This window comes from Coenobita brevimanus, chromosome 112 (assembly GCF_032717465.1).
Source record: "Coenobita brevimanus isolate Jiangsu-jjx chromosome 112, ASM3271746v2, whole genome shotgun sequence".
In the NCBI taxonomy this organism is placed as follows: Eukaryota; Metazoa; Arthropoda; class Malacostraca; order Decapoda; family Coenobitidae; genus Coenobita; species Coenobita brevimanus.
In genome coordinates this window covers 4,945,505-5,017,593 of record NC_137065.1, presented here as the reverse complement: position 1 = coordinate 5,017,593, position 72,089 = coordinate 4,945,505, and the positions used below count along the sequence as shown (strand labels likewise).

At 41.3% G+C, this 72,089-nt stretch overlaps 3 protein-coding genes across 3 annotated transcripts; 2 read left to right on the top strand and 1 right to left on the bottom strand.

Annotated features, from left to right (window-relative positions):
• The first annotated feature begins 12,052 nt into the window (after positions 1 to 12,052).
• Positions 12,053 to 19,107, top strand: LOC145418057 (serine protease 30-like). The gene is made up of 3 exons (XM_080286591.1): positions 12,053 to 12,080; positions 13,971 to 14,104; positions 18,937 to 19,107. The coding sequence occupies exons 1-3, from the start codon at positions 12,053 to 12,055 to the stop codon at positions 19,105 to 19,107; spliced, it is 333 nt and encodes a 110-aa protein (XP_080142717.1).
• Positions 19,108 to 40,332: 21,225 nt separating this feature from the next.
• On the top strand, positions 40,333 to 51,238 carry LOC145418056 (chymotrypsin-like elastase family member 2A). The gene is made up of 5 exons (XM_080286589.1): positions 40,333 to 40,398; positions 41,633 to 41,800; positions 46,886 to 47,027; positions 48,959 to 49,104; positions 51,077 to 51,238. Exons 1-5 carry the CDS (start codon positions 40,333 to 40,335, stop codon positions 51,236 to 51,238), a joined length of 684 nt encoding a protein of 227 aa, XP_080142715.1.
• Positions 51,239 to 65,087: 13,849 nt separating this feature from the next.
• LOC145418055 (transmembrane protease serine 11G-like) lies at positions 65,088 to 69,010 on the bottom strand. The gene is made up of 6 exons (XM_080286588.1): positions 68,942 to 69,010; positions 68,224 to 68,356; positions 67,492 to 67,637; positions 66,680 to 66,808; positions 65,731 to 65,841; positions 65,088 to 65,120 (listed from the first exon to the last, which is right to left on the bottom strand). Exons 1-6 carry the CDS (start codon positions 69,008 to 69,010, stop codon positions 65,088 to 65,090), a joined length of 621 nt encoding a protein of 206 aa, XP_080142714.1.
• Positions 69,011 to 72,089: the final 3,079 nt, after the last annotated feature.

Below are 72,089 nucleotides of genomic sequence, written 5' to 3'. Positions count from 1 at the left end.
CATCGGTATTAAAACACTCGGGGAACTACAGTTCAAGGACCCCACAAAGCGGGAACCCAAGTTCCACAAAATGTATTTGTAAAAGCGTAAGATATAACAAGACAAGTAACCTGATATATATTGTTGGTATGAACGAGATAGTTGGACATTAAACCTTTTCAAAAACTTTTCTTACAATGAACGCAGGCAATACACTGCTAGATGATTAGGGTGATCCGCCGAATTATAGTTTCCCCGAAACATCATTGTAACCATCTCCTCGCATGTACTGTACACTTAGTATTGATGGGTAGGGTGGTAGTTATTGTCTTATGGTGAGCGATGATTTTCGTTGGTATATTATCGAAGAAAAATAAAAAAAATTTATGGTATGGTAAGAGTTGTACACAAAAATTAGTACCCGCACCCTTAATTCATCTCATCTCATCAGCCGTTTGAGTGTCCACTGCAGGACCGGCCTATCCCGACCGAAGTGGGGACGATACAGCCAATGTATCTCTACCAAGTGGCTCAGGCTGTCTGGTAGAGATTGTATGTAGGATAAGAAATGCTTGTAGGTGTAAATGTAGTGTTGGAGTGGTTTTGGATGTGTGTGTAGTCTGTGAACCAGGGGTAATCGGCCCGCGCAAGCCGACTGGGTGCAAGCATACTTTATAGTATGCGACACTGGTTCAACCATAGCACCCCTTGAGTCCGCCAATGCAGTACGTGGCCAGAAGAACGCACCCAAAGTTTATTACCCTGGCGGGGAGCAAACCCCTGCTCTTCAGTGTACGAAAACGCACACATTACTACTGTACCACAGAGGCTCCCACCCTTAACTACGTATATATATATATATATATATATATATATATATATATATATATATATATATATATATATATATATATATATATATATATATATATATATATATATATATATATATATTTCGGGGCAGTTTCCAAAGTGCTCATCCTCAACATTAAAGGGAAGAATCCTACGACAGCAATCACCGAAAAGTACAGAATAAAATTTTAATAATGTACCGAGAAGATAAAAGATTTTTCTTCGTTCTGATCTGTCACTGACTTTCGTAATAGCTTTTCTTTTCTTGTTAATTTGTATTTTAATTTCTCGTTCATTCCTAAGTCTTATCCAGTGAGAGGTGCGGCATCCTGTCCCCTTCTCTCTCTCTCTCTCTCTCTCTCTCTCTCTCTCTCTCTCTCTCTCTCTCTCTCTCTCTCTCTCTCTCTCTCTCGCAACCCTCACTGCTCCATCTCTCCTCCCGACTCCATACTCTCCCTCTACGTCTCCCTTTCCCATCACACCCCTACATCTCCTTCCATTCACTTTTTCTCCACACAAGTTTTCTCACATCTTGGGCCCTTCCAACCTCCTCTCCATCAAGGCCTAAGTATCTTTCGACCTTGCTTTCCATCTCTTCTGTTACCAGTCCCTCCCTCTGCTCTTACCCCTCACCTCCATCCCTCTCATTCCTTTTTTCCTCCATCCCTCCTCTCCCAGCAAGACGACATCGCTCTGATCGAACTTGTGAACGAACTGAGCTACGAAAACGACCCCCTTATCCAGCCCATCTGTCTCGGCCTAAACTCAGACTACGCTCCAGGGACAAAGGTGGTCGTCACTGGCTGGGGCACTCTTGACCCTGATGGTGAGTGTATTATTACCAACCGTGATAGAGAAACTGGTATTGTTTTCAATTTGCGCGCTCGCGCTTGCGTGCGTGCGTGCGTGCGTGCGTACGTGTGTGTGTGTGTGTGTGTGTGTGTGTGTGTGTGTGTGTGTGTGTGTGTGTGTGTGTGTGTGTGTGTGTGATAACTTCGCAACCGCTCAAGATATCATCACAAAATTTTACAGGTGTATAGTAGGGACGAAAATCTCTTACGAGTTCGAAATTGGCGAAAGTAGGCCAAGGTCAAAGTCATATTCCGAGCCGTGCTAGATACGTATCGGCTCGCGGCTAAAGTGATTCCCCTCTTGGGGGGCACTCTAGTTAATATCATTATTATTATTATTATTATTATTATTATTATTATTATTGTTATTGTTATCTAGGGAGGGCAGTGGATGTTGGAGCGGCCCTAATGGGAGAGGGCAGTGTTTGGAAACTCCCTGTACTGTTGTTTGCAGATGATACTGTGCTGTTAGGTAAAGACGAAGGGGAGCTGCAAGGCTTGGTGGATGAGTTTGGGAGAGTGTGTAAGAAACGGAATATAAAGGTGAATGTAGGGAAGAGTAAAATTATGATCTTCGAGAGAAATGAAATCAGTAAATGTACAGTGAGGTTGGATGAGGAGGAAATGGAAAACGTGAGTGCGTTTAAGCACTTGGGTAGTGCGATGAGTAAGGATGGAAATTTAAAGGATGAAATGCTTGAAAGAGTACAACAAGGAAGAAAGGTTGCTGATTCCTTGAATGCAGTGATAAGAAATAGGGAAGTGAGCATGGAAGTGAAAAAGTTACTGTATGACAGTACTGTGATGCCAGCTCTAACGTATGGAAGTGAAGCTTGGACCTTGTTGGAGGGACAGAAGTCAAAAGTGAGAGCAGTGGAAATGAGTTATCTGAAAGGAGCATGTGGAGTCAGATGGAGAGAGAGAGACTGACAAATGAGGAAGTGAAGGAGCGTTATGGTGTGGATGTGGATTTGATAGGATGAGTTAGGAGAAACACACTGAGGTAGTTTGGCCATGTGGAGGGATGGAGAGTGAGAGGCTGACGAGGAACGTGTATGTGAGTGAGGTGGAAGGGGGGAGAGGTAGTGGGAGGCCAAGGATGAGATAGAAAGATAGAGTGGAGAGGTATGTGAGGGTGGGGGAGTGTGAGCTGGGACCAGGGCAGTGAAATGGCGGAGGGCAGGGCGACATGGAGGAGATTTGTTTGTGGCTATCCCTTACGGGATTAAGGCGTCTGGCAGTAGATAGATAGGTAGATTATTTCCATTATTATTATTATTAATCATTATCATCATTATCATGATCTTGATCGTCATGATCAACATCAGCATGACTTTTGATGAAATACACACACACACACACACACACACACACACACACACACACACACACACACACACACACACACACACACACACACACACACACACACACACACACACACACACACACACACACACACACACACACACACACACACACACACACACACACACACACACACACACACACACACACACACACACACACACACACACACACACACACACACCGCTGAAACCATAGCACCCACTTTCCCTCCGAGAATGAGTGTTCATACACATCACCAAACTGAAAGAGTTAACTATAGTTACTACAACAGCTGTTCCTATAATCCTCATTTAACCCACTGGATTCATGTGCTTCCTGCCGAGACCCGGACTGTCTGGCCGAGTAGACCTGTCGACCACAGGTAAGCATCTGCGTATGTAGGGCTGCCCTACGGGTATAACAGGTTTGACACTGTAGAGATCCATCGCCCCATTAGGTAGACAGAGCCTCACTAGGGACTTTCCCAGACCGACGGTGTCTGAATAAACACTACGTTAATTAAAACCATGGCAGAAACCTGAAATCCCAGATGACGCTTAAAAACCGATGATGTGGAACTTAACTGGAACTTTAAATATGGTGCCAGACTCGTACCTCTAGATCACTTAGATTAAGGCGAGAGGCGTGTATCATCTCTTCACGACTACACTCTTACTCTAACTTGGTCTAAAATTGCCATCTCCCTATCTTCAATGTTGAACTGCAGTAATAGATTAACACTGGACTAAAAAGTTGGTCATGAGTAGTGCTATGGAAACCATGTAGCACTGTAGAATTTTCTCTCTCGGCCACTGAGGTACGTGAAGTATGCTGGAAAAGGGCGTTAATCTAGGCAGAGTTTAGGTAAATGGGATAAATTTATGTGCCTTGATTGTTGTTTAAACAATGGCACATCCATAATCTGTTTTTAAATCGATATGCAAAGCCTCAAATATACTTACATCCTGGGAATATTTAGAGCAGACTTTCAGCAAAACCACTCTCCAAACCTCCTTTCGTGACACCGACGCGTCGAATTTTCTAGAAGGATGGCGTTCAATTTAAAACCCATGAGAAATTGAAGTATTCACTTCCAGAACCAAAATCCTTTCAAATTGACGGCTTATAATAATTAGCTTCATTAATAATATTGTTTTTTGCAAGAGAATGGGATCTGGATACGTAAAAATTATACACTTATCTACGCACGCACTCCACACTTTTTTTTTTTTCAACTCTATCACAATGAAAGTAATACAAGAACTGGATATACTTGTAAAAATTATAATTTTATGATGTGGAGTAGCCAATTATAAACGATAAGTACTGTTACAACTTTAGGGGTTTGTTGATACGTCGGGAAAGACATGTAGACTGGCCAGGTGTTCATCAAATGCCGATGGATGCTTCTAGGTTTTATCCCTTCTAGGCACAGCTACGGTACAGTTGCAAAATACTGACTTTTCTCTCTCTCATATTAACTCTGTCCTTCACTCACTACTACTCGTTCACTGGCTGACTAATTCTCACTTACTGACCCTGAATACTTCATCCTTCACTGATTACACTCACTATTTGACTCATGAACTCTTTCATTGATTCACTGAATGTTCACTGACGAAAAATTGACTTCCAGTACACACAACTCGCTCCGTCTCTTTCACATGGTCAGCTCACTGTTTAGTAAACGTCCATTACTGTCTCTGACTCTCACTGTCAGATTGGTTCTGACTCATTGTCACACACCAACTAATCGTCCACCATTCCTTGGCTCCCTCAAATGAACTGGCACACTGCCTAAACCGAACTGAACTCCTGGATAAGGGATGGTCTCTTTAAATACTTGCAACTCCACCTACCAGTGCAACCCAGATTATTCTAGTAGATAATTCACATTTTCCGATGCAATAATGAACGTTAATTAACAGTGTACAATAACAATAATGACAAGAACTAATATCCTTGGTGAGAGAGAGTAAACAGACAGACATGCTGAAATCTTTAGAATGTTCCTCACATCTCCAGATACAAAAATTAAGCTGATCCTATGACGACACTTAATTTTTAGAATATTTCTCACATTTCCATATATAAAACAAAACCCCAATCCTACCGGCATAACACTGTCCCTTCCTTAAAACTGTATCGTTTGTGACACAACAACCTAATCCTACCTATACGCAAGTGTATACAGCATAAACTAACTGGAGGAGTGGGTCATCTGTTGCCTCTGCTGTCTAGGTCCCATGGCGTGAAGAACTGGATCTTCAGTGCTGTCAATTCCGTCGTTCTCCTGTACCCTCCATTCATTTCCGGTGTCCAGCAGGTCCTTGGCTTCACACCAAGTGCACCTCCCAGGTCCCGATCTCCTGTGGAAAGTACTTCAGCATGCCTCACCAACAGCCCCTCCAGCTGCTTCATCAGTGACTTCTCCAGACATTGGCCATTGTTGGCAAATCGGTCACGCAGTTCTTCCTGGGTCTTAACCATAATCCTCTTGCATTCACTGTTTGATGGCTCCTGATCGACTTATCGGCACTACCCTACAACTGTGCCCTGGTGTATATTCTTAGGACGAAATGAAAAGTTGGCTATGATGATGAGAACTTCTTCTGCCACGGGGTCAGCTAATTTCCTGCCCACCATCACTCTCTCTTCCATCATACCACGGCTCCTGTGCTCCACCGATCCCAGGGAAGTGTGCAGCTTGCCATAGATCTTGCAAGGCAGCAGCATCTCAGAGTCAGTGGGAATAATTGTAGTCCATCTGGTCGTCTCTAGTAAATTTCCATGTTTCACATGCTTCAGCAGAACACTCCTTTCCCCTAGCTACATACGCACAGAATGGAAGTCAAGCAGGTAGCATCGTGACACCAGGCAGTTCAAACCCAAGATCCAGGGATCCCTAGTGTCTGCAACACACACAGCCAGGGTCTCTTCTTTACATTTCTGCCATATTCCGACACCCCCCGGTCCAAACCGAGTTCAGCAACATGTAACTTTACAACCACTGCATAGTCCCAAAGTCCCTGAAAGCTGGCTATGACCAGCCACTTCCAGTTCTCTCTCTGCGTATCTCAAAATGACCATTGGGCATACTACCGCCTCAGTCTCACCATCCCTCTTCGTGCACCTGTCACTGGCACCTAAGGGATGTGCTGGATGCTGGCCCTCAACTAGACACTGTTCTAAGAACTTTAACCCTGTTACTCACTTCCTGTATTGCACTTTTCACTTTATCCTCCAATATACATGAATTCTATTTCCTCACTTCTCTTACCTGGTCGCTTATTCTTTCTACCTTGCTGTATGCCACCTCTCCTTGTTGCTTCGGTTTCTTGGTCCCATCGCAGCTCCTCTCGTAGCTGGCAAAGCTCCTGCCTGTTCTCAGTTAGCAGTTCCTTTAGTCTTGTGTGGTGTTGTGCTTGGGTTTCTTTTTGTTCTTCTTGCTTTGTTCTCAACCCTGCCAGTGTATCTTTTTATTCTTCGTGCTGTGTTTTTCAGTTTATTTTGTTCTTCATGCACATCTCACAACGCTATCAGTATGGCTGCCGAAGACACTTCCACCGTTTTGTCAACTTGTCCATGCATCTTCATCTCTCAAAACGTATTTCACTTCTGACATCAACTTTTACAAGCTTATAGGTTCACTGATACGTCAAAACGACATGTAGACAGGCCAGACGGGTAATCAAAGGCAGACGAATGCTTCTGGGTTTTATTCCTTGTAGGCACAGCTACGGTGCAGTTGCAAAACGATGGTTTTTGCCTCTCTCACGTTAACTCTGTTCTTCACTTACTACTACTCACTCACTAGCAGACTAACTCTCCATTACTGACTCGCTGTCTGACTACTCCATCCTTATTACTCTCACTGTTTGACTATGTCACTGACTCACTGACTGTTCACTGACGAAAAACTTATCTCCAGCTGACACAACTCACTCCGTCTCATACACTTGGCTAACTCACTGTTCACTGAATGTCCGTTACTTACTCCGACCCTAACTGTCTGACTGATTCTGACTCGCTGTCACAGCCAGACTAGTGGTCCACTGCTCCTTGGCTTGTTCAGCTTAGCTGGCACTCTGCCTGAACCAACTGAAATTCTCCTAGATGCGGGATGGTTTCTTTAAATACTTGTGACTCCACCTACCAGTGCCGCCAGAATGTTCTAGTATATAACTCAAATTTTCTAATGCAATGATGTCCGTAAATTAAGAATGTGTAATAACAATAATGAGACGAACTAATTCCTTAGGTAAATGAGAGAGAGTAAACACACAGACATGCCGAAATCTCCAGAAAGTTCCTCCCATCTCCAGAAACGGTATAACACTTATTTTCCCTGCATCTTCAGATACAAAACACTACCCTAATCCTGGCGGCATAGCAATACCTTAGATGATTGAATGAAGACTTTTTTACCATACATTGACCCAGATGTTCGTCCTTTTGCAGCTTACTGCATGTACCTTGACAGAAGAAGACAGTGCCATCATTCTACATCCTTTCCATAGGTTTCATTATGACTGTCACTATATCCTTGTGTTAATCTATAGATCCATGTGAGCATTCAAGTTGCAGAAATAATTTGAAACAAAGAGTAATTATAGAATAGGAAGTTGAAGAGGAAAAATAAGAGCTTCATGATAGAAACAGCAGCAGCAGCAGTTGTAGTAGTAGTAGTAGTAGTTGTTGTTGTTGTTGTTGTATGTTCATTTGAAACGTGATCTCAGTGAACTGCAGGCTTCAGCTAATGTCCTGCAGTCCACCATCCTCATCAAGAGGGATAGGGAAGTAGCTGAAGGATATTTGTATGACCAAGTTGATCCACCACCCAGTTATATCTGTGCCACCACATGAAGGACACCCTCTTCGGCACAAGCTTGAATACAGTTCGGAAACTCTCCTCTGCTGAATAAATCATCCAAAGATAGTAAAATAAATACGATGTCCTAAATCTGGACGAATATTGAAACTATAGTCCTTTTATCTTAAGTTGGTGTTGATTTTTATCCTTTTTCATTTTATTTCTTGTCGTTCAATGAGAGAGAGCAACAATGCTTCAGCTTTATATTCTTTTCATAGCACTTCTTCGTTACTAACATCATCTTCTAGTTTCAGTCCAATTCTAAAAGTCAGTATTCAAGATGGTGGAATGATGATAATTTTAGGCCAAGTTAAAGTAAAAAAGGGTATAGTATGATACTGTTAAGGACCGAGATTTCCAGTTAGGTAGGTGAGATGTTTCTCGACGTTTCCCATACCGTAGGTTTCGGTACAAGTCAGAGTTGCCAGTTTGCCTGCTGTCCGTGAGCGTAGTTGTTTCGTAAGTTATGCAACAATTTTTATGCTCTTTTTTCAGTAATGTGTTATTTTTGTGACTGTTTGTTAATTTATGTAATTGAAATTAAGTTTTATGGTAAATAATTTACAGTGTTAAGTAATGTATGAATACGCTTGTATGTTTTGGTTGTCTCTGAGTTGGTGACTGTGCTCTCTCTCTGGAATACACCAGAACTGGGAAAACTGTAGATAATTCTAGAGCAATGCAAGCTTATATATGGATGGGGAGGAGACTAGAGCAAGTTTAGTCGGTTTTCAGTTCAGTTTGAGTGTAGTGCAGTTTCAGAGCAGTGAAGTTTGTATATTTTCGGTACTTGTGAAAACAGTGAAGTGTTGGCAAACAGTGAAGTGTTAGTGAAGTTTGTTTATCAACAGTACCTATGAAAATAATGAAGCGTTGTCAAGCATTAAGTGTAATTGCAGTTTGTAAAGTTTGTATAGCTCCAGTGCTTGTGAGAAAAGTGAAGTGAAGTTGGAAAGCATTAAGTGCAATTATTTGGAAAGTAAAGACAGTGAAATTAAGAAGCCAGTATTTATTTACAACGCCTGAGCTGATCTTATGTGCTGTGCACCTAAAGGCTGACCATAGGAAGAACAACTCGCTGGGCAACGTCCTTCGTATCCTGGACTACTGCTGTTGGAGCCTGTGGCAGTGTGGGAATGCATATGTAACACTGGTGTCAGGAATGGGATTATTCAGGGCTGCAGTGAGGCTAACCTTCGACATGGAAGCAGGAGGTGTGCAGACAAGGTCTCAACCTGGGCAGGAGGAGGAAACGACCCTGGCGATAATTGTGAAGCTATTACAGGCACAGAAGATAGAACTCAAAGAATAATTTCAAGCACAAAATGCCCAGCTACAGGCACAGAATGAAGGACAGAGAGAACTCCAAGCACAATTACAGCCCCAAAGTGAAGAACAGAAAGAGCTCAGGAATGAAATCAAAGAACAACTACAGGCACAGCTTGAAGGACAGAAAGAACTCCAAGAACAATTACAGGCCCAAAGTGAAGATAAGAAAGAGCTCAGGAACGAAATAAAAGAACAAGCGCAAGCACAGAGTGAACAACTTCAAGAGGCATTACAGGAGCAACAGAGGGAATTACAACGGAGGATGCAAGGACAGCTAGATGCTTTCATGGGGGAAATGAGGGAAGAACAGGAATAATTGAAGGAGGAGGAGGTATACGCTGAGCTACGGCAGCAGAAGTATGAGGTAAGCAATAATGTGACTGAGTGCGAACAGCATGTAGACGACCAGTTGAAGTCAGTTAGTGAGGAAATAGTGACGGAGTGCAGACAGCATGTAGATAACCAGTTGAAGCATGTTATTGACCATGTGAAGATAATTAGTGAGAAAGTGGAGGCTGTAGAGAAATATTGCACTGCTGAGCCTCAGGTTAGTGTACAGAGGGCATGTGAAAGGAATGGACAGTGTATGGTGAATCTTGACGGATCCCAGGCATCTAAATGTAGCATTACAGGGTTGAGTAATCAGAATGCAGAAGTTTTAAGTCCTGGCCTTAATTATGATGCCCCAGTTTTTAGGCGCCAAACCAGTGAAGTGCATGGTTACAATGGGGGTCCAATTAAAAACAAACCTCAGGAATATGATGGTAGAGTATCTTGGGAAGCTTACCATGCACAGTTTGAGTTATTTGCCAATCAGAATGGTTGGAACGATAGGCAGAGGGCAGTGTACCTTGCTACTAGCCTTAAGGGTGACACAATCGAAATTCTGGACCAGATGTCAGTGATGGAGAGGAGCAGATATCAGTTCCTAGTAGAAGTGCTGGAGTGCAGATATGGAACCATGTACCAAACTGAGGTTTAAGAGAAAGATTCCACAGCCGTGTACGGGCTCGAGGAGAATCCCTACAGCGGCTTGCTCATGACCTGGAGAGTATGGCATATAAGGTGTACCCTGGAGCTGCACATAACCTGTTGGCTATTCTTCTGAGGAACCAGTTCATCGATGTTCTTGATAGTGCAGAGCTGAAAGTGCAAGTAAGCAGGCACAACCAAGAAGCATGCAAGAAGCACTAGCCAGGGCTCTAGAATTTGAGTCCTACATCAGTTCCAGTACATCCACCTTTCAGGCAGGTCATAGTGCAGGATTCAAGGCAAGAAAGGGGCAGGTATGTGAAATGGAAATTTTTGAAGGACGGTGCTGGTACTGTGAAAAGACGGGGCATCACAAAAGTGGGTTACAACAAGTGGAAGAGAGAACAGAAGATCAGAGGAGGTTGCTAGTTCTGTGGGAAGCTGGGACACAAGAAGGTGGATTGTTACCAATCGATGAAGGAGCAAGACTGGAGCAGTGCAAGGAAACCCACGACTGTAACAAACGGGTGTTGAACATGTGGTGAGGTGGGACACTTCAGCTATGACTGTCCAAATAAGAAGGATGAGGATAAATTAATGAAGGCTGGTGACGAGAGGCAACAACCAGCCAGTTTTTCCCAAGAAGTCCCACCACTGAGGAAATGCAGGAGAGCCCTGATGACGAGTGTGTGAGAAGGTGAAAGAACAGACAGCAAGCAGTGTTATAGGAATGGGAATCTTGGCAAGGAATGCCACTGTACTGTTGTGACACGGCCAGCGTCAGATGAAGAAGACCTGTAGCGGATGCAAATGGAGGATGCAGATTTACAACCAGTGCTTGAGTGGCTGTAGCAGAAAACAGCGTGACCATCTTGGGAAGAAATTTCCAGGTTAACCCCATTGACCAAGAGATACTGGAGTGAGTGGGACCTTCTTCGTTTGAAAAAGGACAACTGGAGCATCAGTGGGAGACACCTGATGGCCTCAGCAAGTATTGGCAACTGGTGGTTCCGAAGAAGATGAGGTCCGAGATCTTGGATGAGTCCCATAACCAAATCACCAGTGGGCACCTGGGAGTGAAGAAAACTCTAAGCTGTCTGCAACAGAGGTTCTACTGGATTGGCATGCGTAAGGATGTTAGAGAGTGGTGTCGGGCCTGTGGTGTGTGTTGTGCCAAGAAGGGACCCAAGAAACGTGGTTGTGCCCCTCTTCGGCTGTACCAAGTGGGTGCACAGATGGAAAGAGTCGCGGTGGACATTGCTGGACCTTTGCCACTCACTGCAAGAGGACACTGGTATATATGTGTCGCCATGGACTACTTCATAAAGTGGCCAGAAGCCTATGACATCCCTGATCAAGAGGCTGCAACTGTTGCTCAGGCTTTGGTTGATCAATTTCTCTGTCGTTTTGGGATGCCACAAAAGCTACATTCAGACCAGGGTAGAAACTTCGAGTCTGCTGTGTTCCGTGAGTGCTGCAAGTTACTGGGGATCAAGAAGACCAGGACGACCCCTTTAAGGCCACAGTCATATGGAGTGCTGGAGAAATTCAACTGGACCCTGGGGCAAGAAATGGCCAAGTACAGCGTAGAGGGATAAAACGAATGGGACCAGAAATAACCTGCATTGCTGATGGCATACTGGTCTGCATCCCATGAGTCTACCGGCTACACACCTGCAAAACTTATGTTGGGCCACGAGTTACGCTTACCCATTGACTTGTTAATGGGAAGACCACCTGGTGAAGAGCTGCCTACAGACACCTCCAGCTATGCAAAGCATCTTCAGGAAAGGCTGGTTGAGGTACATCATCAAGTGCGAGGAGCCCTCAATTTTCAGGAGAGGTGATGAAGTGCAAGTATGGTGCCAAGACAAGTGAGGTGGGCTTTTAGGATGGTGACCAAGTTTGGTTATACAATCCTCAGCGAAAGAAGGGACAGTCACCGAAGCTGCAGAGCCTGTGGGAAAGGTTTACACTGTGTTGGACCGCCTATCAGACATAATGTATCGGATTCGGGGAGGCAGGAAGTTTTGCCCAATGGTGATACATGTGAATCGTCTGTGGCAGTACCATGGGCCAGGACAGTACAGCTGGGATGTCTCCGAGGAATCGTGCTCTCCCACAGCCGAGGATGTTGAGGAGGACCAAGGATGTGAGGAGCAAGAGGATGGAGACAGTTTCCCAAGAGAAGAAGCAAATCGAGAGGAGGACCAAGACCTTCCATGGGGAGTGAACATATGGAGGAGCAAGGACGTCGTCAGAAGTGGCATAGAAGAAGACCTGATAAGTTGGAGGATTATTCTGTGTATAGTTGGATGTTTCATTAGGATTAAGGTTTATGTTTGTATATACTGTGTAGTTTTGTCGGGACAACAAAGAACTAGGGAAGGGGTAGTGTTAAGAAGCAAGATTTGCTAGTTAGGTAGCTAAGATGTTTCTCGAAGTTTCCCATACCTAAGGTTTCGGTACGAGTCAGAGTTGCCAGTTTGCCTGCTGTCTGTGAGCGTAGTTGTTTCGTAAGTTATGCATTAATTTTTATGCTCTTTTTCTCAATAATGTGTTCTTTATGTGATTGTTTAATTATGTAATTGAAATTAAGTTTTATGGTAAATAATTTACAGTGTTATGTAATGTACGAATACTTTTGCATGTCTTGGTTGTCTCTGAGTTGGTAACTGTGCTCTCTCTCTCTCTCTCTCTCTCTGGAATACACCAGAACTGGGAAAACTGTAGATAATTCTAGAGCAATGCAAGCTTAAATAAGTATGGGGAAGAAACTAGAGCAAGTTTAGTCGGTTTTCAGTTCAGTTTGAGTGTAGTGCAGTTTCAGAGCAGTGAAGTTTGTATATTTTCGGTACTTGTGAAAACAGTGAAGTGTTGGCAAACAATGAAGTGTTAGTGAAGTTTGTTTATCAACAGTACCTATGAAAATAATGAAGTGTTGTCAAGCATTAAGTGTAATTGCAGTTAGTAAAGTTTGTATAGCTCCAGTGCTTGTGAGAAAAGTGAAGTTGCAAAGCATTAAGTGTAATTTTCTGGAAAATAAAGACAGTGAAATTAAGAAGCCAGTGTTTATTTACAATGCCTGAGCTGATCTTATGTGCTGTACACCTAAAGGCTGACCACAGGAAGAACAACTCGCTGGTCAATGTCCTTCGTGTACTGGACTACTGTTGTTGGAGCCTGTGGCAGTGTGGGGACGCGGACGTAACAATACTCAGCAAGAAAGAAAACTGCCAGACAGTAGAGAAGTGTTGAAAGGGGTGACTAGACTGAGTAGTAATGGTGTTGCATACTGTATAATGAAAGGACCGAGGAGTGCAATGAGTAACTAGACTATAACAGGGGGACATGTCCAAAGGGGTGACAACAGTTAAGGGGTGACAACAATTAAGGGGTGACTACATTTAAGGGGATACTACTTTAATGTGTGACTAGTCTTAAGGGATGACTAGACAAAAGGGGTAACGACATGAAGGGGTGAGCAGACAAAACGGGTGACGAGAGATAGGTAATGACTAGAATAAAGAGATAAATAACTAAAAGGATGACTAGGCTGTTTACCCGCATGAAAAGGGTGAAAAGGAATGAGTACGAAAATTTCATGGTTTCAGAATTGGACTGATAAATAATGAGAGTGTTATAAAAAGCATATTAAATGACTTTGTGTTGCAAGTTTGATAAGAAAAAGTATATTAAATGAACTAGTGCTGCAGAATGTATGATTAAGTACAAAACTAAAATAAATTCTGATGGTGTTGCAGACGCTATCATACCCAACAACCTACAGGAGGTGGTGCTGGACGTAATCAGCCTTCAGCAGTGTGCACCCCTGATACAGCTGCCCGACAACAACAACGTCATCTGTGCCCTCACGCCCTTCAAGGACTCGTGTCAGGTGGGGTACTAACACTCTCAGGCTCCTATGATTCATATCTCTGCTGAATATTTTCGTCCATCTTTAGCTGGAAGAAAATCCTAGAGTTGTCCCTGTCATGAGAAAGGTCTCTCGCTCACTACGATGATGCCTTTGGTTTTCTTTCTTTTTTCTGTTCTTTCTGTCTTGTCTTTTTTTCTTTCGTTTTACTGTATACATGATTTTTTTTTTTTCGCTTCGGGATAGGCCTGCTTTACTGAAATGGCAAATGGAAGCAGATTTTATTCCCCCAAGTTCAAGAAGTATATCTTAATTTGAACAAAGGCGTCTGGAGATGAGAGAGAGAGAGAGAGAGAGAGAGAGAGAGAGAGAGAGAGTTACTGGATTGAAGATGATTAAAGATAATGCCTCCGGACATGTCTAACTGAGTAGATGTTGATTTATTATTGATTTTGATTTACTTCTGAAGACTTAATTCTTACAGTTTCAACCTCTGAAAAATTCTCGACATTTTTAACAAAGCTTGGCTTATGCCAGGCGGAAAATTACGTCAGGTAGGGAAAGACGCCAGGTGCTGAACTTATCCAGATGGGGATCTAAGCCAGGTGCGGAAGTAAACCAGGTAGGTTGCTAAAACAGTTATGGAACTAAACCAGGTGAGGAACTTAGTCAGGTGCAGATCTAAGCCGGATGGGGAACTAAGCCTGGTGGAAAACAAAGACAAATGGGGAACTAAGCCAGGTGCAAAACTAAGCAAGGTGGTAAACTAAGCCATGTGGTGAACTTAGCCAGAGTGCAGGGGACGGGGGGGTTGAACAATATTCAAAACGATCATTACAGCCAGAGTCATTAATTAACATGAAAAAAGAACATCTGAGAAAATGCCCTTGCATCACGAGGTCTATAGACAGTTTTTATTTATTCATTCTAATTGGATGTACTCTCTAGACTGTAGCACCAGTCGAGCAGGGCGGTACTTCCAAGATACATGGAAAACTGATGTCAGGGACCGCTGGAGCTCCCTTTTCATCAGCCCTCGGGACTAGCTTCTGATCATCCTCCTCTGCTGAACTTTTTCAATGCTTCAGTAACACAGAGAGTAAGCCTGCATGCTCTCCGATACAGGTTCCTCTAACTGTCAACACCAAACTACATGCACAGTAGGCACTACACTTCCTATTCAAAATCCTGTTAAAAATGGCATCTCAGCTCCGTCTTGGAGTCCCTGGGGAAGGGGGGGGGGAGAAATGTCCCTAACTTCTTCTCCTCTCCCGGTGACGATCAAACGAGATGTCTGGAACCACTGTCTGACACGCTTCTTCTTCATTTCTGAGCTATTTGAGGCCTTTCCTCTAACATTCTCTCTGTTGAACACCATCTCTCCTCCTCTAAACCTCATCTCTGCCTCACTGGGAGTCAGCTGTCTGAGACAAATGATAGCAAACCCGTCTGAGTAGTCTCTCCTTTATACTCATTTCAAAGCCAAAAGTGGCTGTTGTGTATATGTATGCAACAGCATAGCTTGCTCTCATGTTCCTGAACTTGAATCTTCTGAATTTTCTACTTTCTGATTTCGGCTCTCCTGTCATTCTCTAAATTGATATATCTGTGCTGCTTACTTAACCCCTAATTCTAGTGACTATGAAAAATTCTTTGACTATCTTACTTCTAATATGAAACATATCCTGTCATTTTCTTCCTCTGAAATCTCAATTCTACAGTAGGTGATTTCAATGTTCACCACCACATTTGGCTTTCCACTCCTTTCACTGATCCACCAGGTGAACAAGCCAACATCTTTTCTATCCTTAATGACCTAGTGCAGCTTCTACAGCACCCTACCCATATCCCTGACCGTCTTAGAGAGAGTTCTACAATATTTGACCTCATCCTTACAACTAATCCTTACGCTGTTAATTTTTTCTCTCCGTTGGGCTCCTCCAATCACAACTCTATCACCTAAACCTGGGCTATCACTCCAGCAAGGCCAGTGGACCCTCCCAGGAAGCAGTGGCTATGGCACTTTGGAGCTGCTGATCGGGAGGCCCTCAGGCAGTGGTTCTTTGATTTTCCCCAGAATGGTCATAGCTTCCATGGCCGAGAGCCATCTGGGTTTGCCTCGCACGTTATGAAGGTTATTCTCTCAGGCATGGAAGCATACATTCCTTTCTCTTATCCTGTGACTAATGCAAAATAAACTTGGTTTAATCACGCTTGTTCTAATGCTCACCACAACTAAGACAAGGCCTACAAAAGGTACCTTAGCTAACCCGCCCCTGAATCTAATCTTTTATGTTTCTGCCCTGAATCGTGCTAAGTCTGGTCTTCTCTCTGCTAAAAATAATTTCATTCTTACTAAATGCTCTGAACTCTGCAAAGCAAATTTCTCCCTCTCCTTTCGGCACCTTGCCAGAAACCTTTCTAACAACTTTGAATCATCATCCTTCTCTTTTCTTTTCCACCCTGATGGCTCTGTTATTGTTTCTTCTACTGGTAGAGCATAGCTATTCACTCAAACTTTCTCCTCCAATTCCATCTTAGACGATTCTGGTGCTTTTCCTCCATTACTTCTCCCTTCTGACTTCCTCATGGCTGACAGTAAAATTTTTTCAACTGATGTATTTTTTGCCATCACTGGTCTCAGAACTAATAAGGCATATGGGCCTGATGGTGTCCCTCTTTTAGTCCTCAAGACCTGTGTGTCTGTGCTTACTCCCTGCCTGGGCAAACTTTTTCTCCTCTGTCTGTCAACTTGTACCTTTCATTCCTGCTGGAAGTTTGCTTACACCCTGCCTGGGCAAACTTTTTCTCCTCTGTCTGTCAACTTGTACCTTTCCTTCTTGCTGGAAGTTTGCTCTCATTCAGCCTGTCCCAAAGAAGGGTGACCATTCCCAGCCCTTCAACTATGCTCCACTTTCTTTAACATCCTGTATTTCAAAAGCTTTAAATCTATTCTTAATAAAAAATAGTTAAAGCACCTTTCCTATCACAACCTTCTTTCTGATCGTATGTGTTCCTCCAGGGACGTTTCACTGGCGATCTTCTCACATTCCTTTCAGACTCCTGGCCATCCTCCTTTCGGGGCTTTGACAAAAACTTTGTCATTGCGCTTGACATCTCAAAGGCTTCGATCGAGTCTGGCGTAAATCTTTAATTTCCAAACTGCCCTCTTAACGGTTTCTATCCTTATACCTGTACTTTCATATCTAGCTTCCTCTTCGGTCGTTCTATAGCCGCTGTTGTAGACGGCCACCCTTCTGCTAGAGCTGTCAGTAATGGTGTTCCTCAGGGTTCTATTCTGTCACCAACTCTCTTCCTTCTACTTGCCAATGACCTGCTAAGCTGTACAGCCACATTCATAAGTAGGGATACACGTCCGCTCATATTATCTACTGTAGTGTCTACTATTGGTGAGATGTGTAGTACTGTTTCACATATTACCTGGTGCACTGGTCATCAATGCACCAGTAAGTGAGGGAATTAGTTTCCAATCTTAACACCAATGGATATCATACTACTCCAAACGAGTAAACGTGTATTCTTTCTCCTGAACGCAACTGTACATCTAACCCTATCCACTCATACACTGATGATTCCACCCTCCACTTTTCCATTTGCTTCCCGCAGCATCCATCTCAGCAGTTACTTCCACAAATAAGGGATGAGCCTATGACACATCTAATGTCTGACTTGGTTCATATCTATGATTGGGGTAAAAGTAATCTTGTGTTTTTTAATGCGTCAAAAACTCAGTTCATACATCTATCAACCAGACAAAACCTTCCACAGGAGTACCCTCAAATTTTTAACAATATCCAGCTCAATCCTGCATCATCTTTAAACATATATTACATTCCATTCACATGGGATAAATCTTGGAAAGGTCGTATTATCTCTCTTGCAAAATCTGCTTCCAAGAGATTAGGTGTGCTAAGCCAACTCCGTGCCTTCTTTACCCTTACGTAGCTGTTGACTTTATACACGGGTTTTATTCTCCCCCGTGTGGAGTACAACTTTCATGTGTGGGGAGGCTACCCACATGCAGCTCTTCTCAAGAAGGTGGAGTCAAAGGTTTTTCGTCATATCAACTCTCCTCCTCTTACTGGCTCCCTTCAACTTTTGTCTCTTCGCCGCACTGTTGTATCATTATCGCTTTTCTATCGCTACTTCAATGGTCACTGCTCCTCTGAACTGTCTGCTTGCATCCCTCCATCATTACGGCAGACGCGTAGCACCCATCTATCAACAAACTCGGTAGAGAGGCGGCCTGCAGTCCTGATGGACCCAGGTTCGAATCCCGGCTGGGGCAGGGAACAGCTTAAGGATTTGAATTTCATAAAAGCAGACTTTTCTGATCTACCAGATGACCCGCCGACATGTCATAAAAGAACCCCCGCTAATACCAATACACCAGTCCTGTATGAGACAGCCCTAGCATGTATTCAATATGGACGGTGGGTGTTAGCGCCGAAGTGGTGACATGTGGAGGTGTAGGAGGACTACTGGGCCTTGGGATAGGCTACTGCCCCCGAGATATTTGCCCAGAGTCGGACACATAAAAAAAAAAAAAACTCATCCCTTTTCTGTCCAACTTCCTAATACAAGAGTTACTCCCAGCCCTTCATGTATGCAACAGGTCAGTTCTGGAATTGTGTTCTTTAGCCTGTATTTCTTACTGCCTATGACCTCCTGTCTTTGAAACGCTTTGTGTCCAGGCATCTCGAAATGAATGGATCTTGAATTTAGCTCTGTGTGATATTCTTTTTTTTTTTTTCTTGAAGAGGCAATCCTACTGGCTTCTGGCCATTAGTTCCTTCTTCCATGCATTAAAAAAATATATAAAAAATCAACAGGGTGACAGCGGCGGGCCCATGGTGGTGCAACTGTGCGACGGGCGGTGGGCACAGATCGGCGTGGTGAGCTTCGGGATAGGATGCGCTGAGCCTAACAGTCCCGGAGTTTACACCAGCGTGCCCGCCTACACGGACTGGATCATCGCTAACACCGGATCCAACACCTGCTGATACCTTATACGTCAATCTTAACACTCGATATGTGGTTCTATACACATATCAAAACGTCTTATATGTGGACGATACCTACTGATCAAAACGCCTACTGACAAAAACACCTGCTGATCAAAACACCTACTGATCAAAACGCCTACTGATCAAAACACCGACTGATCAAAGCACCGTTTACGTGGATCATAACATCTGATCCTTTGTATACATATCAAAACACCTACTGACTCCCAAGTTATTAAAACACTTAGCTACTTCGTGGATTAAAACACCTACTCATCAAAACACCTTGTTCGTCTATCAAAGCACGGATCAAAACACCCTATACATGGATCAACACATCTCCTGACTCCCAAGTGACTCAAAACAGCTATAGTTCATTCACCATAAATTATCGTCGATTTTCATCATTTTTGCAGCCTGATTCCCGTAGCTCTGTGGCAGAATAAGTCAATACCACGACCCTGCATCCTTTCCATGGCACTTCTTCATGACTAGCACCTTATTCCAGGGTTAATTTCTTGTTATAACTGAGTATTCAAGATGGAGAGATGAGAGTTCTACACCTACTCTTTTGACTGTAATTTGGCTTAAGATTCCCATCCCTCCATTTGGATACGATACCGAGGTGGGATACTCATATGAATTTACCATCAGTTCCTTGTCGTAATTTAGATGTGTTTTTACAGGAAGACCTAGACAAGGAAAGATTTTTCACTCCTTTCCCTGAACTTCCTGCAGAAAATGGTTATAAATTGCTATAATTCTCGTCTCTTAGCTTTTATTGATGAAGCTAGAACAGGAGGAGGAGGAAGATTCGACCGCCACTTTGTCTTCCCTTCAAATCAAAACCATTAGATTTATTTATGAAGCAAGAACAGAAGACAGAGGAAAATTCGACAGCCACCTTGTCCTTCCTGCAAATCAAAACCAGAGTTACGACGGAGTGGATCGCAAGTGTGTTTATCCCGGCACTGGCCAGGAAGATATGCTATGGATATGATAAAGTGCCTTGGCGTTGTCTTTCTGCCACTGAACTACATGAAACAAGCTGCAAAAAACAATAATCTGGACAAAGCTAGAGTAAAAGTACCATAATTAAAATGAACAGAATGTAGCTACTGACTCTTATCGGCATCATGTCCACTACATTCACTCCGTACTTTACTCCTTTTCTCTCCTGACGATTTTCTTCAGTTCTGGGAACGTCTATCGTAGTGAGGAAGTTAATTTAAGCTATACCTCAGGCCTGAAATTCTATCTTCTAGCTGAGAAAATATTCCAAAAACAGGACTAGCATAATAATAATAATATATATATATATATATATATATATATATATATATATATATATATATATTGGATGATGATGATGAAGATATATATATATATATATATATATTTTGCCAGACGCCATAATCCCGTAAGGGGTGGCCATTTGACTTTGAGTTATTTGATTTACGGGGAGGGGCACTAACCCTTTACCAACCCACTTGTTGACACGTAGGGAGCACGTATGGTTTGGTTACATGGTTACCACCCAGCGTTGTAAATGGTTTCTTGGCTTACAGGAAACCATTTGGCTTGTCACTTAATGTAAAGCCACCTGTAAAGGAAAGAAAAGCAATAAGAAGTGACAGGAAAGATGGGAGAAATAGGAAGAGAGGAGGGCAGGCACAGAAAAAGAATAATAAAGGCTAAGGAAGAAGTAGGCAGCACTACATCAAGTGAGTAGATGATGGTCGCCACCACCTACCACCTATAATAATAATAATAATAATAATAATAATAATAATAATAATAATAATAATAATAATAATAATAATAATGATGATGATGATGATGATGATGATGATGATGATGATGATAATAATAATAATAATAATAATAATAATAATAACTAAAACACCGTTCAATAATTGTCCAACGACTCTTTTGGCATGAAAAAACTTCCCACAGCCACTGCCTAGTAGAAGCCGAGCTATAAAGGGACCTTGTGGTCAAGGTCACTGGTCTTGTGCTTGTCACCTTAGGTCATAACAGCCTTTAAGTCCACCAAGTTTGGTGACTCCAGCTTTAATCTTTCATGGAAAATTAGGTGTCATCCGGAAAATTCCCAGTTTTTTACCATAGACGATCTCAAAGAAAAATTGATTGACTGGAACCATACTCCTTTCAGCGCTGCATCCGCCTTATGGCTATATATTAGTAAAATTTCAGCTTCCTAGCTAAAGCGGTTGTTGAGAGAGCGTGGCTGACTCACTTTTCTGTGTTCCGACAAATAAGGTTGAGACAGTGTGTAAGAAACGGAATCTAAAGGTGAATGTAGGGAAGTGTAAAGTTATGTTCTTCGAGAGAAATGAAGTCACCAAATGTACAGTGAGACTGGATGTTGGGGAAATGGAAAATGTGAGCTCATTTAAGTACTTGGGTGTGGATGGAAGTTTACTTGAAAGGGTACAACTAGGAAGAAAAGTTGTTGGTTCTTTCAAAGCAGTGATAAGAAGTAGGGAAGTGGGCATGGAAGCAAATAAGTCGCTACATGATTGTAATTGATACCAGCTCTAACGTATGGAAGTGAAGCTTGGATCTTGTTGGAAGGACACAAGTCAGGAGTGAAAACAGTGGAAATGAGTTATCTGAGAGGAGCATGTGGAGTTACGTGGAGAGACAGACTGACGAATGAGGGAGTGAATGAGTGTTGTGGTGAGGATGTGGATGTGATAGAAAGCGTTAGGAGAAATACACTGAGGTGCTTTGGCCATGTAGAGAGGATGGAGCGAGAGACTAACGAGGAGAGTGTACGTGAGTAAGGTGGAGAGGGGAGAGGGAGAGGGAGGCCGAGGATCAGATGGCGGGGTAGAGTGGTGAGGTATATGTGAGAGGAGGGTGTGAACTAGGGTAAGGGCGGTGAAAAGGCGGGGTGCAGGGAGACACGAAGGCGATTTGTTTGTGGCCACTCCTTACGGGATTAAGATGTCTGGCAATGGATAAATAGCAGATAATATCCGAAGGATTGCCACCGTACTTGGCGAAAAGAAGCGGACATCTGCCCGACTAAGCTGACCAAGTTTGAAGATTCTAGGCCAAATAGCCTCCGAAATACCGCAATTTTAAAACAAATAATAATTATTATTATTGTTATTATTATTATTATTATTATTATTATTATTATTTTAATCATACAGTACTGAAAATAATAATGTGTGAAATAATAATAATAATAATAATAAATAAAATACTATCAGCACTAAATAGTGAAAACATATCCTGATCTCTCTCTCTCTCTCTCTCTCTCTCTCTCTCTCTCTTTTCAACAAACTGAAGCATGTTTTTTTTGTTTTTTTTTAAGAAATATGGAATCTTTTTGCTTTTCAATTCACTTACCTTTTGAAATTTGCTTTGATTACAGATAAACACCTTTGTGTTGTTCACATTCTTTGGTAAAGTATTACTGCTATCAAATCATTTGATTATAATAATTAAAAACTATTGTTTTTGTTTTTTCTTACACTAGAACTAAGCATGTTAAGAGAAAGGAAAAATTTTGCGACTTACGGATCATATTAAGTAACTTTTTAACACAACAAATTTCTGTTTTAGTTGTACCTCCTCTTTGAATCTGATCATGTTTTAGAATGGGAAAACTAGCCCCCTCACTGTTTGCCTTTATCTAAAAGAGTTGTTATGACTCCAGTATATAAGGAAATTAGCATTATTTTACCTTTATTTTATCACTTGATTTAATAATTGTAATAAAAGAACATTAATTCATTGGTTTTATATGTATTTTTAACTCACTTGGATGGCAACAGATTTACATGTGAAATGTTTTCAATTATTTCGACCGTAGTAAATAACGCTTGCCTTATTTACGAGTACTTATATGTATTCTTATAAATTTTAAATATCAGACCAGTGAAATACCTTTGCGCTAGTTCCTCTTTTACTTGCACCTTTTTTCGCTTGTTTGTCAACAAATAAAGAGTTTGTAATGTTTAGTTATTATATCTGTACTTTTCCTACTAATCTTAAGATTATTTTCAGTAGGGAAAACATACAGTCCTCACTCTCCATTTATGTACTATTCTGTAATCGGTTTGTTTTTATCCGACGGAACTGGACCACTCCCACAACTTGAATACAGAATCATGATTGTATGAATTCCCCTGAGCTTTAGTTGTGAGACAGGAATGAGTTTCCTTGATTACTTATCAAAGTGACCCATTACTCCGATTACACTTGCACATCAATTGAGCTGAGAGGGGTGAGGTGTCTACCTGGGGTTAGCGAAAGCGTTACAGTGTATCCTTACACGAGAGTGATAACCCTTTCATTATTCAGACATTTTACATACTCACTCCTGCTTTATTTTTTCAGAAGCCAAACAGATGAAGGAAAAAAATTTAAAATCCCATAAATTAGATTACAGGTCTCCTCCATTCAATAAAAATATGTAACTCTAAACAAGTACATTAAATCATAGACTTTTCAAACTAAAGGCATTAGATACAGTTTCTATTAACCTGTCCACTGCATAGAGCCTTCCTAAGTTGAATACAATCGTCTGGAAACAGCAAGAGTAAAAAAAAAAATAACTGACCATATGAAAGTGATTAAATGGAGGTGATTTTAATGGCCTACTACAACTCTGGGATGAGTCAAACAATAAGACTTCATGAAGTACCAATTGTTAATTTAAAGTGTTAGGATTGTAGATAGCAGTCATAATTCACTCGAGAGAGAGAGAGAGAGAGAGAGAGAGAGAGAGAGAGAGAGAGAGAGAGATCCGAAATCTAAATCAATAGTTGGCTAATGTACAGCAATCAAAAGGCTGACTCACCTCACAGCTATGTCTCTGCACTGCTTCACTGACCCTGACTGAAACACTGACTCTTGCTGGAGACTTCATTTCCTATTTCAGCTTCCCTATGCTTTTTAATCTAATTATTTAATTAATTAATAATAATAATAATAATAATAATAACTAGAACCTGAAACTGTCCTATGGACAGTCACTTGTCTCCTGTTACTGTTTATTACAATGACCTTGACCCAACTGGGGAGATTTATACATTTTTTCCTCTCAGCAATGGTCCATGCCAGGACACATAACCTTGGCCCTTCAGATTCCTTGTGCAGTCTCCGGTTCTCCTGGAATCGTTGCGAGACTCCGAGGCTGGAATAATAATAATAATAATAATAATAATAATAATAATAATAATAATAATAAAAATAATACGAGCCAAAACAGTCTCCATGTTGTAGGTGGAAACTAATGGTAAAACGAAACAAACTCTTAGGATTCGGTCTGCCAAGTTTTGTCTACTGTCCTCCGGACAGGCACTAGTCTCCTGCTACTGTGTCTTATAACAACCTTGAACCTATTGAGGAGATCTGGATTTTTTTTTTTTCCATCAGCAATGGCCCATGCCAGGACGCAAAACCTGGACCCTTCAGATTCCATGCGTACTCTCCGGTTCTCCTGGAATTGTTGCCATCTTTCAGACGGAAATAATAGTAATACCAGCAAAAACAAGTCTCCATCTATGTGGTAGGTGGAGACTAATAATCATCATCATGACAACAGCTCCTTAACCCAGTTTCCCACTACTATAAATACTGGCCAGGGCAAGAAACAGAAAGAGTAAAAAATAGGAACTGTTACCTTCAACTCCTAATATAATGGGCGACTGTATACATTGTCTGTGCTGGTGTATTGTTATCACTGTTAATCGGTATTAATGTAATAACGATACAGCTCGCAGTCGGGAGAAGCCGAGTTCGATTCTTGAGCTAGTTATTCTTCGACGAAGTGTGTGTGTGTGTGTGTGTGTGTGTGTGTGTGTGTGTGTGTGTGTGTGTGTGTGTGTGTGAGGAGTACTGTTTGAGACCTTGATATAACAGCGACTGTAGCATGTTTATTTGTTTATTTATTTATTTATTTTTGTGGGAAGACTGAGATTCATCACGATCTGACTGTCTGTTTTAATGACCATCGTGCAATCGATAGGTATTAATCCAAGCCTCTTTTGTTTGTGTGCAATGATCGTTTCTCTTTGGGACATACAGGTACAAGCTTTATTATTTTTCATTTTCTCGCAATGCGTTTCCTCCGACACAGTATTTTCCTACAAATTTTAAAGCTATGTACTCGTGGGCTTTAAGGTTGTCGAAAATAAAGAAAATCCAGGCAATGTGTTCATCATCATCGTCATCATCATCTTGAGCTTTTTTTTTTCACCTAAGCATGGAAGAAGGTAGGATCCAGAAAACAAATAATGAGAGAGGACATAGAACAATCCAGGCCATGAATTAGAATTTAATATAGAATCCCCAATCCGTGACTCAGGCTAAACAACATAGTCCACGCTCATATCGTTTTCTCTATCTCTGTTACATTGTAGTCACCTCTCTGACCCCCCCGACCTGCGCCTCTGTACACCTGTGGCCGTATTTATAAACTGTCTTAAGCTTAACCGCCACAGTGGCCGAGTGGTTAGCATGGTTGACTGTGAAGCTGCTGGCCAGTAGCACCGGGGAATATAGAGGCGGGGGAGGAGGGCAGTATACTAATATCTTAGATCATATTTCTTTAGCCTAAATAATAGTGACATCTGTTGTACAGACTCCGTACAAACCATAGTTTCAGACAATAGAAAACGATCGACACTACAGGGACCGTATCCTTAATAGGAAACTAAGGTATGTTCTTATTACTAATGAAGTTTAAAATATACTGAGGTATTTTAGGCGTATCATCATGAAAGGATATACTCCAGAATCTGCAAATCAACCAGGACAACGACAAAGAACTATGCAATATATTGTTACTTTGCACATCGCAATATACTTAAAAATGTACATGATAATGTTACAATGAACATGTATGGGGTGTGGTAAAGGTAGTCCTGGTCTAAATATTTGATACAAGTAACAAGTAAGCTGTTCAACGTATTTATGAACACAATAAACACGTACAACACTTCACATGAATATGCGTGTGTTCGACTTTCACAGCAAGACAGATGATACTTTAATTCTGTGATCATGTACTAAACTGCAAGCTAATACACAAATGCAAAGATTTACCTGACTTGCTTACATGACCCATCCCTCACAAAATTACAGCGGGTAAAAGGGGTAATAGTTAGGTAAATAGCACGGCCAGGCACACATACATTCATTCACATGGCTGTATGTACTGAAGTGGCCGGTATCATGTAGTCCACTGGGTTCACGTCCAGATGAGCCTGGGGCTGCAGCAACAACAAAAACAAGGTATGCATTGATGTGTAAATATTAACATATTTACACACACACACACACACACACACACACACACACAGACACCGCTCGCTGGTGCAGTGGTAACGTTCTCGCTTGCCAACTGGTGGACGGGAGTTCGCGCCTCGCTCTGGTTGCGAAAAGTTTCACTGACGAAGTGGGTGGTTACTGTCCCCCTTGAGCAAGGGGACGGGTGTGTGCTTGTGTGAAGGTCACAGCCTTGCCCTTAGATTGGACTATATGAGCTCTCAGCTCCCTTCCGGGAGGGTAAAAGCTGACGATCACGACCATCAAGTGATCCTGACCAACCCGGTGAATTACACAAACACACACACACACACACACACACACACACGTGTCGCGACAACCAAACACTGGATAATGTTACTGATCCCGACCATGCCGAAGCCAGCACATGTCAGGCAAGAGTTTCCAAAACCGGTAAACAAATGAGCCAGGCTTGTCATGCTCCGGGCCTACTTGACACCCATTAATCTTGGTGTATGACCAGGCGACGATGACGAAGGAGAAGAAGGAAATGAGGAAGGAGAGGATAATGGAGAAGAGGGAAAAAAATGCCATACACCGAGTGTTGCAAGTTGCTCAAAATGGCATACAAAGCTGTAAAGAGTAGGCATTATGAGGACATTACAACAAGAGCACAGGAATAATGAGAAGTTGCAGAGAAGACAGAGACAGTGGGAGACAAGGGATATCACAGAAGAGGGAGGAAATATGGAGTGAAAATAGAAGAGGACAGTAAAACATGCGAAGGTACTTGAGACTTTTAATGTAGGCCTGACTCTTGTGGAGTACCAAGGATCCTTTGTGGGGCATGGAGTGAAAAAACAGGGATAATGAGAGAGAGAACTGCTCAAGTGAATCAATTTTAGTAAGAAGCCAAAAGCAAGGTACCCCTAAAGCTGTTGTAGACGGCCATCGTTCTTTTCCTAGATCTATCAACAGTGGTGTTCCTCAGGGCTCTGTCCTATCACCAACTCTCTTCCTTTTATTCATCAGTGACCTTCTAAGCTGTACATCGAACCCTATCCATTCATTCGCTGATGACTCCACCCTTCACCTTTCCATTCGGTTCCCGCAACGCCCATCTCAGCAGTTACTTCAAGAAATAAGGGATGAGGCTATGGCACACCTAATGTCTGACTTGGCTCGTATCTCTGACTGGGGTAAAAATAATCTTGTTGTTTTTAATGCATCAAAGACTCAGTTCTTACACCTATCAACCAGACAAAATCTTCCACAGGTGTACCCACTAATGTTTAATAATATTCAGCTTAATCCTGCATCATCCTTGAACATGCTTGGGGTTTCATTTACTCGGGACTTATCTTGGAAAGATCATATTACATCTCTTGTAAAATCTGCTTCCAAGAGATTAGGTGTGCCAAGCCAACTCCGTTCCTTCTTTACCCCTGCACAATTGTTGACTCTATACAGGGGTTTTATCCGCCCCTGTGTGGAGTACAACTCTCATGTGTGGGGAGGTTCCCCACATACAGCTCTTCTCAATAGGGTGGAGTCAAAGGCTTTCGTCTCATTAACTCTCCTCCTCTTACTGACTCCCTACAACCTCTGTCTCTTTGCCGCACTGTTGCATCTTTATCTCTTTTCTATCGCTACTTCAATGGTCACTGCTCCTCTGAACTGTCTGCATGCATTCCTCCACCTCTACGACAGACGCGTAGCACCCGTCTAGCAGCAAACTCTCACCCCTTTTCTGTCCAACTCTCTAATGCAAGAGTTAACCATTACTCCTAGTCCTTCATGTATGCAACGGGTCAACTCTGGAACTGTCTCCCTCTGTCTGTATTTCCTGCTTCCTATTATCTCCAGTCTTTCAAAAGCAGTGTGTCCAGGCATCTTGAAATTAACGGATCTTGAATTTGGCTCTCTTGTGTTATGTTTTTATTTTGGATGGAACAGTTATTGCGGGCTCGAGGCCTTTTGTTCCTTCTTCTTCACATAAAAAAAATAATAGTAATTTTACTAAGCGTTCACGAAGAAGATAGGCCCCTAAAATTACCATTAATTTTGGCAGGAATTCACAAGAAATGTACCCATAAATGTATCATGTATTTAAAGTATAAGTGATCTAAGTACGGGACAAGACAGCTCGATTAAGGGGCGAGACATTGCTCCAGGAATTGGATAGAAGTCCAGTCAAATGAGTGACCAAACACAGAACATTATTAGGTGGCTGGGAGACTGGACAGACGGTGTGTGTCTCAGGAGCACAGTAATTCTGTGAAGGAAGACAGCCACATGACCATGGACGATAAAACGAAGTTAGTGAGTAGAGGCTGGTGAGAACAAGGGGATATTTGTGAGTATACAAGACAAGGGATATTCACATGCCCTAAGTGTCAGTTAAAAGCGCCACTTATGCTAAGTATCCAACAATAATTAATGCTAGCCCAAGGTCGTGGAGATAATTAAGGGTAAATATTCTTGTAGTAAGTAAGAATTCAAGTGAACATTCAATACTCGAGTGAGTCATTATGTTACACTTAATGTGCTTGTAATTACATATAAGTGAGTTAAATCTCCATGTACTGAGTGACTTGTTTCCACTGGTGTTGCTTAGGTAATGTAACTGTCTTGTACTAAGTAATAGTAAAAAAGAAAACATATCTGTGTTTTGGGACATCAGTGGTGGAACAGTTTTCCTTGTGGTCCAGGAGGGAATTGGGACATTGAGGTATACACAGTGTCACATTGTCCTAACTCTAATGTTGCAGATTCTTTGTGGACTTGTCTCTGCACTCCCAACTGCTGTTGTTCTCAGGCTACCAATCCCTATCAATACCGGTCAGATATCGTGTTCATTAGAGTTTGAAGCATGTAAATGATTACTGAGGGAGTGTAGTGTACGGCACACACACACACACACACACACACACACACACACACACACACACACACACACACACACACACACATACAGAGAGAGAGAGAGAGAGAGAGAGAAGGTTTTACTCCCTGCAACAGCAGTGGTCCATGAATTATATGCTGCGACCATACAGCACATCCTGCTTCACCCAGTTAATGCCCGTATTGTAAGTGGTATGGAAGGCTTCGTTGCATCTCTTCCTGGGCGATTTATTTTAGCATATTACACTTTAAAACTGTCTTCTCTGCTATTAATATCGTTTTAGTATTAGACAGTTTGGACCAATAACATAAAAGAGGATATTAAGGTGTAATGTGCAGAATAAATTCCTAAGGGAGAGGTGTTATGAAATTTCCAAAGCCACTAGAACTACGGCACTTGGCCCGTAAGTTTATCGATTAAGGAAACTCTCTAACATCTTTTCTTAAGCGATTTATATATTACGCCTTACTGTCCTCTCCTCTTTGTTGTTGAAATATATCATATATCGCCATACTCTGCACAAATGACGTACAAAAGGATATTAACCAGTCATATCCAAAATAACTCGCTAAGGCAGAGGTGTTAGGGAGACTCCATAACCAAAGGGAAAAGAGCCACATTGTTTTTTCTCATGCTCGCTCCCACCTGTTCTAACCCCCCCTCCCCTCCCACTGCCACCTGTGCTCCCCCCACCCCAACTTATGCTCTTTGTTATGCAAGTCTCGTATTCCCCCTTCCCCCTACCCCCACCACCATTACTCATTCCCCTCCTCCCCTCTCTTCTACCCCTCTACTCACCACCCTTATCTCTTCACCCTTCGTCCTCCTTCCTTCACCCTTCCTATCCTGTCTCCTTCATCCCTTCTTTCCCTTCTCTTCCTAATCTTTTTTCCTTCATCCCTTTCTTTTAACCTGCTCACTCTTTTTGTTTATTGCTTATCCCTCTCTCCCTCACTTCTCACACCCAACTTCCTTCTGTTTACCCCTCCCCCCACCCTTTCGCCCCGTCTCACCCCTAACCTTCTCACCATCATCCCTTACTCTCCCTCTCTTCCCCTCTCCCCTAACTTCAACCTCTTTACCCCTCATCCATAGCTTCCTCTTCATTTCCCCTCACCGTTACTTCCTCCTTTCACCCCTCATCCCTAACTTCACTTCCTTCTCTTTACCCCTCACCTCTAACTACTTTCTTTATGCCCCTCACTGCAAACTTCCTCCTCTTTTCCTCTCATCCCCAACTTAATCTTCTTTTCCTCTCATCTCTAACTTCCTCCTCTTTTCCCCTCACTCCAACTTCCCTCTGTTTTCCCATCACTCCTTTTCCTCCCTCTCCATCACCCTACGTTCCTTTCCCATATTCCCAACCTCCTCTACATTACTCTCACCCCTCTTCCCCTTCCCCCCACCCCAGAGAGAGAGAGAGAGAGAGAGAGAGAGAGAGAGAGAGGGAGAGAGAGAGAGAGAGAGAGAGAGAGGGAGAGAGAGAGAGAGAGAGAGAGAGAGAGAGGGAGAGAGAGATTTGGCTTTACTCTCACAGTCACAGGTCCATAAATTATATACTGCGACCATACAGCACATCCTACCTTCACCTCCATTAAATATTAGTTTTACTCCGGTTCAACTTTATCCCTGCTTTGAGACTTTCTCTATTTAGATCATTTAACATTTCTTGCAATGTCTCTGCTGTTTCTGAGATTAGAGCAATGTCGTCTGTAAATCTTATATGGTTTAGGTTTTCTCCATCTGTTTACTCCCAGTCTAGCTTTCAGAAAATACTCTCTAGTCAATCTATAAATAATTTTGATGAAACTGTATCTCCCTGACGCGCGCCCTTCTCAATGTTATTTTTTTTTTCCGAGTCTGTATGTACGGTAATTTAACTGCAGCATTTCCCTCTTAATATATGTGTTCGAACAGTTTTACAAGGTTCTCATATACTTCTTTGTTTCCGCAGTGAATTGATAATTGCTATGTGCTCCACTGAGTCGAAAGCCTTTTCGTAATCAACAAAACCTAAGCACAGTGGTTTATACATTCTCCAATTTTCTCATTTAGCTGACTTATTGTGTATAGGTGGTCAGTAGTCGAATACACGCTTCGGAATCCTGCTTGCTCGCGAGGTTGGTTTTCATCCAAATTTGTTGTTATTCTGATCGTAAGGACTTCAGTGAGGAAGGTGTAACTGGTAATAAGCTAATGGGTCGATACTTACTAACATCTTTCGAGTCCCCTTTCGCGTAAAGCAAAATAACTATTGCATTACACCGTGTTTTGGAAATTTTCTTCGTCATTATACACTGAGTAAATAGGTGGGCGAGTCCGTTTTGTGCTTCCACTCCTGCATCCGACAGTAAATCTCTACTATTCCTTCATCTCTTGGGGCCTACCCTCTTTTCATAATTTTTAGGGATATATTTACTTCGTCTGGTGTTACCCCTGGTATCTCACTTGTGCCAGCTAAAAAGGGAAAAAAAAGAAGAACTATTGGTACTACTGTCTTTGATGCATACATTTCTTTTTAAAATTCATACACTCTCTTCACCATCCTAATTCTGCATGTAATACTTCATCGATTTTGTCTTTCAGTTATACGATTTGTTGCCATCTTAGTGACATTTACTTCGGACCTGTTTCAGACTTTTTACCTTTTCTGATGGTTTCCTGTATCTGATCCATGTTTCTCTTTCCTTTCCTTCTCTGTCTCTTATTGAAAAGCTTATTTAACTCCGCTCGATCTGTTTCATCTTTCTTTGTTTTTACTTTCATCTCCTCTCTTCATGAGCTCGAGTGTCTTTTCTGAACACTTCTTGGCTTTGGCTGTAGTAGCTTCCCTTACTACCTCTGTTGATTCCCTTAGCACTTTTGTTAGCCTCATTCAACTCATCAGTGTCATACACAAATCAACTTAGAACCTGAAAAATGTTCGTTATTTTTAACTGAAAGGATGCTTTGTTTTCACTTACTTTTATTGGGCATATCTTTTTATTTTTATCACCTTCTTTCTTTCACTTCTGAAACTGTATCTGGCTGTGCAACCCACCATTCTGTGGTCACTTCTCATATTTAATTTGTTGATAACTGATATATATATATATATATATATATATATATATATATATATATATATATATATATATATATATATATATATATATATATATATATATATATATATATATATATATATATATATATATATATATGGAGCAGTGCATATGAGTTATCTGAGAGGTGCATGTGGACTCACATGGTGAGACAGACTGACAAAAGAGGATGTTAAGGAGCGTTATGGTGTGAATGTGGATGTGATAGGAAGCTTTAGGAGAAACACACTGAGGGAGTTTGGCCATGTGGCGAGGATGGAACGTGAGAGACTGACGAGGAGAGTGTATGTGAGTGAGGTGGATGGGGGGAGAGGGAAGGGGGGGCCAAGGATGAGATAAGAGTGATGGAGTGGAGAGGTATATGAGAGAGGAGGGTGTGAGGTGGGAGCAGGACAGCGAAATGGTGGGGGACAGGGCGACATGGAGACGACTTGTTTGTGGCCACCCCTTACGGGATTAAGGTGTCTGGCAATAGAGAGATAGATAGGAAACGAATACTAGAGTTGACCCGAACATAGAGGGTTGATTCAGTTAAACACTCACGCCTCAATGACTCACTTTTAGTTGAATGAAAGCATCTGACGTTAGCAGGAATAACGTACTAGAGTTGTTCTGACAAAGAGATGGTTAAGAAGGATTTAAACCCACTGGAATTGCTTATTAGTTCAGAGAGACCTTACTGGGCTTTGACATACCGTTCTTTATTGTTGTGACTCAGCTGACGTCTTTCCCTCCTTATTTCCTGTCTTCAAACGATTTTATTTAGTTAAGGAGAGTTCTATACCATCCCCTACTAGTAATGAAAGGGTTAATAAGGGACTTCAGTTCTCCTCCGCCTCTAAAATCTCTCTTCAGTTCAGTAATATCGTCCTCGCGTTGACGGGGATAATATTCTGGTGTTTCAAGCTGTTAAAGTGAGATTCGAACCCATTTGATCAAAGCAGATTACCTTTGCAAGATCTCAGTAGGTTCGGACAAGATTTCGAGAAAAACGATCAATTCGGTTAAGATAAGATTTTAAAACTTGATTTGATATTGTCGATTAATTTTGAAAGACCTCACAGTCAGATTTTGGCACACCTACAGCTTGAATAAACGAATCATATATACGATGTTGTGGCCCATCTGATTATGAGTGTTAATTTCAGTTATTAGTTTCTGACGCGATTTCGAGATGGCACAATGGACCAAACAAAGAGGGAAAGAGCTCAGGGCATTGAATATTGTTGATTCATTTAGCAAGACTTCAATAGCTTCTGGCTCAGCTTCAAAACGCCATGGAACAACTGATCTTCACAAACATCAGAGAGAGAGAGAGACAGAGAGAGAGAGAGGATTCGGGGGTGGTGAGCTGAACTATTAAATAACTTGTCGCTGCAGAATTTGTGGATGGTGGAGAGGATCGTGGCTGTTTCATCAAGCTGGGAGGAATGAGGGTTATTCACTGGTTGCACACACACACACACACACACACACACACACACACAGCTATAACCTTCAACCTTCCCCTCCCCCCACGTGTACACACCTGTTTTCTTTTTTTTTCCCCCATTCCACTCGTACATCTGTTTGTCATGTCTGGCCTCTCGTCTCCTCTCCCCACCCCTACCCATTCTGCTCCCCTCCTTGCCCCTCTCCTCCCCCTCCCCTCTTCGCCTCTCTCGTCCCCCTTCCAGCCTCTTTCCCTTTCTCTGTCATCCCTTCCCCTCTATGTAAGTTATTAGACTGATTCCACTACTTCTCTTTTTGGCGTCTGACTCTTTTTCTCTTTTTTTTCCTTTTTTCTTTTTACTGTTCCTGCCTCCACACCCATCCCCGTCCAACCCTGCCCACTCTCCTCATTCCCCCTACCTTTACCACTACCCCACCCACTTCCCCACCGCCCCACCAACATCCACTCCTTCCCAGTTCCTACCTCACCAACACCAGCCCCCTTCACTCCCAACCCTACCATTCCTCTCATACTCGTAAGTAACCCCCTACCAACATTCCCCCTTACACCTCACATTCCCATCCCTCTCATTAACACTACCCTTTCACCCCATCCCCACGTATTCTCCCTCCCAATTCCTTACCCTCCCCCATCATCACACCCTCCCCATCCCCTCCTCCCACTGACTCCCACCAACATTCCACCTACACACCTACCTCTTCCTCTCACCTCCACTAACATTTCCAGTCTCATTCCCCTCCCCTCACACCCAGTACTCCAACATTCATCTTCTCACCCAACATCCCCTCTCCCATTCCTTTCCCTCCCATCCATTCCTTTACTAATATTTCTCTTTCCCTTATTCGTGCCCCTACCACCCAAGCCTCCGTCATCATTCACCTGCACACTCAGTTTCTCCACCATCTCTCTCTCTCTCTCTCTCTCTCTCTCTCTCTCTCTCTCTCTCTCTCTCTCTCTCTCTCTCTCTTACACACACACACACACACACACACACACACACACACACACACACACACACACACACGCACACAATTTCCACCTCATATAGTGTTGTATATGTTTACGCCCATGTTTTCAGTCTGTCTGTTGTTGTGCCAGAGTAAACACCATCAGAAAAGTTCCCTGCTTTTCATACAACCATAAGATCGATCCCTTTTCGTAACAATACTCCTTTTATTTTAACTTGGCTCAGAATTTCGTCCTTCTGTGGCTCTTTCGATGTTGCACGGAGGCAGAAAAAGACAAAACTACAACCCTGCATCCTTTCCACAACACTTCTTCGTGACTGGCATTACATTCTAAGGCTAATCTATCTCTACAGTGCACCATTCGAGATGGAGAGGAGGTAATTTTAGGCCAAGTTAGGGTAAAATGAGTATACCATTTGGTACTGTAAGATGAACAAGGAGAGAAAGTAAGAATGAAAAAAGAACATCAACTTGCTTAAGTTTAAGGAAAGGAATACCAGTTTGCTGAAGGATTAGAAAAGGAACATTATTTTACTCAAAAGAAAAACATTTATTTGCACAAGTAGAAGAAAAGGAATATATTTACCCAATAAAAGTAACATCAATGTGCTCAAGAAAAGTAACATCAATGTGCCCAAAAATAAGAAGAAAGAACACCATTTTCCTGCAGAGATTAATGGATATTATTTTTAGCCCCTTCATTACAAGACGTCTTCCATGTTCTGAAGAAACTCGTCTGACAGTGGGAGGAAGATAATACAGAAGATTCCTACGTATTGAAAGGGTTTAAAAGACTGAATTTGGAAATGTGTGTGTGTGTGTGTGTGTGTGTGTGTGCGCGCGCGTGAGAGAGAGAGAGAGAGAGAGAGAGAGCGTGCAGGTGTTTGTGTATGTCTGCTCTGAAAGCTGTTCCAATACTTCTCTGTGGTGTTTGTGTGTTATAATATTGAGTTCATTGTCAACCACGCATCTATCGTCTAGTCTTTTTTTTAGCCCATCAGGAGTGTAGGGGTCCGGGGCTAGTCTAGTCATTCCCTACGTTTAAGACAAAAGGGGCGAACCTCACTATTCATAACATCCAGCCCTTATAGCCTTCATCAAACTAAGGCGCCTTAACCCACCAAACCACGAGGCGTCATTTGATTTTATGGTTACCACCCAGAGTAGTAAATGGTTTTCTGGATTAGAGGAAATTTATTTTGCTTGTCATTCACTGTAGAGTCCCTGAAGGCAGTGCTACATCGAGCGAGTGGATGATGGGTTACCCTACCTACCACATATCTGTATTTATTGATTTGTAATTCACAAGATGAGCTAAGGTCGTGTTATCGTGTGTGTATGTGTGCGTGTGTGCGTGTGTGTGTGTGTGTGTGTGTGTGTGTGTGTGTGTGTGTGTGTGTTTGTTTTACAATGTGATTTTGAGATGTGTCTGAATGCAGTTTGATATACTAAGTACAGTTATCATTGTCGAATTAGTGTTTTTTTTTTTTTTTTTTTTTTGATATTCCGTTCTTGGTTATAAGCATGTGTTTTATTGATATTTTGAAGTTTGTTTGTGTTGTTGCTTTGCTAACTATATTTTTTATATGTTTTTTCTTTGGTAATGTATCAGTGTGGTGTTTTTTTTTGACAAGTTTTTCTAGTGTATTTATGTGTGGGGTGTTTTTTGGCTTTTTCTGATTAATTTTATTGCATGCTTGTATGTATGTGTTTCGTGTTGCATTGTTTACCATCGCTTTTGCATTTCGGCTTTGTTTATTTGTGTGTGTGTGTGTGTGTGTGTGTGTGTGTGTGTGTGTGTGTGTGTGTGTGTGTGTGTGTGTGTTTTGCATTCCAATATAGAAATGAATGTCCTTTCCCGAGGGTCTGTCGTTCACGTAATATAAACCAACAGAGAATTGTGGGCTCATCAGCCTTCACATGTCACCACCTAGGCACTACTAACACCCACCAATCCTTATTGAATATACGCAAGGTTTATCAGTCTGACATTGAGTGACTGGCCTCGTATTCTCGTTGGTTAAGGAAGCTCCCTAACACCTTTTTCTTACCGATTTAGATCAGGGTATGGCTGATTAATTTCTTTTTGTACGTTATTTATGCGCAGTATGGTGATATTAGAATGATTTAAATAACACAGTAGAGGACCGTAAAGTGTAATAAACAAAACAAATCGCATAGGAAAAGGTGTTACGGAGTTTCTTTAACCGAAGAGAATACAGACCATGGTGTTATAGTGTAGTTATCCTGACACAGATCCCTAACCCCTTTCGGCTCGGTTCATGGCTAGGTGATGTCAGATAGGGAGTCAGTTAAACTAGTAATCAAGGAGACTCTACCAAAAAACTAAGGCTCGACAAGTAACCACGATATGGTATTCAAGTAGAGGGAGTTACCTAGTTCCATCAGATGAAAACAATCCTACTATAGCGCGGAGATTTGTATGAAAATTATGTTATGCCTAAGGACTGCACGACTCCTTTTAGATAACGTGTTCTTTACTTCATTTTCGCTGTCTCCATTTTTCTTTCCGACTGATGCTGTGAGGGACGCCTTCTTGTGGAGGCACAGAGGTAACTAGGTGGCCCTACTTCACTCTCCTCAAAAGAAGGGCGGTGGACTGCAGGAGGACATCTTCAGCCTGCAGTCCACTTGGTTCACGTTTCAGATGAACTTGGGGTTGTAACAACTACAACTACTACAATTTTCCAGCTCGAGGGGATCAGTGAAGGCTATATTTAATCCCTGTAGGTCGAAAAGTCTCACATCAGTTGAACGAAATCGTCTAAGAGAAGCAAGTCCTTTTGGTAAGGGGAAGTGTGTGTGTGTGTGTGTGTGTGTGTGTGTGTGTGTGTGTGTGTGTGTGAGTTAACTTACTTTAGTTCCTTCATCTCAACTTAGCAGCTCATTTTAAGTAGCACAACAGAAGAGTGAGTCCATTCTACTGCTCTGCATCCCTTCCATTGCATTTCATCGTGGCCAGCATTGTATTCTGGTGGTAATTAGTTGCTAAACTTCGATAGATGCAGGTGTAGACCAAGTGAAAATGAAAAGAATAAAGTTTTGCCTAAAAAGTATTCACGACTGACAGAACATAGCCAGTGTTTTAACCCAATTTTTATCTGATTAAATACGTGTCTCAGATAGTTCGCTTTTTGTGTTTATTCTTTATGGTTATTTATTGAAGATACTACATAGGCTTTTCAAAGGTAAATTATTAGGATGTCTGGGTAATTTTGCTGGAGAGAGACATTATTATTATTATTATTATTATTATTATTATTATTACTGTATTATTTTTATTATTATTTCTTTTTATCATTAGTAATAGTATTAGTATTAGTGCTAGTATTGTAGTAGTAGAGTATTAGTTATCATTACCATTATTATAATTATTATCATTTCATTACTACCGTTATTATTGTTATACACAGAATACTGACATTTGTTTTTCCCAGGTGATGTCAATACACAAAAACACTGTTAATAAAATGCTTTAATGTTTCCTTGTACACATCAGCATATTCATGAACCACAAACCTATAGGTGATTCACACACACACACACACACACACACACACACACACACACACACACACACACACACACAGGTGCTAGTTTATAGTGTGTGATGATGCAACGAACCAAAATGCAGCAACCATATTCACACCGCTATCTTGATCTTATGCTTATTATCTGTATCTTATCTTGACTGTGTAGCAGAGAGTATGCAGTGTGTGATAGCAGCTTGATGTGTGTGTGTGTGTGTGTGTGTGAGAGAGAGAGAGAGAGAGAGAGAGAGTTTGTTTGTGTGTGTGTGTGTGTGTGTGTGTGTGTGTGTGTGTGTGTGTGTTTTATGATACCTACGCATCCCATACCTATCCTATACGTATCTGATTCCCAGCATAGACTAGATGCTCCTTTCCCTGAGTCCTCCAAATCCTCCTACGAGCATCAGTTGGCTTCTTACTACCTCGCGTGTCACTACTCCGGATTTAATACTCACCGTCTATACTGAACACATGCCCATACTGTCTCATTTATGATGCGCTGTGATAATATTCGCGTTTGTTCACTCTTCTTTTTCGCTTTTTGATGGTATATCGGTGAGTCTCTTGGATTAATAATTAGGACTTTGAACGTAATCCGAATCCAGAAACGTTTCGTACTCGAGCCAAACGTTTCTTACTCCAGCCAAACGTTTCTTACTCCAGCCAGACGTTTCTTACTCCAGCCAAACGTTTCTTACTCCAGCCAAACGTTTCTTACTCCAGCCAAACGTTTCTTACTCCAGCCAAACGTTTATTACTCCAGCCAAACGTTTCCTGCCTAGCCTGGGATCGAACTCGCATCCTTACGATCAGCAGTCCAGGACTCTACCACGATCATCATTTATCTCTACCTAACCTAACTTAAACCTGCCTAACCTAACCTAACCTTATAGAAAATCTTAGCTAACCTATACTTATATAACCTAATCTAACTAATAATAACCTTAACTTTTCAGAGTCACCAACTACCACTACTGCCACAGCTACCACCTCCACAACGACCACCACCACAACGACCACCACCACCACGATTCCCACCGCCACTGTTAATTCATGCTTAGCTGGCAGACCCTTCTGTGGTGAGATATGAACACTTTTTGTTGTAGACTTAGGCTAGGCTAGATTAAGTTAGTTTATGTTCCGTTATGTTAGGTTAGGCTAGGTTAGGCTAGGCTAGGTTAAGTTAGTTTAGGTTAGGTAAGGTTAGATTAGGGTAGGTTGGATAGGTTAGGTTAGGTTAGGTTTAGTTAGGTGAGGTTAGAAATTTATTTATATACAGGTATATATATAATTTATGTCTGTAACTAAACTCCTTAGTACTAGAGATCCTTCCCAAGTTCATTAAAATTGATAGGTTGTAACAAGAATAACATAGCTATAGTCTCAATTAACACCTTCACTATTAAAGATCCGTCGAAGCTGAGTAAAAATCGTCTTCTGGAAGCATGAACAAACTAAAATAGATACAAACAAATAGTTCTATGCAGTTAAGAAGCACAGCGACTTAATATGGGATTTCGCTGAAGTCTGTGCGAGTGCAGCACCAGGTATTCGAAAATCTTTAGTGAGTGACTGACGGACAAGGTTGCTCTTGGAGATACTCCCGCATCTGAAAATACACAACTGGACGGAGGAAGTTAACCTGATTTTATGCCCCCAACAGCTGACTGCGGTTGGGCCCCCGTCAGTGTACCGGATTTCAGAGCTCAGGTATAGTGTTAACATTCCATCTTAGCTTTTGTTTAAGATTGTTTGGTCATTAGTTTATCTTCAATCACTGAGCTAGCGTGCACTTTACAGCCAAACCACCATGAACATTAACCCATCTGGTAACATACAGTACTCTGTAATCTACCCTGAGCGAAAGTGATGCCCACGATGGCTTGCATAACTGCGACCAGGTATTTCCTTCTCACCTTGATGTCTCTCTAACCTGTAAGTATGGCACCGTCGCCCACGATCTCGGAATATGATACTAACAGAACATGACTACATTGGAATTTCTAGCAGCCAATACAAGATATATTCATGGAACGTGGGTGACTTTGCCACATTTACAGATAAGGAGATTTCAATATGGGGAGGAGTACATGGTCTTAATTTTACATATTTTTATCTTTCTTCATACAGGTAGTATGTATTTCACAACCAAACCATAGTGAATGATAAACTGCCTTGTATCGAACTGATAAACCACTCTGAAGATGACATTTTAAATCTTGCCTTGCCTTCTTGAGTCGATTTTACTCAGCAGACTTTTCGATTTGAAGGGGTTAGTTTTGTCATCACTACCTACTTCACTACAAAGCATGCTTCAAAGCTGAATAAAATCGTCTGGATGTAGATTCAAGGGATTCAGCTGGCCATAAGACTGCTTGATTGTGCCTTGGTCTTCGGTGATGTGGATACCAATTATGTCACAGCCAAACCAGCGTGAATAAATAGCTCTTTGACATCATATTTACAGATTTCATTCAGCTTAAGTTGTGCATAAGATTCCTTGTTAATACCTTATACATGTACCCATCAAGCTGCCAAACAAATGACGGTCTATCTATCTGTCTATCTATCTATCTGTCTATCAACACAACGAATTCTAATTATTATTTTGGAGACTTGATTATTACAAAAAAAAGTATTAAGATGCTTTATCAATTCTTCTCCATTGTCCTAGTTTGTCTGTCTATGCTTATGTGTATTCTTATTTCTTTTCAACAGTTCTCCTTTCTTTTCTTTCATCTTTCTCATTCTGTCCCATATTCTTCTCTCTCTCCTTCTCCACACATGTATCTGTCTATCTATTTGTCAATCCATCTATCTATCTGTCTATCTACGTACCTATAACTACCTATTTATTTATCTGTCTACCTACCTACCAACCTAACTACCGATCACTCTAGCTCTCAATATATCTGTCTATCTATCTTCCTACCTACCTACCTACCTACCAACCTGTCTATCTGCCTTCCTACCTGTCTACCTGCCTACCTATCTATGTATCCGCCAACCTAACTATCTGTCTATCTATTTATCTATCTATCTATATATTTATGCCTCTGTCTGTCTACCTACCTATCTACCTGCCTCTCAATCTATCTATCCATCCATCCACATATTTATTTATCCATCTATCTATCTATCCATCAACTTATCTATCCTTCCATCCATCAGTTAACCCATCCACTCGTCCAAGTATCTATCCATCCACCCATCAGTCCATCCATCCATCTATCCACCCATCCATTTATCCATCCATCTATCTCCCCCAGGGCCCCAGGATAGTCAACGGTACAAGTGCATCAGCCAACGAGTATCCTTATCAAGCTCGCGTCGAAGTCCTACTCTCTAACAACCTTACCTTAGGCTGTGGAGGGTCGATTATTAAGCCGAAGTGGGTGCTGACGGCGGCCCACTGTCTCTCTACGGAATCTGGGTGTGTATGTGAGGCGTGTTGGTGGGGAAGGTGAAGAGAGGGGAGATGGATGTTCGTCGGACAGGCTGCAGTCCACCGGGTTCACGTTCAGATGAGCCTGGGGTTGCAACTGCTATTACGGCTACAACCACGACTACTACTACTACTACTACTACTACTTCTGCTACTACTACTACTTCCTCTACTACTACTACTTCTACTACTACTACTACTACTACTACTACTACTTCTTCTTCTTCTTTTTCTTCTCCTCCTCCTCCTCCTCCTCCTCCTCCTCCTCCTCCTCCTCCTACTCCTCCTTCGTGTCTTCTTCTGTGTCGGTAAACGTGATGCACTGTGGACAGAAAAATTCGTAACCATGGATAGAAGTTCCCCTAATATTCCGTCTCTTCTACTTCTCACTTTGAGTTGCTAATATTCTTAAGCTGACAGAGGATTGGTTATTTGTTTCTGGCCACTGGAAAGAGGAGAGGGAGGAAAGTGACTGACATGCCGTAAGTGTGAAGCAGACTCAGTGGAACAGGTGAAGTTTTGTCTTCTTGTCTTGCACTGTTATTATCGCTGTCAGAATTTCGCTGCCACATCCCTTCCGGCTGTTGTGAAAGAAGGTGTTACACAAAATTCCTTATAAGTTTATATGACAGTATTATGAGACGCACAGAAATAAAAAGTATGAGAAAGAAGGATACTGTTAACGGGAGAGGAATGAGAAGTACTAAAGGCAGGATACAATGCTGGCAGAATATTGTCGGCGAAATTTTAGTCGAGTCAGTACACTCAGTAAAAAAAAGGCCAAGACAACACACACATCCTCTCCAAGATTCTTTATCTATTTAGCCAGTTAGTTAGTTAGCTTTGGCCATCGATTTTACTCCCACATTTTAGTCATTTCGTCTCTGATAGTCCTCAGTTATTAATCCAAATTTGGTGGTATTTTATCCTTTACTTTTCCATAATGCTGCTAACAGACAGAAATAAACAGAGCCAAAAACATTACCCCATTGGCAGTGCTGACAATCTAACGTTACAGACGAAAGCTACTGAAAAATGCCAGATAACTCAAAAGCACATCAGAATACCTACTTTTATCAGAATGTTATATATATACTGTAGAGGAATGCCTTCTCGCGGTGACACTGATATAACTTGTCGGATCCGCTGCCCAGTTATACAAAAGTCCCTTAAAACCCTCCCTATCCCCCGAAAATATGATGATGGACTGCAGAGGGAGGGCAGTTTCAGCCTGCAGTCTGCCATGTTCACGTTCAATCGAGCCTGGGATTGTAATTACTGAACCCTTCTTACTCTAGCTGGCTTAAAATTACCATCTCTCCATCTTCAGTACTGAACTGTAACAATAGCTTAACACTTGAATATGATGCTAGTCACAAAGAGGTGTTATAGAAAGGATGTACAGTAGGGTCGTAGTACTGTCTCTTTGTGCCAGAGAGCTAAGTGAAATATTTGCTGCAAAAAGATGAAAATTTGGGCCAGGTTAAGGTGAAAAGAGTATACTGCTGAAGACATCCAAGTCTATATTATTATCATGGGGACATTCAGATAAGAAGAGAACAATGGAATACCACAAACTATACTAACAATACTGGATATCATCGTCTCCCCTCTTGTGACACCGAAAATAAAGGGGATAGTAATGACAGGCAACACACCTCACCTCTCCTTTACTATTTTTTTTTTTAATTTGTCAAGGCTTGTTTCAGTCTTGACTGTTTCTCCCTCTATCGTGTTTTCTTTCCTTCCTTCTGGACTCTTCTTCACCCCATCCTCATAAGGTCAGGATGATGGTGATGATGATGATGATGATGATGATGATGATGATGAGGAGGAGGAGGAGGATTAATAGTATAGTGGTAGGTGGGGGAGCTCACCATCCACTCACTCGATGTAATGCTGCTCTCGGATGCCTGCCTCTTCCTCTCTTCCTTCCTTCTTTCCTACCTTCCTCTTCTGTCGTTCTTTCCTCCATTCTTTCTTCTTCCTTCTGTCTACAGGTAACTCTACACTGAGTGAAAAGCCAAATGGTTTTCTGTACACCAGGCAACCATTTACTACGCTGGGTGGTAATCATATAACCAAATTATGGTGCCTGGCGGTTTAATGGGTAATTAAGGCGCTCCAGTCGGATTGAGACGGTGCAGGTTTATATCAAAGGGATGGTTGGGGTTTATTGCTCACGTAATGCCACTCAGGGATGAGTGAGGCTGGTCACTCTCATCTTCAATGTCAGGACCAACTTGCCTAGCCCCGGGTTCCTAGGCTCCTCATGGGGCAACACTGGATTAGATGATGAATGGATGAATGAATAATAATAGTGGCAGTAGTGGCAGAAATAGTAGTAGCAGTAGTAGTAGTAGTACATCATCATCATCATCATCATCATCATCATCACCATCACCATTATTATTATTATTGTTATTATTTTTATTTTTATTATTATTATCATTATTATTATTATTATTATTATTATTATTATTATTATTATTATTATTATTATCATTGTTATTATTATTATTATCGTTATTATTATTATTATTATTATTATTATTATTATTATTATTACCATTTTCCCTTTCTCTTCCCAGACTGGCTGTAGAAGTGCGAGTGGGTGTGGGTTCGATCCTATTGTCCGAACTCCGCGTTCTGTTCGTGGAGAAATACATCGTCCACGAAGGTTTCAGTGATACACTTTTGGTGGGTGTAGTCTGCAACCCCTGCAATTGACCACCTGCGAGTTTGGGGCTACGAGGAAGTTGAAAATATCAGCAGTGATAGTTTTCGTAATACCAGCATAAATAGCGCTTAAAATCTATCTATCTCTATCTATCTATCTATCTATCTATCTATCTATATATATATATATATATATATATATATATATATATATATATATATATATATAGAGTGCAAAAATAGCTTTGGCATATCATCAAGTACTTGCTGAACAATATTATGCTTCGAGTTAACGGTTAATAAGGAAAATAATAAAGCACTTTCTCAGACCTGGTATAAAGATGGACGGTCTTCGATATTGTACTTTCTTTATTTACTGCAAAATGTATGAATAACATTGTTCTGCAAGTACTCTATATTATATCAAAGCTATTGTCCCACGATATTTTTCTGCTTTAAACCCGACTTGTGCTAAAACTACAGAAATTATCAGTGTTGGCATTTTCAACTTCCTTGTAGGCCAAAACTTGCAGGAGACCAATATGATGACGTTTGGCTTGTATCTTATTGTATTTTTTACTCCTATATCTGGTGTTGGAGAGGGGCGCCTTCAGGTGGTGACACCGATATATCCGAGAAGCTCTTCTGCCTGGTTATACAAGCATTCCCCGACTTCTTACAGCTAAAAAAGTGGTGAACTGCAGAGGGGGAACTTCAGCCTGCTGTCCACCTACATCACATTGCAGATGAACAAGTGACTACAGCAACAACAACAACCACAACCACAACTACTACTACTACTACCACTACCACTACTACTACTACTACTACTACTACTACTACTACTACTACTACTACTACTACTATTACTACTACTACTACTACTACTACTACCACTACTATTACTACTACTACTACAACGACTACTGCTGCTGCTACGACTACTACTACTACTACCACTACTACTACTACTACTACTACTACTACTACTACAACTACTACTACAACTACTACTACCATCCACTCACTTGATGTAGCGCTATGATCAGGTGACAACACTGATAAGCCAAATGGTTTACCGTAATCCAGGAAACCATTTACAACGTAGAATGTTTTTTTTTTTTTCCCTGGAAGGAACGGTTTGCGGGCTCCTGGCCTTTGGTTCCTTCTTTCTTGCATTAATTAAAAAGAAAAAAACATAATCAGAGGAGGCCTGGTGGTTTAGTGGGTTGAGCCGCTCCAAGCGGATGGGGCCTGTAATGGTTTAAATCCTATGGGTAGTTGAGGTTTATTGCTTACATAATGCCGCTCAGGGACGAGCGAGGCTGGCCATCCTCGTCTTACACATCATAGTTAAGTAACCTAACACTGGAACTCAACGCTTCTGATGGTATAATAAAAGGTATGATAATACATAGATAGACAGACATAGATAGATACATACATACATTCATACACACATTGGCAGACAGGCAGACAGACATAGATAGACATAGATAAATAGACAGGCAGATAAATAGACAGATATACTAGATAGCCTCCTAATAGTAAATGATATTATCTAACCCCTCCAGCTCAAAAAAGTCCCTCCTAAGCTGAATAAAGGGGTCATCGTTATTTACTCAATTCCTACTCCCACCGCCAACCCACGCCCACACCAGCAGACTGGGCCGTCCCCGCAAGGCATAAGACATCCCCAAGCGAGATTCTACATGCCATGGGATTATAGGGCTTATTTTCCCTCACTACGATGATGCATTATATATTGGGTGAGACGAGGGTCCAAGTGGGGCAAAAGGTGTTGTTCGTAGGTGGGCGTGAGATGGAGGGATGGGGTCGAGAGGTATGTGAGTGAGGCTGGAAGGAGTTGAAGAAAGGACAGCCTGACGACGGGAGACAGGGTGGCATGGAGGCTATTCTATTGTGGCCACCGCTTCGATGATTAAGGCATTTGTATGTAGGTAGATAGATAGATAGAGGGACAGACAGATATAGACAGATAGAGTACGAGTATGACTCTTCCAACAGTATTTTTCTCAGCCGACATAGCTCAGTTGAATTCTCTCTCTCTCTCTCTCTCTCTCTCTCTCTCTCTCTCTCTCTCTCTCTCTCTCTCTCTCTCTCTCTCTCTCTCTCTCTCTCTCTCTCTCTCTCTCTCTCTCTCTCTCTCTCTCGTATTACTACTACTACTACTACTGATTCTTCTTCGTCTAAGAATAACATAAATAGCAATAAGAACTGCAACAACAACAACAGTAATGACAGTACAATAACAATAGGCTAATAATAATATCAATAATAATATTAATAATGAAAATATATTAATAAAAGTAAAAATAACATTAATAATAATATAGATAATAATAATAGTTAAAATATTCCCCCATTACCTGACCAGGGCAACGACGTGGCTCTGATAGAACTGAAAGAAGAACTGATATTCGATTCCACAGTGCAGCCCGTGTGTCTGGGCCTTGCAGCAGACATACCCTTCTGTGCCATGGCCGTGGTGACAGGATGGGGGGAACTGATGTTTAACAGTGAGTATGAAAGGACGATGCAGTTTTAAGGTCAGTTTTAGCATAGGAAGGGGAGTGGGACCCGTTATGAGGAAGAGTATTGGAATGTTGAAGTATATTGGAGCTTATATTTAACAGTGACCAGCTTTTGAGTGCATGGTTTTCTTGTTGGCATTAGTAGGATAAGGATTCTGGTGTTGGGTGTGAGAAGTATAACATTGAGTATAGCAGTGAGCATAACAGTGAGCTGGGTGTGTAGTAGAAGTATGGTAATAGCAGATGTAGACTGAAGCTTACAGTATATTTAGCACTGAATAGTAGGGGCAGAGTAATTTCTGACACTAGTATTAGTAATTAAGGATGCTGAAGCTGGTTTGCGAGAGAGTATAAGCAGAGAAGTACATGAAAAATATTGGAATTGATGCTTAACTCCTAAAAGCAGGTATTTTTTTTGACACGACACAACATTTACGAGAAAAAGGGGATATGCTGTATTAGTTCAAACAATGTACTCCCTCCAATGGCACCCGTTCCCTTTTGAAATGGTTTAATACACCGCATCGAAAAAGACAATGCTGCTTCTTATCTCTCCCTGATCGCTGCCCACCACATTCTGTTCTTTGAAATTACTTATCCTCTACAAGTACCAAATCATTGCTAAATAATTATCTTGTAGGTTGTGTGTATTTGTAGTTACTAGTTTCATCTCTCTCTCTCTCTCTCTCTCTCTCTCTCTCTCTCTCTCTCTCTCTCTCCCCTTGTGTGTGTGTGTGTGTGTGTGTGTGTGTGTGTGTGTGTGTGTGTGTGTGTGTGTGTGTGTGTGATGGCGTTTCCTAGTTCTGTTTTATGAAGTTCTATGGACATGGAATTCTAATGTAAAGTTTCTTTGCTGTCTATATATTTCATCAAGTGGAGTCGTTGGTTATACAGAACTTGATGTGAATTTATTTTGCTCGAGCACAAAGCGGCAGAAACTGTGTATATGAAAATGCTGACTTGTTCCAAATAGCCTCTAATGTGTGTGTGTGTGTGTGTGTGTGTGTGTGTGTGTGTGTTCTTTTTTTTAGTATTGGTATGGAAATTTGTATTGAAATTCTTTTGCTGTCTATATTTTCTAACGAGTGTTGTGGAACTCGACACGGAATATGATGTCAGAACACGTATGCTTGTTCCTGATTAGCGCTTATTAGACTGATTTATTTATCTGTTTATATACTGCGCAGAAGTTTGAAGTGAAATAAATAAATGTCCTGCATTTTTTATCAAGCGGTGTGGAACTCTGGCAATTGAGGGATTATCTGAAAATACATCCATATTTCTAATCACCACCTCTTACTAGATTCTGTTTTATTGATTTATCTATTTTTCTACTTATTGGTGTGGAAGAATGTGTTTTTTTTTTTCTTTGTATTTTTTATCAAGTAACCTGGAACTCCGGCAGTAAATGCGGTATCGCAACACGCTTGCATATTCCTGAATAGCGCTTACCAGATTCTGTTTGATGAAGTTCTCTTGGAATGTAAATCTGATATGAAATTTTTTTACTGTCTGCACAACCATGAACAAAAGCTCGCCAACATTTCTCTACAGCTGTGACAGAAAAAAGAGTTAACGTACTATTTCGGTGCCTGAAGTATGGAACGCTCAACAAAAGAATACAAGAAGGAAGAATTACTCTGTTGTTTGGAGAGGAATGAGAGATATGAAAGGCAGAACACAAAGCCGGCAGAGAACTGTCACCGAACTAATGCCCACAGCTGAACATGCATCGAGTGGTGATGTTACGCCTCTCTCCACAGATCTGGCTTTCTTATGCCTCTCTCTACAGGTTTGGTATTCTTATGCCTCTCTCTCCACAGGTTTGGTGTTCTTATGCCGCCCTCGCCACAGGTCTGGTGTTCTCATGCCGCCCTCGCCACAGGTCTGGTGTTCTCATGCCTCTCTCTCCACAGGTTCCGAGCCCCAGATAGACACCCTACAGGAGCTGGCGGTCAACGTGCTATCTGAAAATGCGTGCTTGTTGATTCTCTCCGTCTACGAGTCCACCAACCCCCAATCCATCATCTGTACCCTTGACACCTATAAGAGTACTTGTCGGGTAAGGCACAGTGCTCCTTGAATCTTCTCGTGTTCCTTGAGTCATGGCTTACTCCTTGATCTTTCTTACAGTTCTTGATTTTTTTTTGCACTGTTTATTGATTGTTTGCAGTGCTCCTTGTAGTGCTCCTTGATTCATGTAGTGTTTCTTAATTCTTGCAGTGCTCCTCGATTCTTGGCCTTGATTCTTGTAGTGCTTCTTAATTTTTCTTGAAATGCTACTTGATTCTTGCAATTGTGAGGGGTTAAATAAACGTGGGGTGGTTGAGGTATATTGCTCACATTCTGCCATTCAGAGAGACTGGTATTTCTTGCCATTGATATCCGTACCATGCAACCAGGTCATAGGCCCCTACACTTCTGGTGAGGCAGTAAAGGAGTGAGTTATACATATGAAATCAGAAAACAGCATTTACTTAATTTTTGCTATCATTAGTCGACTGTATTTAACTTGTGAGTGCCTCTGCTAGTGGAGGGGTTAATGAAGGTTGTATCTTCCTTTTACTTGTTGGAAAAAGATATTCTAATCTCAATAAAACCCTATATCAAAGGACAGCATTAAACAGAACTTACATCTCAGGCCTCAAAGAGGAAGAGAGTGGGTAGCGATGACTTAACAAAAAATGAAAACTGACAAACGGAAAATCCCATAAAACTTGTCATATGATCAAGTGAGCAGAATTACAGCACTGTTAGTAAATATTTATTGATAATTTGATTGATAAAAATACCATTTGTATAATTTACTGGTGAACAAATATGTCACGAAACTTTTATTTTACATAGTATCAATAACTTGAAGAGGAAGCCAGTGCCATTGCAAGGGTTAGAAGGCGTACCGAACTTCTCCGTACGATTGAATAGGCTGCGGCTTTGCCATTATATATTATAGTTTAGGTAGACTTGGCCCTCTGGCAATCAGCAGAACTGAAGTGTGCCCCTTGGAAAGAATAATTAAGCTTGACACCACTGGTCTAGTGGTTAGAACACCCCAATCTAGTGACGGCCTTGATCACTCTGGCAGAGGTAATTGGAGGTTTTTCAATCACGTAATGCCATTAGGGGAAATTGGCTGGTCATTTACCTTTAAGTAAACTGAACCTCAGCCTAGCCTTGGACCTCTACGCCTCCAAGGGAGTTATCGTTGGCGTGCCTGTATAGATTCTTTATATATATATATATATATATATATATATATATATATATATATATATATATATATATATATATGCAAGGAAGAAGGAACCTAAGGCATTATGATCAAACGGATTAACAAGTGACGAGCTTTTGGTAGTACACCCATCATTAAAAGTACTGCGCCGCTAAAAGCACTTAATATTATGAAACGTATACGAATTCTTATATGTTCCTGCCTGTGATGGTAACGCAGATATTGATATTAGTGTAGATTATTGCTCGAAAAATATTTTAAAATGTGCAATAAATGGTCTTATATAGTCTGGGGTATCAGTGTAGTAGATCTGTCTGTGTCTGTGGGTTTCGTTCGTTTACATAACCATTGGACTTGTGTAATGATGTTTTTTTGTTTTGTTTTGAGGGTGTACAATTGCGTGACAGTGTGGGTTTAGGTGGGGAACTAATCCAGGTGAACGAATCTGACTGAGATGAGCCAATCTAATTTAGGTGAACTAATCTAACTCAAGTGATCTAATTTATGAACGGTGAGCTAATCCAGCCAGATGAACTAATATAAGCCAGGGAACATAACCTAAGTCAGGTAAAATGATCTAAGCCATGTGAACTAATGTAACTCAGGTGAACTGATGCAAGCCAGGCGAGCTAATCTAAGTCAGGTGAACCAAAATTAGCCAGGTGAACTAACCTAGCTCAGGTGAACTAATCTAAGCCAGGTGAATTAATCCAAGCCAGATAAATTAATCTAAGCCAGGTGAACTGAACCAAGCCAGGTAAACTAATCTAAGGCAGGTGAACTAAGCCCTATGATCTAACAGGGTGACAGCGGCGGCCCTTTGGTGAGACAGCTGTGTGATGGACGGTGGGTACAGGTGGGCATCGTCAGCTTCGGCAGTAGCTGTTCGGGTCCCTCCTTCTACACCAAGGTATCCACGTATATTGACTGGATCACCGAGAAAGTGGGAGAGGGGACTTGTTAATATTGATGTCCTGTTGTGCTAGATTTTTAACCTTCTCTGTATAAGGCTAATATTCTAAATTTCATACTTAAATGGTAACTCTCACACACAATCATTCTAAATTCCACACTTAAATGCTAACTTTCTCACACAAGCATTCTAGCTTTTTATCACACTGACGTTACCTCTGTTCTTTTGTACTACATTTCTAACTTTTCTGTCACACTTGCATTCTAAATCTCACACCCATATGCCAGTTCTCTCACACTAGCATTCTAACTAGAGTATGCTATTCATGTTTATCGACTGGATCACAGAGAGAGTGGGAAACAGACTTGCAAATACTACTGTTCTGTTGTGCTAGATTTCTAACTTCTGTATCACACTAGCACTCTACATTTCACACTTATATGCTGACTCTCACACTAGCATTGTAACTGATAGTGGGAATCGACTCTTGCTATTACCGTGCCCGATTCACTCTCACACTAGATATTTAAATTTCTTTGTCACACTAACAGCATACCTCTATCATACTAGAATTCTGACTCTTCACCAGTTTTTATCAGTTGGATCACCAAGAGCGGGAAGAGACACTTGTTAATAGGGCAGCTCTATTTTTCCGAGCCAAAAACTCTATCTCTGAGTAATACCACACTATTTTCATTCTAACTCGGCCCAGATTTTCCTCCTTTTGCAACTTATTTCAAATAGCTCAAGGACAGAAAAAGACAATACTGCAACTCTACATCCTTTTCACAGCGCTTCTTAACTAGCATCATAATTCTAATGTTAATCTACTGTTAAAACTCAGCATTCAAGGTGGAGGGATGTCAATTTTAGTTTAAGTTAGAGTAAAACTGATATAGTGACAGGGTGCCAAGCTAGGGTCCTGGAGAAAAAGACCTCTATAACTCTTGCCATATACAACAGATTCTTTATTGTGAGCTGGTCTTAGGTCTTGCAGCTACCCTGTTAGACTATGTGATCCTTTTAACATGGGTTATTAAGGTGCAGGTTAATACTCCTGCATACGAGTATAAAGGATTAACTTGCACATCTTACTGTCGTTTTTCCGTACCGTCTAATGAAGCTTTGACATTCTAACATATGCACACATTTATCTATCTGTTTGTTTAAATTTGCAGTTTGTCAGTTTCCAGTGGGTTGTATACAATTGTGAACAAGGCTATACATGTATATTACTGCAGCTGAACGCTTTTATCTATGATATCCATTTTATACTTACAGGTATACTTCTGTAAATAAAAATGTTTTATCTAAGAGCTTGAATTTTCTCAAGTTTCTTCTTTTTCATTTACTTATTTTTGTCAACTATGACCTTGTGGAAGACTGTAGAGTGTAGACCATTAAGACGAGGCCACAGTGTCAGCTGGGGGGGATTTATTTGACACCACGTTCGTCAAAACTGGTCCATAATGACGGCTTGTTGAGAGGGAACGAACGCACGTACAGATGAACGGACGAACAGAAAATTATCATTCTGGCTCAGCTGCTCAAGATCCTCTATTTCGTTTTCAGCAACTTGTTATACATACCACTACACCTTTGTCAAGTCAGTATATTACTCTTTCCTTAGTGCAACCTCTAATGTTCTATTCTGATACCAGTAGTGAGAGTACATCAATGTATTTTTTTTTACAGAAGGCTCCTTTATTTAAATACCTGTACCTCTTTGAACACATTAATTTAATCTTCAATAACTGAACGTTTTTAGTCAGGTTCAAATTAATATTTGTAATCTGTCGTCACAAGAAAGGATCCCAGTGTTAAAAACTATTATATGCCCTTGTTTTCTGAGCACTCTTTAAGGAAACAATACCCATTCTGTAGTACGGCGACCATAACTGCACTGCATAGACGGAGAGTGGCCTTCATAAGTAAGATAACGTTCTGGTGTATCTATGAAATTTCTAACAACACTTCTGATATAAAACTTGTAGAATCTAGTTTGCCTTAGCTTGTTTAACTACTAACAGAAATTTGAAGTAACTGTTACTCATTCTTCCCAAGATCTTTTTCAACATCTAATCTATCAACCTGTGCATTATTTAATTTGCAAATGGATTCGGTGCTAGAAAAGGAGCCTTCGTGTCGTAGAACTGATATAACCGAGCTGCCCCACTGCCCGGTCATACAAACCTTCCTCACCTCCACCTCCCCCCCCCACTTCTTTCCCAAAGGAGGAAGATAGCTTGAAGGAAGACGGCATCCTCTGTCTGCAGCCCACATTCAGCTGAGCCTGAAGTTGCAGCTGCTAACTACTACTGCTACTACTACTACTACTACTACTACTACTACTGCTACTAGTACTACTACTACTACTACTACTGCTACTACTACTACTACTGCTACTACTACTGCTACTACTGCTACTATAGGACTGATTGTCACGAATCAAATTCGCGACATTTACCTTTTGTGAGAAGCCACGAACTATTAGTGGAAAACTCACTGTGTATCGCTCAGCTAACCGTTTCTCCCTCCATTTCGGGGTATACTTTTCAAAACATTCGTCACTGTTTTCAAAAGTGACCGATTTAATGCACGTCACTAAGTGCTGTACTGAGCGATACTTTTGTTTCTTTATTGTTCGCCCCTGCTTGCCTCGACCGTTTTGTTCCCACGACTTACTCAGTCGAGTGTTTGTTGTGACGGAGAGAGGTCCTGTGCTCCAGAAGTGTGAGAGGTCAGCTAGCACCCAAGCTCCACCGAGTACAGTTAATCCAAGCTCCCACCCCTGGGTGATACTCAGCATTCATCGATCAGTATTTCCTTCTTGTATTTTCGTAGTCTTAAGAGTTTAGTTAAGGTGTTTTTCATAGGCGTAAGTATTTAGCTTTTGTGTGAGTGAGTGAGTGCGGTCTCATTGATTTGATTTGAAATGTAACGTTAAATTTATTTTTTGTAATCAATAAATTTAAGTTCTTTTTATTGAGCTTAATGTAAACTCTTGTTTCATTTCTCCATAATTAAGCTTATTTCCCACATAGCTCCTAGCTTGCATAGACGTTTTACTATTCATAACTGGTACTTAGACCAGTCTTGTTGTATTAACTTAAAATCCGTTGTGCCAGGAGTTAAGCATCAGCAAGGACCTGATATTATTATTAGTATTAGTTATTTATTGTCAGGGGTGAAGTAACTTTCTCCAGAGGCTAACAGTACTAATTCAGCATTTGTGAGTAATTAGTCTCTGCTGTGTACTGTTGAGAAAGTTTATAAATTCTCATTCTTAGAGAATCGTTGCTCGATTTAGCAAGACAATCATTGTCCCTGCTCTTTAATATTATTGAATATTATTATCAAATAATATTTAAGCATTTATTTCAAAATTACCGTGATATTTTAAAAACACTGTGACAATTGGCGACCTCATTCCAGGATATTAACTTCTAGCTCTAAAGCTATTCACGAGATAGTGCTCACTCGTTCATATTTAGGAATTTATCATTAAAGTTTATAGGCACAAGTTTACTGGTGGTTACCGTTGATTTAGCAAGTGAATTTTTGCTTTATTAATCAATAGAGTACTTAACTCTAGTTTATTCTTGGTAACGCCGGACGATTTTATTCGCTCCTGGGAAGTCGCCGTACCCATTTTGTTTATTATTGAGTCTTCCCAGTCATTTACATTTTTGATTTATTCTTTGCCAGTTAACTAGATAAGACTGGTCACCACTAACTTGTGTCTGTACTCTTTACTTGTGTTTATTAGTATTCGTTTGCGAAGCAGTCAGTACTCAGTTTCGGTTTGCTTAATAAATTAGCGCCATGGCTACCACCATATTTTTACAGGAAGCCAAAGATATGGGTCTTACAGACCCAACCGAAATTAAAGAGTATATACTCTCACGGCATAATCAGGAGCAGCAGCGCAAGAATGATGCCCGTGAAGAGCGTAAGATTCAGCGCGAATACGAGCGAGAACAGCGTGAGGAACGTGGAAGAGAGCGTGCATATGAACAAGAGCAGCGTGAGAAGGAGCGTGAACACGAGCAAAAACAGCGCGAACTCGACTTGGAACACGAGCGTGAACGACATGAACGCGATCGGGAACAACGTGAATATGAACGTGCCGAACGCGAGGCACGAGAAAAACATGAACTTGAAGTGCTGAAGCTCAAGCGAGATTCCTTGGCTTCAGACACATCCGGTGCAGTTGGTCCAAGCTCCACGAGCGTTCTCCCTGCACATGTCCTGGCGACCCCACGCATCAAGCTTCCTTCATACAAGGAAAGCGAGCGAATCGAGCTGTACATAGCTCGTTTTGAGGACATGGCAGACATGTATCAACTGGATGAGGCAGCTAAGCGGATCCAATTTCTTAGTTTATTTGAGGGCCCTGCCCTCGATATTCTCCACAGAATTCGTGGAGACAATCTCACATACGAGATGATGAAAGCTGCACTCATTAAGGCGTATGGTCTCACAGTAGACGACGCCAAAGTTCAGTTCATGCGAGCTTGTCTCCAAGACAAGGAGACAGCTGTTCAGTTCCTTGATCGTCTCACAGCTTACTTAAATGAGTGGATGGAGAAAGATGAAACTCCTTCCACGCGTGAGGGGATAATTGACCTTATGCTGCGTACACAGCTAGAGAGGTCGTGGCCTGCTGAGCTCATAGCACAGCTTAAGATCTGCCAGGTGAAAGATGCCAGCCAAATGGCAGAAAAGGCTGACGCATTCTTTACTGCATACGGGTATCAAACTCGTAAGCAAAACACCTGGAGCAGAAAAGATACTGCCAAGTCTGGGAAATCGTCTCAGACTGAACCCCAGCAACAAGGCCATTCTCAGAATAATGGCCAAGGTCCAAAACCGCAGTGGAAGGACCAGGGGCAAAACACGCAGAAACCTGAGTGGAAGAGGTACAACAAGTACCCTAATCAACAGCAGTATCAGCCACGCAATCGACCGTCGGGACAAACTTTTTCACCACCAGCTCAAAAGAGGCAGGAAGCGAATGCAGCCTTCATTCCTCAGCAGCAGCCTGGTGGTCACGTCCCTACCAGTGTGGGTACTTCCCCACAGTTCACTAGTCCCACAGTGACAGTGAACCCCCCTCCACAGATGGCCAATGTTCCATCTCCCCAATATAACCCTCAAGGCACAATGTTTGCCGCATCAATTCAGCAGCCTCATGAGTGGCTAGCTGCTTCCTCCACAGGCCCTCCCACAGGTGACGGTACCTTCCTTGTTCAGCCAGGGTTTGTGGGAGACATTCCTGTGAAGGTCCTGAGAGATAATGGTTCCTCAGGTTGCTCTGTTAAGCAGAGTTTAGTTCGGCCTGAGCAGTATACAGGTCGACAGATCCATGCAAACCTTATTGATGGATCAGTGAGATTGTTCCCTGAGGCATGTATCCAGGTGGCATCTCCATTTTATACTGGTATGACACTCGCAATAGTCATGCCAGAACCCTTATTTGACCTTATAGTAGGCAATATTCAAGGAGTCAAGGATAGTTGCTCCAATGATGACGCTACTCAGACTTTGGCTGCTGCAGTAACACGAGCCATGACTGAGGCTCCAGACTGTGTCACCCCAGTGATCATTGAATCGCCGCAAGATCTGATGTGTAGTCAGCTTGTTGTGCAAGAACAACATTCTGACCCGACACTTGCTGCTGTGCGAAACAAACAAAAGGGTCGAGTGATTAAGTATTCACGGGGAGGTCGAGCCAAGTTCCTTCGCAAACAAGGACGGCTCTACCGTGAGTCACGAACACCCGAGGGCGAGGTTCGACTGCAGTTTGTCGTTCCCGCCAAGTACCGCCTAGCAGTGTTACAATGGGGTCATTGTTCAGCCTCAGGAGGTCACATGGGGAAAAGGAAGACCCAGGGCCGTATCCGAGCTGACTTTTTCTGGCCAGGGATGGGACGAGACATAGATAGTTTTGTCCGTTCCTGCAGTGTGTGTCAAAGTAACACCACTAATCAGGGACATGTCCTTCCTGTGCCGTTCATAACCACACCTGTAATCTCTGCGTCAGTTGAGAGACAGGGTGGTGGTGAAGTGGGTGCAGACCTGACGTCTCGCCCATTGGCCCCACAGGACACATTATGTCCAGGGCCTGTACATACATATTATGTACCGTAAGTTAAGGGAGAAGACTGGGCGAATAATATTTCACCAGGGTTTTCAGCTTTTATTTGAGTAATCCAAGGACCAGCCTGGTTCCCAGTCAAAAGTGTAGACCTGACGTCTCACTTGTTGGCCCCACAGGACACGGTATGTCCAGGGCCTGTACATACACGTGTACTGTAGGTTAAGGGGGAAGTGAGAACTCTGCAGAGGCGACTTGAGGCTATGGAAGACCCGAGTTTGCACATGGATTCTCAGCTCCCCGATACTAATATAAGTACTATAGGTTAAGGGGGAGTTCGAGAGAGAACTCCGCAGAGGCGACTCGAGGCTATGGAAGACCCAAGTTTGCACAAGGATTCTCAGCTCCCCGATACTAATATAAGCACTGTAGGTTAAGGGGGAAGTGAGAACTCCGCAAAGGTGCCTTGAGGCTATGGAAGACCCAAGTTTGCACAAGGATTCTCAGAACTCCAATACTAATATAAGTACTGTAGGTTAAGGGGGAAGTGAGAACTCCGCAAAGGCGACTTGAGGCTATGGAAGACCCAAGTTTGCACAAGGATTCTCAGCTCTCCGATACTAATATAAGTACTGTAGGTTAAGGCACTTCCTCCCATTTTCTATTTTAGTTGGTGATGGGCGAATAATATTTCACCAGGATAGGCATCCTCTGTCGGAAATTTAGGAATAAAGGTTGAGGACCCGTGTGCAGTTCGAGGCTATGGAAGACCCGAGTTTGCACAAGGATTCTCAACTTGCCAACCATGATCGTGTGCTATAATTAATGGCGACCTCGATTGTACGTCGTAGCACTGACTGCTAGGCAGAGAGAGTATATAATTGTAACATAATAAAATTTTGTCTCATTGACACTTTTGATGCTCCACCTCAATTGGTTTTGCAGGTTCAGCAATGGGTGTAGCAGTTTTGCTGTGCGGGCCAGCTGATCGTCTGCCGCACTGCCGCCTCTTCTCCTCTGCCTTCGTCGTCGCCATATTATTTACTGTGTCATTTTACACATAGGTACAGTCACACTACAACTGTCACACCTACACCGTGTATTACATACACCACGCTACACAACAATTAGTTGTCAGTGTAAATGTAGCGAATTTTCGCTCAGTTGACCTGAGTACAGGATTTTCACCGTCGTCACGGAGTTTTTCCCTCAAGCTTGCTTCTCTTAACGTAAATACGAGGTTTTTTCGCTCACTGGCGACTGCGACTTTCTCCTGTAGCAGGATAGCACACACACCACAGTGTGAATCTTGTGTGACTGAGTTAGGATGTGTACATATATATATATATATCCACAAATTTTTTTCCCATAAGGAAAAAATTTAATTTTGTAGGGGCGTAATGTCACGAATCAAATTCGCGACATTTACCTTTTGTGAGAAGCCACGAACTATTAGTGGAAAACTCACTGTGTATCGCTCAGCTAACCGTTTCTCCCTCCATTTTGGGGTATACTTTTCAAAACATTCGTCACTGTTTTCAAAAGTGACCGATTTAATGCACGTCACTAAGTGCTGTACTGAGCAATACTATTGTTTCTTTATTGTTCGCCCCTGCTTGCCTCGACCGTTAGAAAATGCGGCCTACTGCTCCCCCTTTTGTTCCCACGACTTACTCAGTCGAGTGTTTGTTGTGACGGAGAGAGGTCCTGTGCTCCAGAAGTGTGAGAGGTCAGCTAGCACCCAAGCTCCACTGAGTACAGTTAATCCAAGCTCCCACCCCTGGGTGATACTCAGCATTCATCGATCAGTATTTCCTTTTTGTATTTTCGTAGTCTTAAGAGTTTAGTTAAGGTGTTTTTCATAGGCGTAAGTATTTAGCTTTTGTGTGAGTGAGTGAGTGCGGTCTCATTGATTTGATTTGAAATGTAACGTTAAATTTATTTTTTGTAATCAATAAATTTAACAGTTCTTTTTATTGAGCTTAATGTAAAGTAAACTCTTGTTTCATTTCTCCATAATTAAGCTTATTTCCCACATAGCTCCTAGCTTGCATAGACGTTTTACTATTCATAACTGGTACTTAGACCAGTCTTGTTGTATTAACTTAAAATCCGTTGTGCCAGGAGTTAAGCATCAGCAAGGACCTGATATTATTATTAGTATTAGTTATTTATTGTCAGGGGTGAAGTAACTTTCTCCAGAGGCTAACAGTACTAATTCAGCATTTCTGAGTAATTAGTCTCTGCTGTGTACTGTTGAGAAAGTTTATAAATTCTCGTTCTTAGAGAATCGTTGCTCGATTTAGCAAGACAATCATTGTCCCTGCTCTTTAATATTATTGAATATTATTATCAAATAATATTTAAGCATTTATTTCAAAATTACCGTGATATTTTAAAAACACCGTGACACTGATCCCTTTTATTGCTTTACATCATATAAATTTAATTTCCTTTGCCATTTTCCTCTGACGTCCTGACCTGAATGTCATGCCGTGGTCACTGAAGACTTGCACTTCTACACTCAGATTCCTATTGTTGTATCAACAATTGACTTAAACTGGTAGTTATTGCTGACTTTACATATTTTAAAAAATAACAACAAATGATCAGTAACTGAACCATAAAACACTTTTTAAAACTAATTTCCAATCCCATTTTATTCCATTTATGCGACCTGTTCCTTAGCAGTTTATTCTGCTCATAGCACCTCAATATCCTCTTGTATGTTTCTGATGAGAACAATGTCAGTATCAAAACCATAAAAACAGCATACAAAAGAATGCTACAGTTTGTTCAAAATAAATCGCTCCGGAAGAGGTGCTGAGAAGCTTAGGAGGCGAATTAAAATACGAACCCACGCCTATTGACTACACGAGGCCCATTAGAGTTGATAATCAGTCCTTTAGCTGAGTCCCAGTAGCTATTGAACTTGGACAAGACTATCAAGAGACGAAATTATAACCAGGTCATCAATTATGCTACTAAGTGAACAGGGGCAAGAGAAAAACAAACTACGTCGAATAGTCTGATCGGGCTCTGGCTCCTTCATTTAGTAAGTGGAAGTGCTAACCAATGCACCCCCATCATAATACAGACTCATATAATTTTGTGTACAGCGTTAACCCCTTAAATCCGATTAAATGTTTTCTTCTATATTTTTCCTTACCCAAGACAACTTTCAGCTTGGGAGAGATTTTTTGAACTGCAAAGGAGTAAACACAACCTTCAGGAACAATTTTTCCTATACAGACTTTACCTGAATTGAATGAAATGACATGGAAATAGCAAGAATTAAATAGAAATACGCCATTGTAGAGAACGGGTTAATATGCTTCATTTCGTGCTTCGCGTGTCTTATTCAGCGCATCGAAACGGCACGAAAGTTCTTATCATGTTTGTATTTGGAGAGTGATGTATAATTTTTCAGTTATTTTTACCACTACTAGACTGTGTAATGAGCTTAGAAGAGACATTTTGCAGTGAATAATTCAGTGAATATATGGCTATACTCTTTTTACACTAACTTGGCCTAAAATTGCCACCTCTCTATCATGAATGCCGAGTTGTAAGAATACATTGGCACAAGACTATGATGCATGTCACTAAGAACTGCTATGGAGAGGATGTAAATCTGCAGCATTCTATTTTATTCCATCGAGCTACATGAAATAAGCTGCAAAAGGACGAAAACTGAGCCAAGTTAGAGTAAAATGAATAAAAGAGCGAGAACCTGAGTCATGTTAGAGTGAAAAAAGAATATAGTCATTGAACAGAGCAAAAGATTGAATAAAAGAAAAAGTGAATCGGATTGCATGAGTTCAAGGTGAAGCAGGTCCTCGAAACAGTGACGCTCCGAAGCACAGGCCAGAAAACTAAGACTTCATGTTTCATTAGGCAGAGCTCGGTGTTCTTCCCATGTTAGGGTTCGTACACACACACACACACACACACACACACACACACATTTCTTTCTCACTAACGGCGGACGCTTTTATTCAGCTGAGACAGAACCCTTCCCGACTAAGGATGAACGGGCGATTCAGTTGCTCAGTGGGGTTTGCACATGTGGGTGTTTGCCTCCAGGAGTCCAGGGTCCTTCAGTTCTAGTCTGACGAAGTGGCGAGATGGGGCACTCAGTCTCCATGCAGAAAAGTTAAGAAAACAAGGAAAATAAGAAAAGGGAAAAGCAAAAAGAAAGAAATGGAAAATAAAAAGTAGAAAGAAAATGGAAAGAAAGAAGAAATGCAACACTGGAAGGTTGAACGAACTTTACCATTAGGCAGCGCTCATCACTACATCTGCTCGTCAAAACACATTCCAATTATTCGCCCTCATAACAGTTTACTTGCATCCAATTTGCGTGGTTGGATTTACAGGCAAGTCTGGATTGACAGTTAAAATTTGGATTGACAGTTAAATTTGGATTGACAGTTAAAATTTGGATTGACAGTTAAATTTGGATTGACAGTTAAAATTTGGATTGACAGTTAAATCTGGACTGAGTTAAAATTTAGATTGAGTTAAAATTTAGATTGACAGTTAAAATTTAGATTGACAGTTAAAATTTAGATTGAGTTAAAATTTAGACTGACGGTTAAAATTTAGATTGACGGTTAAAATTTAGACTGACGGTTAAAATTTAGATTGACAGTTAAAATTTAGACTGACAGGTACAATTTAGATTGACAATTAAAATTTGGATTGAGTTAGAATTTAGACTGACAGGTAAAATTTAGCTTGGCAGTTAAAATTTAGCTTGACAGTTATAATTTAGATTCAGTTAAAATTTTGTTTGACAATTAAAATTTAGCTTACCAGTTAATATTTGTATTGTCAGTTACAATTTGGATAGAAAAAAATTGGACCGACAGTTAAACCAAATATGGATTACAACTGTTTTTTTTTTTTAGAAGCCCAACCTCACAAGATGTCAGTAATTTTACCACAAGTGGGTTGTACTTATCAGCATGAAAAGAATATTAATCGAATGAAACACAAACAGAAAGAATGAGGAAAAAACAGAACTGAGCATACGAAAAAGTGAGAATGGACTTTGGAAAATTTTACTAGTATTATGTGTGTACGAGCTATTGGTCGAGCATCAACTACAGTGGGTGACTTGTTCTTATTTTCTTTTCTTTTCTTTTCTTTTCTTTCTTTCTTTTTTTTTCAATTTTCTTTATTATTACTGCTGGGACAAGTATTAAGTCACACACGTACCATCTCAATGTGTGTTAAATACATCTCTGAAAAGTGGAATCATCGAAGACACCTGAAACAAGGTGAGACTTGCTATGTTTCACCAACTACAATAATCTTCAGAGAATATAGGGAGAAGTGTATGCTCGATGGATGGTATATAAGGTAAGGTTGGATCTTATTATTATTATTATTATTATTATTATTCGTTATAGTAGTAGTAGTGAAAGGAAGCAATATAAAATTTACCTACATGGTTCATTAAGAAACCATGTCAGATTGCACCTGGCGGCCACATCTAACAACCATATTGAGTTTGGATATGTAGCCCAAGATAGTTTAGGAGGTTTCTATAATACTCTTCCTCACCAATGTATTTTCCACACTGCACATTAAAATGTTGTTGTATGTACTAATGCAAGTATGAATATACTGTACTAAGGAGACAGAGATACCACACAAGAAGATTTCAAATATATTAGAGATACAGATACCATACAAGATAATTTCAGATGTATTAAAATGATAGACGTACCAAACCAGAGAATTCCAAATGTAATAACCATAGAATTTCAAATGAAGTAACCATAGAATTTCAAATGTAATATGCAATCCCAGTAGCTAACTTTGAAGTACTGCAAAATCCACACCAACGTTTATAGTGATCATAGTGTTCATTTTAAAATCCATCGAACCCAGTTGGACTCTGGCGGCGTGTGTGTTTTTAGTATATAGTTCTCTTACATGTCTTAAAACTGTGTCAGATCCTAAAGAGATGTGGCTATGCTAATCAGTAATAAGGAAATGTGTTAAAATTCAGGCTTTTTGGATGGATCAGTAAATGAGTTGGAAGTTCGTGTAGTTACATCGAGGCCCCGGAAATGTAAAGGATGTTAAAACCTAATGTGCAACTGCAGTTATCATCATCATCATTATCATCATCATCTCCATCATTGTCATTGCCATCTCAGTCATCATTATCATCTGCGTCATCATCATCATTGCTATCATCTTCCTAACTTTCCTTACCTACAGATAGAGTCAGATCCTGTACAAAAATCAAGAGTAATATATATGGTTGGAATCTACCTTAATTAGTTCGTAGTCCTAGAAATATGTGTCACTGATATAAATATACTCCCTCCCTCCCTCTCTCTCTCTCTCTCTCTCTCTCTCTCTCTCTCTCTCTCTCTCTCTCTCTCTCTGACAATCGCAGTATTAAGGGAATGAAGACAGTGGAAATATTTTAGTATTTATATATATTAGGCTGGAAATTCGCTTTATTGGTGCATAGTCTTAGAAATATAAACAAATCACTTACAGAAAACAAATATTTCTCTCTCTCTCTCTGAAAATAAATTAAAACCCACGTTGGATCCTTTCCTGTATAACTTTAATGTAACTTTATTCTTGCTAAATACAAAGCCTTAGTTAGCATTAAGGTCAGAATACTAATATAATGGACTTTTATGCGAAAAAAATATGCTATACTCTTTTCACCTAAACTGGCCCAGATTTTCGTCCGTTTGTAGCTTATTTCGTGTAGCTAGCAGGAAGAGACAATGCTATGACTCTACATCCTTTCCATAACACTTCTTCGTGACTAGCAACATACTCTAGTGTTAATCCATTGCAATGACGAAGCATTCAAATGGAGAGATGGCAATATTAGGCCAAGTTAGAGTGAAATGAGTATAGTATGATGCAAAGTTAGAATTTGAGTGTGAATTATTTTGCTAGTGTGATGCCGAGCTAAAAGTAAGGTGTTATAGAATTAGAATACTCAAGTTATGAAGAATTTCAATGTTAGTGTGACAAACTTGGAATACAAGTGCGACAGTTAAATGCTAGTGTGACATGGTTGGAATGCAAGTGTGACAGAATGTTAGTATGTCAGGGTAAAAATGTTAGCCGGTCAGATTGCTGGCTTAACAGATGGAATGCTAGTGTGAGAGATTAAATGCTAGTGTAAGAGTTGGAATATTAGTGTGACAATGCTTTTGTAACTTGCAATGCTAGTGTGAAAGTTAGAGGGCTGCTGTAACAGTTAAAATGGAAGTGTGTCAGTTAAAATGCTAGTGTGACTGATAGAATACTAGTGTGGCAGAGTAAGAATGCTAGTGTGACAATTGAAATATTGGTGTGAGAGTTAGAATGCTAGTGCGACAGAACATGTAAGTATAACAGTTAGAATTCTAGTGTGACAATGCTAGTGTAAGAGAACGCTAGTGTGACAGAATGCTAGTGTGACAGAACGCTAGTGTGACAGAATGCTAGTGTGACAGAATGCTAGTGTGACAGAATGCTAGTGTGACAGAATGCTAGTGTGACAGAACGCTAGTGTGGCCGAATACAAATGAGGCGTAGCGTTACAAATCAACTGTGATGGAGAATTACACATCTAACCCAACAGAACCACGGTATTAGTTGTATCTATTCCCATTTTCTTCGTGCTCCAGTGAATGAAAGCTGATGGAGTGTTAGAAATGTTAGTATAATCCAGTTAGAAATTTTAAGTGGGAGAGTTAGAACAGCTAGGATGATAGAGACTTAGAATTCAAGTGCAAGAGTTAGAATGCTCATATGACAACCATTTAGCTAGTGTGACAGAAGTCTAGATGTGGCATAGTGCTGAAAATCAAGTATGATAGTTACAAATCTAGTATGAGAAACGAAGGAGTTAGGATCCAGATGTGATAACCAGTTAGATATTTAGTGTGACAGAAGTCTAGGTGTGACAGTGTCATAAATCAAGTGTGATAGAAGTCTACTCGTACTGTAGTATGAGAAACCAGCGGAAGAGTGGGGATGCCAGTATATTAAGCTGAAAGTCGAGTATGACAGAAGTGCATGTGGGGAACAAAGTTTGAAATTTAGTGTGAACGAAGCGCAGGTTTGACAATGTTACAAATCTAGAATGAGGGTTATAAATCCAGTAAAAAACATCAAACATGAGTTAGGATGCTAATGCGATGTACGGATAGAAATCCAGTATGACACGTGTCGAGATTGCATAGAGTTCGAGATCTAGTGTGTCAGAAGTGTACGTGAGGCATAGTGTACAAAGTGTGCTGGTTACGAATCCAGTGTGGGAAACGAAGCGCAAGAGTGACAGTTAAAGTCACAGTCAGAGGTGGTACAGTGTCAGAAATCAAGTGTGACAGTTGTAAATCTAGTATGACACAATTTAGCAAATTTCACTTCCCACTCTTTCTGTGATCCAATCAATGAAGGTGGATACCCTGGTGTAGAAGGATGTACTGCCACAGAATATGTTGCCGAAGCTGACGATGCCCACCTGTACCCACCGTCCATCACACAGTTGTACCACTAGAGGACCCCCACTGTCACCCTGTTGGATTAGATAGACTGATAGTTAGATGGACCTGTATGTTGTGAGTCCCCCTTACCATGCAAGTTGTACTCCACACAGAGGCGAGTATGGCCCCTGTACAATGTCAGCAGTTTAGTTTACATGGTTTTAAGTTTCCTAGCTTAGATTAGTTAACTTTCTTGGCAGATTACCTCCCTCAACCCACATATGTCTTTAATATTCTCAGTATCATCAGGCAATTGGGTTCAAATTAAGAAAAATCTCTATTTCCATTGAGGCCAGTGACGACAGAAAGTAGATCATTTGAAGATTTTTTTTTTCTATCAGATATTAATTCAGAGGAGGGAGGCGATCGAGGGATAGCACAGGAATCGTCTGAAGTGGAGTAAGAGGAGAAATTCTGGGCAGAGTTCTGTCCTATGAGCCCGAGGACTTATTTCTTTGTCTTCTCTCTTAATAGTCTTTTTTTTTTTTTTCCCTCGATGATGCGCCCTCTCTTCCGTTACACATATCCTACTTGCCTTATCATACACACTTCCCTTGCCTCACTCTGACACACTCTTTTTGGTTTTATCTTGTTTTTGCTGCTTTCAGATCATTTTATTATTATTATAATGGGTTTTTCGAACAGGAAGACTAAGTACAGCCGTCATTAACTTGACCACCGTCTGGGAACCCTCCTAAGCTTTAATCGTCTGGAGGTGGTACTTGTTGCTGTTGTTGCTTAACTTCGGTCTGTCTGGCGAGCAGACCCACCTACCATAGGTAACCAACTGCTTCTGTGGGGCCATCCTACACGTGCAATGCATACACAGTGTAAGGATTCGGTGCCCCCGTGCGATACACAGTACCTCACCAGGGTAGGAGCAAGGTCTTTCTCCCGGCGAGGTGTAGGGAAATGTGAGGAGGTTTGGTCCCTGGCTGATACCACAGTTGCTGCACTCTGGGTGTACAGTGCCACCACTTGTAGGCTCCGCTTCAGCGCCTCTGGAAGTAGTAAAAGTAATTTATACCAGAACGTTTTACAAAACTGTCTGTTTATCAATCATCTTATCCGTTATTGCTCCATTAGGAGAGTGGGGGTCCTAGACTACGCTACAGAATCCAGACACACAGTACAAGGTAAGAGTTTCTATCGCTTTTCCCTGATTGGCAGCATGTGACCAATGCTCCCCAAATATCCGTTGGATAAAAATCCTTTTAATTATAAGAATCTAAGAGCACTGGTCGAGTTCATTCGTGACCCCATCTTTCAACCTCAAGAATCAAGCTGCACTGGGCAGGTCCATTGGTAACCTCATGTTTTAATTACCGGTACTTGAATCAGGGGGCACTGAGCGAATCCATTTGTGATCTCCCCTTTTAACGTCGAGGAACACTGTTCGAGTTCATTTGTGACCCCATCTTATAAGACTCAAGGAGCACTGGCCAAGTTGATTTCTGATGTCTTCTTTTAACTCCTTTGTGGCCAGAGCTCCTGTGTGAGGTTGTGCTGGAAGGGAACTGTGCGTACTGTCCTCCGGCTGTTGGTTCATAACTGAGAAGCTCAGAGGTCCCTACCCCGGGGTTCCCCCTTTTCTTAGCTTTGAAAATCTCTGCTTCCGTCTTAAGCTGGGCACAAATGGGTTAACTACAAGAAGCACTGGGCAAGTCCATTCGTGATCTCACCCGACAAGCACTCCTGAAGAAGTCAACAGCGCAGATGAGGGAAGGTGGGTTGTTGACCTCGTATTCGGCGAGTATTATCAAGCATGTGTTCTCCGATACCACGTTGACCGTCAGCTCCTGCAGAGTATTTGGCTCCGGTTCCGTATCTGTGGAGGAACACAGACAATTACTTAGTTACTTCTATGACCTTTGTGTTTTCCATGCCTCAATACAGGGTGGTCTGTAAATAATGACGCAATAGAAGCACACCAATCAGTGCCTTGTATGTTGTAAGGACTGCTCAGTCTCCTTATGATGGACATAGTACTCTCCTTGTGCATTGAGTTGACCATCCCCTTTCTTTTGTACTGTACCTAAGCTGACTGTTTTACATAACCAAGAAGCCTCTGTGCTTCTCTCTGTTTCATAGCTTCTCTCTGCTTCAGAGCACTGTTTGAAGAGCTTGAGGTCACTGCTTATTAGTACACCTAAATGTTTCTCCAAATCATTATGGCTGATTACACTCCCTAACAAAGGCAACTTGGTTATTGGATTTTCATGACCACACTGCACCTTCTTGCACTTGCTCAGGTTGAGCAGCATTCTCCACCGAGGTGGAGAGGGGGGGAGCGGGGGAGAGAGAGAGAGGGAGGGGGGACACACCAAGCCAATATCCGCTATCCTTTCCATGAATAATTATCATCACTTTCACGTATCATCATTCCCCTGATACGGCAAACGCTGGACGCTCACCTGTGACTCCCCATCCGGTCACCACGGCCAGGTCACAGAAGGGCGTGTCAGGTGCCAGGCCAAGACACACGGGTTGCACTGTGGAGTCGAATACCAAGTTCTCCTTTAGTTGCAATAGGGCGATGTCGTTGCCCTGATGGTGGTGGAGAGAGTGTTAGAAGATATGCATTCTCTGTCTCTGTCTCTGTCTCTGTTTGTCTTTCTGTCTGTCTGTTTGTCTGTCTGTCTCTGTCTCTCTGTCTCTCTCTCTCTCTCTCTCTCTAATATATATATATATATATATATATATATATATATATATCCATATATCCAATCATCCATTTTCCCATGGTTTATCTACATTTCAGTCTGCCTATCTCTGCGTATCTTATCTATCTATCTACCTATATATCTATCTCTAGTCCACCTAAGTTCCAACAGAAATATCGTCACCTTAGTGATAGCAGAAAAAGCTAAAGGTGCTAGATTTATGCCCACACGCGGATTAGTTAAAGCCTTCACTTAACCCCTTCCCTTCTATGTGCGTCTCCACAGCTGAATAAAGTCGTCTGTGCGTAGCAAGAACAAAACTTTAAAAATGGAGTTATTGGAATGCAAAGATTATTGAAGGACTCATTCATCGTAAGTGCATAATTTTTTAAAGTGATTAAAATCGTCTCGAGTTAGGAAAAAACGCAAAACACGTGATGGGATTGAAAGTGTGTAACAGTGCACTCACCATAACGAGATTAACGTAGTCCTCGTGCACAATCCATCTCTCAACCTCGGCAGTTCGCAGTTCGGACATTAAGATGGAACCGTAGCCAACTGTTATATTTACTGGCTGTCTGTATAATAAAACGAAAGAAAAGGAATAAGATGTAAGGCGTTTATTCTCTCTCTCTCTCTCTCTTTCTCTCTCTCTCTCTCTCTTTCTATATACAAATATATATATATATATATATATATATACGCAAGGAAGAAGGAACCAAAGGTTAGTTTGCGCCTCCATATCTGTACTATTCTGTCTATGGAGCATCACTCAAAAACAGTATAAGATATCAACAAACTTCAAAATCAAAAGTGAAGGGCTCTCTGGGGTGTGCCTGAAGGGAAAAAAAAAATCAGGAACCATTATAGTTTGTCTTCTAGCAACGTTGAAACTGAAAAGTGTCAGTCCCTTGTTGATGAATAGGAGGGCGCGGTAGCACAGTGGTAGCGCGCTGGACTCGTAATCGGGGGATTGCGAGTTCGAGCCTCGCCCGGGCTGCCGTGCTGGGAGTGGTAGCTCGCTTCTGTAACCCTAGCGGGGCTATATAGTCCAATACAGGGCTTAGCTCGGGGGAACTCCATTTCTTCATTTTTTGTTGATGAATATTGGCTATCAACGCTCCTATTACATTGATTAGTCAGATTTTCGTCCTTTTGCATCTTATTTCCTGTAATTCAGTGGCAGGAAACGACATCACTACGGCTCTTCATCTTTTCCACAGCACTTCTTCGTGACGAGCACCGAATTCAAGTGTTAATCTATTTTATAAAATTCAACCTGCGGGATGGAGAGATGTTAACCTTGACCAAGTCAAAGTAAAGTGAAATGAGTATAGCGTCATATTCTAGTTTTAATCTATTGTTACAGCTCAGTAGTGATGGTGAAGAGGTTGTAATTTAGACCAACTTAGAGTGAATGGAATGTACCATCATATTCTACTGATTATTGTTAACACTTAGCTCTGAAGATGGAGAGATGGAAATTTTAAACTAAGTTAAATTAATAAGAGTGTTGCGTCATATTTTAATGTTAATCTCTTGTTATAGCTCAGCGTTGAAGATAGACAGACGGCAAATGTAGTTCAGCTTAGAGTAAATTCAGTAAGGCACCATATTTTAGTACTGACCTGTTGTTAAAGTATAGCATTCAGTTAGGAGAAATGGAATATTTGGCACAATTTAGAGTCCAAAGAATATACTAAAACGCATGACATTCGCGAAAAGCTCCAAATGTTAATGTTAGTCTATTGTTACAGCTCAGTAATGATGTTGGAGTTATGGCCGTTTTTGACCAAGTGAGAATGAAAATAGCATAGCATCATATTCTAGGGTTAATCTATTGTTACAACGCAGCATTGGAGAAGGAGAGATGGTAATTATAGACCAATGTTATTTAACAAGTATCAGAACACTCTAGTCTTAATCTATTGCCAAAACTCGCCATCCAGTGAGAGAGAACAATTTTATGCTGAGTTAAACTGAAAAAAGTGTAGCATAAGATAGCAGCTCAGCAGTGAAAATGGAGAGACTGTATTTTTAGGCCAAGTTAGAGTGATAATAGTATACCACAACGCATCCTAGTTTCCTTAATTCATTGGAGGTAAAGGAAAAAAAAAACTCAGTCACAAAGGAGAGATGGCAATTTTAAGCCAAGTTAGAGTAAGATTAGCATATAAAAAGCATAATATTTACCCTAATTCCGTGTAGATGCAGTGAGCCGCAGTCAAAACCCAATTAGGCTTGATGATGGACCCTCCACAATATACAGAACCATTAACAAAGGCGACGACGACTGATACTTGGTAGGGATACTCGTTGGGGGAGGCATCGCTACCGTTGATGATTCTAGGGCTCTGCTGGGGAGAGAGAGAGAGGTGGGCGGGTGAGAATGAAAGAAAGAGAACGACAGACAGAGACAGACAGAGACAGAGAATGAGAGAACTGAAGGGAAGCGATAAGAAAACAGAAAGAAAGGGAAAAAAAAGGCACTCGGACAAAGACAGGATGGAAGAGGAGAAGTAGTACCTGTCGGCAAAAATTCATACATTGAGTAAGACTGCGTAAAAGACATTAGAAGTCAAATAGGTAATCTTATTTTGATTTAGTTGTGAAGTGCTTCCTATAGTTCTCTCGCCTGAACATGGCCCAAATTTTCATTCTTTTGCAGCTTATTGCAGTGGCAGGAAAAGACATTAATAAGGCTCTACATCATTTCCACAGCACTTTTCATGACTAGCACAACATTCAAGTGTTAATCTGTTGTTACAACTCAGCATTCTTGATGGAGACATGGCAAATTTAGGCCAAGTTAAAATGAAAAGAGTATAGCATTATATTCTAGTGTTAATCTGTTGGTACAACTCAGCATCAAGATGGAGATATGGCAGATCTAGGCCAAATTATAGTATAACTAGAGGGGCACTCAGTGGAGCGCATTTCTCCGACAACGGCAACTTAATTTTCAAACCACTATTCATAATAAGTTAGGTTTTCTCAAAAAAAAATTTTCCGGTTCCAGAATCTGTAATACGATCCGGATCGGTCCCAAAAGTTAATAGACTGTTCCCTGGGACATGGGCTATCTACACACCAAATTTGGTCCAAATCTCTCATTTTGTTTCTGAGTAATCCCGCTAACAGACAAACAAACAAACGAATGACCAAACAAACGGGGGTGAAAACATACTCTCCTTATCGAAGAGAAAGAGTGTAGCTGCACACGTGAAATTAGAAATATTAACAGCTAATCAATCCTCTCTCTCTCTCTCTCTCTCTCTCTCTCTCTCTCTCTCTCTCTCTCTCTCTCTCTCTCTCTCAATCAATCAATCAATCAATCAATCAATCAATCCGTCTATCTATCTATCTGCCTGTCTGTCTATCTATCTACCATCAGTCTGTCTTTCTGTTTATCTAAGTTCACTGTACCTGAGCTCTGAAGTCGTCCACCATCACAGGCGCCCAACCGCAGTCAGCTGTTGGCGCAAAATCAAGTTAATTTCTTCAGCCTGATGATCTACAGGGTCGCTCATATGTAGCGCTGCATAATTCCTATTTTACTTTAACTTGGCCCAAAATTACCATCGCTCAATCTTCAATGTTAAGTTGTAATAACAGAT

What these genes read in the sequence shown, in the direction of transcription:
- LOC145418055 (XM_080286588.1), bottom strand. Translation starts at nt 69,010, where the DNA reads ATGTCCGAACTGCGAACTGCCGAGGTTGAGAGATGGATTGTGCACGAG. An exon ending in GACCGGATGGGGAGTCACAG is followed by an intron (nt 67,638 to 68,223) that starts GTGAGCGTCCAG and finishes GTTCCTCCACAG; the next exon opens with ATACGGAACCGGAGCCAAAT. An exon ending in AAGACCTTGCTCCTACCCTG is followed by an intron (nt 65,842 to 66,679) that starts GTGAGGTACTGT and finishes CTAATCCAACAG; the next exon opens with GGTGACAGTGGGGGTCCTCT.
- LOC145418057 (XM_080286591.1), top strand. Translation starts at nt 12,053, where the DNA reads ATGAAGTGCAAGTATGGTGCCAAGACAA. An exon ending in CAAGTATGGTGCCAAGACAA is followed by an intron (nt 12,081 to 13,970) that starts GTGAGGTGGGCT and finishes ATGGTGTTGCAG; the next exon opens with ACGCTATCATACCCAACAAC. An exon ending in CCTTCAAGGACTCGTGTCAG is followed by an intron (nt 14,105 to 18,936) that starts GTGGGGTACTAA and finishes AAAAATCAACAG; the next exon opens with GGTGACAGCGGCGGGCCCAT.
- LOC145418056 (XM_080286589.1), top strand. Translation starts at nt 40,333, where the DNA reads ATGATACTAACAGAACATGACTACATTGGAATTTCTAGCAGCCAATAC. An exon ending in TCTCTACGGAATCTGGGTGT is followed by an intron (nt 41,801 to 46,885) that starts GTATGTGAGGCG and finishes TTACCTGACCAG; the next exon opens with GGCAACGACGTGGCTCTGAT. An exon ending in GGGGGAACTGATGTTTAACA is followed by an intron (nt 47,028 to 48,958) that starts GTGAGTATGAAA and finishes CTCTCTCCACAG; the next exon opens with GTTCCGAGCCCCAGATAGAC.